The 64,421-nt window shown below is 57.0% G+C and overlaps 4 protein-coding genes across 4 annotated transcripts; 3 read left to right on the top strand and 1 right to left on the bottom strand.

Moving 5' to 3' along the window:
* Positions 1 to 4,959: 4,959 nt before the first annotated feature.
* Positions 4,960 to 7,572, bottom strand: LOC117653240 (the record flags this gene model as incomplete). The annotated part of the gene is made up of 4 exons (XM_034398769.1): positions 4,960 to 5,130; positions 5,525 to 5,703; positions 5,778 to 6,009; positions 7,333 to 7,572. Coding segments are annotated over 4 exons (822 nt in total), but the record flags the coding sequence as incomplete, so codon positions are not given.
* Positions 7,573 to 20,945: 13,373 nt separating this feature from the next.
* LOC117653355 (gustatory receptor for sugar taste 64e-like) lies at positions 20,946 to 25,568 on the top strand. Its single transcript, XM_034398984.1, has 5 exons — positions 20,946 to 21,127; positions 22,534 to 22,721; positions 23,711 to 23,870; positions 23,954 to 24,043; positions 25,458 to 25,568. The coding sequence occupies exons 2-5, from the start codon at positions 22,714 to 22,716 to the stop codon at positions 25,545 to 25,547; spliced, it is 348 nt and encodes a 115-aa protein (XP_034254875.1). The 5' UTR covers positions 20,946 to 21,127; positions 22,534 to 22,713; the 3' UTR covers positions 25,548 to 25,568.
* An 8,611-nt stretch (positions 25,569 to 34,179) lies between these two features.
* Positions 34,180 to 34,650, top strand: LOC117653247 (histidine-rich glycoprotein-like). The gene has a single exon (XM_034398806.1). It carries the CDS (start codon positions 34,180 to 34,182, stop codon positions 34,648 to 34,650), a length of 471 nt encoding a protein of 156 aa, XP_034254697.1.
* On the top strand, positions 34,497 to 60,497 carry LOC117653343 (phospholipase B1, membrane-associated). Its single transcript, XM_034398970.1, has 7 exons — positions 34,497 to 34,809; positions 56,128 to 56,314; positions 57,561 to 57,774; positions 58,088 to 58,314; positions 58,556 to 58,876; positions 58,959 to 59,112; positions 59,500 to 60,497. Exons 1-7 carry the CDS (start codon positions 34,784 to 34,786, stop codon positions 59,694 to 59,696), a joined length of 1,326 nt encoding a protein of 441 aa, XP_034254861.1. The 5' UTR covers positions 34,497 to 34,783; the 3' UTR covers positions 59,697 to 60,497.
* The last annotated feature ends 3,924 nt before the right edge of the window (positions 60,498 to 64,421 follow it).

Here is a 64,421-nt window from a genome sequence, read left to right on the forward strand (position 1 = left end):
CGACGCTGGGGCATGTTGGCCATTTTCGCCTACTTAATTGGCACCACTGCCGTCGGGCTGCGGAGTGCGGATGTTCTGTCCACGGCCGGCCCGGTCTTCATTACTCTCCCAACTCAACATTTCTCTCTAGTTTGAAAGGAGCAGTTCTCCGGGGCGAAACTTCGAGTGCAGTGCTCCGGCCCTCTGCCTGATGGCGAAACCCAATAATACGAAGTAAATGCCTTCCCTCCGCCTGCCGAGCGATTCAGGAGAGTCAGTCGTTTCGTCGCTCTGTCTCTGTCGCACTCACGAGGTTCTCCGTAAGGGTGCGAGAGAGACAGAGCCGATTCCGGATCGCTCGGCTGCTGGGCTCGACGCTCCACGTTGCCTCTGCATTTCCCGACCAACCCACAATTAGAATGTTAAATGGAGAGGCGGGCGGACTGGCGGTGCGTACGAGGGGGGTACGGGACGGTCCAGGATGGTCCAGGATAGTCCAGGATATAGTCCACGATATTCCAGGATAGCCCAGCCCATGATGGTCCAGGATGGTCGAGGATGGTCCAGGATGGTCCAGGATGGTCCAGAATAGTCCAGGATAGTTCAGGATGGTCCAGGATGGTCCAGGATAGTCCAGGATAGTCCAGGATAGTCCAGGACAGTCCAGAATGATCCAGGATAGTCCAGGATGGTCCGGGATAGTCCAGGATAGTCCCGGAAGGATGGTCCAGGATGGTATGGTTCGGGATGGGTTAAGATGGTCCGGGATGGTCCGGGATGGTCCAGGATAGTCCAGTGCCGGCGCAGGCGTCCTCTTCAAAGACTAGCGGCTTTTCTCATCGTAAAGACGAGGCTCGGCGGCGGGGTGGGAGAATATGATATCCTTTTGGAAGCTGCTCAGCAGAGAGATGATGTCTGTTGTTGGCCAAGTTAGTTCTCTTCTTGTAAAACTTTGATGTAACGTACGGCCGCCGTGAGGGATGGAGGGTGTTTGCCTTGCCGCCGTGAAGACAGGGCGGGGCGGGGCGGGGCGGGGCGGGGCGGGGCGTGCGGCGCTCATCGCCAAGCCAAACAACGCCGCCGAGTCCGCGCGGTACCGGCCCGGCGGCCCGGCCACGTGTTGTCCTTGCGGTGGTGCGGCGCCTCGCGCGCCGCCGAGGAGCCGCGAGCAGCACAAGACCGCCCCGCCGCCACGCCGCCACCGAGCCCCTCTCTAAACAACGGCCTGTGCTTGGGAGCCCCTCTCTAAACAACGGCCTGTGCTTGGGACGCCGTATCCCCGCCGCGCCGAGGCAAGAAAGTTGCAGCGTCTTTCACTGGGGAGGGGGAGGGGGAGGGGGAAGCTGCGAAGCCCTGAAGGCCCCGAAGGCCGTGGTGGTAGTGGCCGTAAGCCCCGCGGAAACTGTTCCGCCTCCTGACGGCGCGGCGTTCCACGCGGAAGGGCGCCGCGTCGACGGGCACGTGTGGCGGCCGCAGGTCGTGCAAGTGCAACCCCGTTGTTTGGAAATTCGCGATTTGTCATTTTCTCATAGAAGTGACGGGGAGATCACATGCACTGCTCACGGTAAAAACGGTACCTGGTTTTCCCAGGAAGCCTATGGTAGAGACATAGGTGATTTCCAGGGTGTTCCTGAGAAAACCAGGAACCGTTTTTACCGTGCTTGGACTCTACACCACTCCGTCGCACAGTGGTCTAGAAAAGCGGCGGAGGCGGTCAAAATTCTGGATGGGTTTTGAGCTCCGGCGTCGCTAAATGGGACTCGAACCGAACGTGTGGCCCCACCGATGGATAGCTCTCCCAACGAGGAATCCATTGGTGGGGTCACACGTTTAGTTCGACTCCTATGTAGCGACGCCGGAGCTCAAAACATGTTCGGGATTTGACCGCCTCCGCCGCACTTCTGGCCCACTGCGTCGAGGCGGGTCAGACTACTCCAGCCTCCCCGAAGACCCCCAACCCCCGACCCGACTGGCCCGACGCCCGACACCCCGACACGGAGCTGCTCTCACGGCCACCTCCTCAGCCTCAGACCCTGAGTGGGTACTACCAGCGTACCGGCCCGCGAACAACGCCAGTCGACACCCACCAGCCCCTGGCTTTCATCCGCCTTTCAGACGCCTCACAGTGGGCCAGAAGTCCGGCGCAGCGGCCAAAACTCCTGACGCGTTTTGAGCTCCAGAGTCGCTAAATAGGACTCGACACGTTCGTGTGACCCCACCAATGGATTGCTCTCCGAACGAGGAATCCATTCGTGGGGTCACACGTTCGCTTCGAGTCCTGTTTTGCGACTCTGCAGCTCAAAACGCGTCTAGAGTTTTGGCCGCTGCGCCGGTCTTCTGGCCCACTGTGCGCCTTTCGGCTTGATTTCAGCGCCACCAGTTTCCTTCCGGGCGCAGACCTCGCCGCGCGTTTTCAGCTGTCAGGCCGAGGGCCGGCTGGGGCGTGCGCGGGAAAGCACTGGTAAAAAACAGTGTGGAAAAGTACGGAAGATGTCTGGTCTATTATTTATCTGAACTGCTAGTACCTTGCCAAACAGTGATTTTTGCAGTGATTTTGGCGCTATTGCCGTGTTGCCTGCCGTGCTGCCAGCCCTGCCGGTGCCCGCCGGGCTGGCCGGGCTGGCAGCACTCACTTGTTGGCGCCTCGCAGCGAACAGCGAACGGGGACATTGCCGCGTCCAATTCAGGTGGATGTGCCGCCTCTTTGTTGTGTGTGTGGGTGTGTGTGTGTGTAGGTGTGTAGGTGTGTGTGTAGGTGTGTGTGTGTAGGTGTGTGTGTAGGTGTGTGTGTAGGTGTGTGTGTATGTGTGTGTGTAGGTGTGTGTGTAGGTGTGAGTGTAGGTGTGAGTGTAGAGGTGTGAGTGTAGAGGTGTGTGTGTGTGTATGTATGTGTGTGTGTGTGTGTGTGTGTGTGTGTGTGCGCGCGCGCGCGCGCATGTGTGTGTTTGGAGTGTTTGGATAGTTCTCGCCATTCAGGAGAAATTAGATTGCTTGAATTTCGTTCCGCCCCGCGCAGCGCCGTGCGTCGCGACTCGTCCCAGGACCGGCTGGGGCTCCCGGGTGCAGACGTACTGCCACTTCCCTGGGAGTGACATTTTAATTACAGCCGGGAGGTGGGCCAGCGGGGCGGGGCGGGGCGGGGCGGGGCGGGGCGGGGTGGGGCGGGGCGGGGCGTGGTGCGAGGCGTGGCGATGCGGGAGTAAGTAGCAGGCGCGTTCCGGGGCTCCAGACCGGCCTGCGCGTCGTCCGTCGCCCTCCGTATGCCGATGCTGATATTAACGTGGAAGGCGCTTCTTTGCGCCGCGTAGTGCAGACTGATTCCGAGAGTCGTTTTCGTCGCTCTGTCTCTCTCGCATCCATGGGGCGTTCCGTATAGGTGCTTGAGAGACAGAGCGACGAAAACGACTCTCGGAATCCGCCAGAGGGAAATGACGTGGCGAAGTCACGAAATGGCCCCCGAATTCCGGTTTCGTGTCAGTGACCCCTTGTTGAATTTTGGGGGCGAAGAAATAAAGAAGTATACGTGCGGACTGACTGAACGTTTATTTTCTTCCTTCTCGCGGTTCAGCCTCATCATTATTGCCACTCCAGTTGATCGTCGTTTTAAGTGGTTGCCGACTCGATGCGGCCTTTTCATCTTCTTCTGCTCCGAGGATCGCCAGTCGCTGCTGTCAATCGTTCCCGTCGGCATCGCCCCCAGCGAGGCGCAGCGAAGCCAGTGGAGCGTCCGTCGTGCTACACTGGTAAAACTAGAGCGTAGTACACGGTAAGAACGGAACCTGGTTTTCCCTGGAGGCCAATGGTGAAGGCACAGGCGATTTCCAGGGAGTTCCTGGGAAAACCAGGTTCCGTTTTCACCGTGTATTACCCTCCGTTTTCAAGCGTAATCAGTTTACGCTTGAAATCAAGCGTAACATGCTCATCCGCCAAGATTCCCCCTATATAAATGCATGGGGGAATTTCCAGAGTATGGTTCATTTCAAGCGTAACGTCTTCAAGCATAACTTTATGCTGGACTCAAGCATAGAGTTACGCTTTAGTTTTACCAGTGTAGAGTCCGTGGCGCCGCCTGCCGCCTACATTCCGAAGGCTCGTTTCGTCGCTCTGTCTCTCTCGCACTTATGGGTCGGCCCATGGGGGCACACGGGTGCGAGAGAGACAGCGCGGTGAAACAATGCTTGAGGCGCACGCTGAAAGCGAGAAGGGCCAGGGGGAAAACACGACACGCGAAATGCTTTTGCACTCCAGTTTATTCAGCGGGGTCTCTGCCTCATTTTTCATCTTTCACTATCGCCATTTTCCTTTTTTTCTTATAACAAAAAATAAATATACAACACAGCCACGGCGACACGCGATGACGACACGGCGCTTGAGGTTGCCCGGGTGCAAGGGGCGTATTGCTGTTAATGGGACTAGAAGGGCGGGGGCGGGGAATAAATAGGGTCAATAAATTAATTAGCAGTGCTCAAAGGGCCGGGGGGCGCCAGGGGCCGATGGCGAAGGGCGGCGCGGCCGGCCGGTCGTCCGTCGCAGCCACGCCAGCCGCCAGCCCAGCCGCCCCCCGAGGGGCCCGAGGCCACTCCGAAGGGCAGCGGTGCCCCGCGGTACCCAGGGGTGCCCTGCGCGGCCCAATAGCATGGCGGCCGGCCCCGCGGGGGGCACTGTAGGGGGCACTGCGGGGCTCGGAGTCTTTGGTTCCTTCCGCGTCGGTGCGGCGGCAGCGCGGCCGGCCGGACGACGCCGTGCTCGCTGGCGGTCGAGTTGAGCGGGGCGACTGCCGCGGGGAGCGTCGCGTCGGCCGGGCCGCCCGGCAGGGCCTCGCAACGACCTGCGCAACAAGGAAACTCCAGTTACTTTCGGCTGCTCTGCCTGATTCGTCGCTCTGTCTCTCTCGCACCTCTAGGGAACGCCCCTTGAGTGCGAGAGAGACAGAGCGACGAGAACGACTCTCGGAATCAGGCTGCTGGTCACAGACTCACTTCAGGGCTGGTGCGCGCTGTACGCCAGGTCGGCGGCCGACCGCGCTGACCGCGCGGCCGCGTAGTGGTCGTAGTGGGCGTGCTCGTAGCCGGCGTGGTGGTCCACGTGGTGGTCGACGTGGTGGTCGTGGTGGCCGTGCTGCGGGTAGTGGTACACGTCGTAGTTCACCACCTGCACAAGTAGAGTCGGTTGGCGTCGAGGTCATGGAGCCACGCTTTCCAGACGCCGTGCGGTTTCGCCGCACAGTGGAGCGGAGCGCACGGCGCGCAGCGGGATATCCAACGAGAAATGCGGACTGGCCGGTCGCCAGATGCGCCAGACATTGCGGCCTATGTGTGGGCGGTGTGGGCGGTGTGGGCGGTGTGGGCGGGGCTGTGTGGCTGTGAGGCTCGGCGAGCACACTGCCTCATGAACTACACGGACCGCTCCGCAGCCCTTGCAGCTTGCCGCCCTTCGCCCTTCGGGGCGCCGCAGGGCCTGTTAACCTGCCATCAAGGCGCGCTGCACCCGTTCCAGCTTCCAGCGCAACCACCAACAACGGCGGTATCGACAGCGGCGAAAGTACCTTGGGCTTGGTGAAGCGGAAGATGACCATGGCGCCGGACAGCACCAGGGACAGCAGCCCCAGGGTGAGGGCCTTCCACGTCTTGAGCGCGATGAGGGACAGGGCGAGCGGGATCAGCACCGTGGTCTTGAACTTGAGGCCCAGGATGAAGGGGAGCACCACCTTCTTCAGGAAGCCGCCTGCGAATGGGAGAGACTCGTTGAGCGAAGCGCTCGGGCGACTCGTCGTCGGCGAGGTCACGGTGTGCACTCACGTCTCTTTCGGTGGCGGGCGCCGTCCTCGCGGTCGGGGTCCAGGGGCAGGCGCAGCTCGGCGGGCAGGGCAGCGCGCACGGCGGCGGGCACGACGTCGGCCAGCTCGCGCGGCACGGCCATGCGCACGTCGTGCTGCACCAGGAAGCGCTGCACGGCGTCCACGCGCTGCAGCAGCAGCTGGCGGAGGGAGTCGTGGCGGTCGCCGACGACGGCGTCGTCCTGGACGGCGTCCTGGAAGCAGGGGGAGGACCATCAGATCGGTACGCACGCGCGCCCGAAGTGCTCCGCACATGTCGCCACGCAAGAGCGTGTCCAGGGCGTGCTGGGGGCGTGCCGAGGGCGTGTCGAGGGCGTGCCGAGGGCGTGCCGAGGGCGTGCCGAGGGGTTGCCGAGGGTGAGCCGAGAACGTGCGGAGGGCGTGTGGAGGGCGTGTGGAGGGCGTGTGGAGGGCGTTCCGAGGGCGTTCCGAGGGCGTTCCGAGGGCATGACGAGGGCGTGCTGAGGGCGTGCCGAGGGCGTGCGGAGGGCGTGCCGAGGGCATGCCGAGGGCGTGCTGAGGGCGTGCCGAGGGGATGCCCGAGGGCCTGCTGAGGGCGTACCGAGGGCGTGCCGAGGGCGTGCCGAGGGCGTGCCGAGGGCGTGCCGGGGCGTGCCGAGGGCGTGCCGAGGGCGTGCCGGGGCGTGCCGAGGGCCTGCCGAGGGCGTACCGAGGGCGTGCGGAGGGCGTGCCGAGGGCCTGCCGAGGGCGTGCCGGGGCGTGCCGGGGCGTGCCGAGGGCGTGCCGAGGGCGTGCCGAGGGCGTGCCGCGCAGGGTCGCACGCCGCACCTCATTTGGTTCGTCGCGCTTTGTGCGCCCTTAATCGATTCCCCAACCCATTCCCCGCCAAAGCGTGCCAAAGCCAACAGCGCCACCGCAACAAACGCGCGAGGAGCCCCACGGTGGGGCGCAGGGGCGAGGTGGAGGGGGGCATGTGTTTGAGCCGCCACTGATCTAAGCAATCACGACCCCTGCGGGCTGATTCCGAGAGTCGTTTTCGTCGCTCTATCTCTCTCGCACTCTTGGGGCGTCCCGCATAGAGACAAGCGACGAAAACGACTCTCGGAGTCAGTCTGCAGCGGCACTTGCAGCGCTGCCAGCCGCGGGGTCAATATTTGGAGGACCGAATCGCACGTCCGCGGCGTCACATTTTCTGTTTGCCGAAGGAAAAGGTACAAGATGATCCGAACCGGGGTCAACACGCGCCATGGCGCACAGTGGGCCAGAAGACCGGTGGAGGAGGTCAAAGTCCCGGACTGGTATTGAGCTCCAGAACCGCTATCGGACTCGAACTGAACGTGTGACCCCAAAAATGGATTTGCTCTCCGAACGAGGAATCCATTGGTGGGGTCACACGTTCGGTTCGAGTCCTGTTTAGTGCCTATGTAGTTCAAAACACGTTCAGAGTTTTGGCCACCGCAGCCGGTCTTCTGGCCCACCGTGCGGCCGGAGGTCCGAGGAAAAAGCTGCTAATCAGTCATTAATCTGAATGGATTCTCATCACGCCGTGCACCAACCTGGAGGTCCTCGGCGTCCAGGGCGTTGCTGTCGCCGCTGGGCACGATGGCCAGGTCGCGGGTGATGCGGATGGCCTTGTCGTCGCGCTGCTTGGCGGCGGCCAGGAAGGCGAGCACGCGCGGCCGGACGCAGGTCAGCGAGCCGCGCTGCAGGCAGTCGTCGTACACCTCCTGGGCCACGTCCAGCGCCGTCTCCGCCGAGGACTCCTGCGCCGTCGCCGCCGCCACCAGCACGGCCATCACCAGGGCCACCACCGCGCGGCGCACCATCTTGACTTGCTCGGGGGCGCGGGCGGACGGAGCGGGCGACGGAGTGAGTGCCGCATCGGGCAGGCACCGCGGCATTTATATGGAGGCCGCGGACACCGCGGGGGACGGGCGGTGCAGTCCGCTGGAGGGGCCTTAGCCGCCACACCGCAAGGCTCGGCCGGAGGGGAAGGGAGGGGAAGGACCGGGTAGGGCCTCCCGAGGACCGCCAGCACCCTGCGAGCACCTGTCCACGGGGGGGGACTCGGAGGGCAGCACGTCAAAATCACGTCAGGCGGTGCGTAAAGTCTCAGTGTCTTCTCGGCCCCTGTCGTGGGCGCCTGTCCGCGACTTCTGAAGAGTAGCTCGCTAGGAATCAAACAACCGCCATAAGACAAAAAGAAACATCAAACACGTCGGAGATTGTACTTGAGATGTCTCAATGTTCATAATTTTACATCCAATTTCAATAACAACACACAATTTTAAAAATTTGCTCACCGATGGTTTTTTGCTGTTTCTTGCTTGTTGATGCCTTCTGGCCGTTGTGGTGTCCGGGATGAGGCTAGATGCTAGGGGCTGTGGCCAAGGCTGGAGGCTGTGGCCGAGGCTAGAGCAGGGGTCTCAGACGGGCGGCCCGCGGGCCGCTCCGGCCCGGAGCTCGGGTGCCACACGGCCCGCAGCGGGCCGCAATGGGAAAGATAGGCGGGCCAGACTCGGGCCGCACAGGTCCAGGTTCAGTCAGCGGCGGCTGGGCGGCGGCGCGCTGCCTCGTCGCCCAGCTGTCAAACATGTCAACCGGCCGGCTCGCCGTGGCTGGCCGGCATCTCTCTCGCACTCACAAGGCCATATGGGAGGAACAAGGACAGACAGTCAGCCCGTGCGGCCGAGGCAGCGCAGCGCTGGGTCGCCGCCGTCGCCGCTGCCGTGCGGCTGGGTCGAGTCCGGCGTGTCACACCTTCGCCGCCTCACTCATTTCATCTCCTATCTCTCTTCTTTGCCTTTCTCTCTCTCTATGCGGCCCGCAAGCCATGCTCACTCTGAGACCCCTGGGCTAGAGGCAGGGGGTGAGATGGGTAAGAGAAGGACAAAGGCCGTATATAAGGAAGCCGGCCCGGGTGGGGATGAAGGCGGGGAGGGCTCGGGAACAACAACTCCGTAAGTCTGGATCAGGGCGGCGCGTGCACCGCCACCACCACCATCGCGGTAGGCCACCAAGGGTCACCATCGGACCAGCATCCTTTGGGGGGCGATATATCGACTACCACGCCGGGCCTGAGGCCAGAGGGGGTGGCGCGGCACTGGGATGTGTTCGACGAGCAGCCGCAGACGACCGCACTTGCGACCCACTCGTCGATCCTCTGGACTGCTTCAGCTGAGGCAGTCCAGCTCAGAAGGCTATGGCCTTCGATGCGCGTGCGTGCGTGCACGTGTGTGTGTATCTGTGTGTGTGTGTATCTGTGTGTGTGTGTGTGTGTGTGTGTGTGTGTATCTGTGTGTGTGTGTGTGTGTGTGTGTGTGTCAGAGAGAGAGAGAGAGAGAGAGAGAGAGAGAGAGAGAGAGAGAGAGAGAGAGAGAGAGAGAGAGAGAGATATTGCGATTGCATGTGTGTGTGCGGATGGGACGAGGACCGATGGCCACTAATGCGGACACCCTCGGGACGTACCACAATGCTGGTAACGCTTGACCATACCTCTCACGCAGACACAGACACACATAGACACTGACACCCACACACCCACACCCCCACACACACGCACACACACACACACACTCACACACACCTACACACCTACACACCTTCACACCTTCACACCTTCACACCTACACACCTACACACCTACACACCTACACACACACACACACACACACACACACACAGAAGCGTGCGGCGGACGGACAATGGCTGCCCCTTTGGCACGGACGCACCGATCCCTTTTCACTTTCACGAGAGGAAAAGGCGACGAATGAGGAAAAAGTGGCTTTCGTTCTGCTGTCCCTGCTTTCCCCGGCTTTCCCTGCCGCGGATGCAAAGTGGATCCACGCTTGCATTATTTGCAGCCGAAGCCGCTGAAGCCGCCGAAGCCACCGACCGAGAGCGCCAAAAAACAAGGGAGAGTCGGAAAGGAAACCGTGAGGGAAACTTTAGTCTCATTCGCGGACAAACGCACTTTTCGCGAAGGACCGCATCTGCTTTCCGTCGTTATCACTCGTGTAAATCTTGTCAGAATGTCAGAAAACTGTCTGAAAACCTGATCGAAATTCGCGCACCTCTGAAAGCTGAAAACATCTCCTGACAGTCTGTAGAACCCAAACCATCAATATCAGAGTAAGCTTTCAGAATTTCAGCTTACAGAGGTGCACGAATTTTGATCAGGATTTCAGACATGTTTCTGACATTCTGACAAAATTTACACGAGTGTAAGGCACACACTGTGGCAGGTGACAGGTCGACACGAATCCAACACATCCCTTTTCTCGTCTGCTTTGCAATAAAGCAGCAGCACGGGATGGTGCTCGAGTCCGCCCTGCACCAATCGTCGTCCTCTCGGGTCGCTCCGTCTCTCTCGCACTGTGTCCCGTACGGTTACGGGTGCGAGAGAGACAGCGCGACTAAACAGGGCTGGCGCGGTCAGTGGCGTGCGCAAGGGGGAAGGGGGGTGTGTGTCAGGAGGGTCATGAACCCCCCTTTGGCCACTAGACAGCCGCCTGGAAGGTAGGCAAATTGCGTCACTTTCCCCCTGTAAGCAGACAAAAAGCGTGGCCTGCCCCCCCCCCCCTTTCTAAATTTCTGTGCACTACACTGGGCGCGGTAAAGGTGGCGGCAGCGCGAGGCATAGCGCCCCATGTGTGTAATCACTCCGCGAGAGCACTGCTCTGGACCTCTCTCCCCCACCCCTTCGCCTTCAGTTTGCATTAATTAATAGGTGGCGGGCAGCGCGCTGGAGCGAATCCACCGCCTCGTCGCTCTGTCTCTCTCGCACCCGTGCGGAACGCCCCATGAGTGCGAGAGAGACAGAGCGACCAAGCGATCCCTCGGAATCGGGCGCGGCTGTGCTGCGCGCCGCCCGCGGTTAGTGCATCGAGGTGAGGTGCACTAGCGCCGGGATTTCGGGGGAGGGGAGGGGAGGAGGGGAGGGGAGGGGAGGGGGTTTGATGGCAATCACTCTGCCTAATGCCGCTGATTGGCGGGCCAGGCGGTGCCGCGGCCACAGCGCCAGCACGGGCCGTGCGGCGGCGAGGCTATGAATAATAAAATCTAAAAATAGTGAAAGAGTCACGAATTTCGGGCAATTTGCGGGCCGGGCCGCTCGAGCAGCGCGTCGATTGGCCAATCAGCCAATCGGCAGGCGAGGGCAAAGGAGCAAAGCACCCGCCGCGCCTCCCGCTGCTTCGGGGATGAGTCGGTGGCGGGGAGACAATGCCGGCGGCTCGCCGCGGTGCCAGGCGCCACATTCCGGACGGGGCGCTCTCCCTCTCGCACCACACTGGTAAAACTAAAGCGTGACTCTAGGCTTGAGTCAAGCCCAGAGTTGCGGTTGAAGACGTAACGCTTGAAATGAAGCATACTCTGGAAATTACCCCATGCATTTAGATAGGGGGAATCTGGCAAATTATCCTGTTACACCTGATTTCAAGCGTACTGATTACGCTTGAAAATAGAGGGTAATACTACGCTTTAGTTTTACCAGTGCACTCACTGAAAATCCAAACGCTATGAGTATAGCGTCAACCTGGTGCGATGCAAAAGCATTGCACATGAAGTGCAATGCCTCCCCATTCCCATGCATTAGCATAGGGCATTTTCGGGACACATTGCACGTAAGGTGCAATATGGCTATCGCATAGCACGTATGGTGCGATATCTCAGCTGCATTGCACCATACGTGCTATACTCATAGCGTTTGGAATCTCAGTGCTAGGGGAGAGAGGGGGGATGAGCTTCAGTCCGCCATTATGGTGAGTGCGAGAGAAATAGCGACGAAGCACAGTGGGCCAGAAGGCCGGTGCAGGTGGCCAAAAACTCTCAACGTGTTTTGAGCTCCAGAGTCGCTGAGCAGGACTCGAACCGAACGTGTGACCCCACCAATGGATTGCTCGTTCGGAGAGCAATCCATTGGTGGGGTCACACGTTCGGTTCGAGTCCTGTTCAGCGACTCTGGAGCTCAAAACGCGTCTTGAAATTTTGGCGGCCCGCGCCTGTCTTCTGGCCCTCTGTGCGAAGGCACCGCCCGGAATCAGCCTGCTGGAAGAGGGCGTGCTGCGGGCGGCTGCGGGGCGAGTCTCAGGTGGCGGTAATCGGTCGTGCTCTGCCTGCAGACTGACTCCGAGAGGCGTCTTCGTCGCTCTGTCTCTCTCGCACTCATGGGGCATTCCTATGGGTGGGAGAGAGACAGAGCGACGACAACGACTCTCGGAGTCAGTCTGCCGGCTATGCCAGGCTATGCCCCCAGACAGGATTGACGACGGCGTCCTCTCCTGGCCCGCTGGCTGCCAGCTGCGGTCTCCTCACCCTCCCTTCACCCTCCAGTCGGTGCGCCCCTGCCCTGCCGCCGCCTCGGCTCAGAACACTCGGCCGGCCTCAATGATAGGGCGCGGTTGCGGCTGCGTTCCGATGGTAAACTAATCCAGGCTCCGCACAACATTTTCCGGCTGGTGAACTAAAAAAACAGCGTCTGGAAATTTGGCGACCCACAATGGACTAGACGACCGGCGCCGGCGGCCAGAACTCCACTCGCATTTTGAGGTCCAGCAAGGCGCAGGGCGCAGGACTCGAACCGACCGTGTGACCCCTGAATGGATTGCTCGTTCGGAGAGCACCTCTCGAGGGGGGAATAACTCCCCTTTCTGGTGAACACATGATTGCAAGGAGGCGGGATTTCGCGGGATTTCGCGTGATTTCATGGATTTCGCAGGATTGCGTCGGATTGCAAGGATTGTGTAGATTGCGCCGGATCTCTTTAGATTGCAGGCGATTTCAATGATTGCGGTCGGATTTCATAAGATTGCGATGGATTTCACAAGATTGCAATAAGATAGCGATGGATTTCACAAGATTGCAATAAGATTGCGATGGATTTCACAAGATTGCAATAAGATTGCGATGGATTTCACAAGATTGCAATAAGATTGCGATGGATTTCACAAAATTGCACTATGATTGCGCTGAATGCAAGATAACTGTGATAGAACACCCGAGAAATACCGTTTATTTACGTGGGTTGTCATTGTGTCTATTTTTTTTTACAGACAGTGGGTCTTTCAAAGTACAGGTGGCAGTGCTTTGGTTTTTGGTGATTTTGTTGCTTACTATGAAAAACTTTTATAGCCACAGACTGGACTCCCAACTCCCATTAGTTCCAAAGTTATGAGGGTTTTAGTGTCAATTTAGTCGTTTATTAAAAATTCTCCTTGCGAAGAACCAAAAAGTTTACGGAAGTGTGATTTTTTATTTTAGAGCCCAATAAACGTGCAAACAGACTAGCAAAGCCAGATTTGACTGTATATGCAAAGAGCAGCCGGAATCTTATTTTGAAAATTGTATTTTTCTTATTTTTCTAAAATTAATTAAAGTTTGGTAAAAATAAATTTTTTGAGAAAAATTTCTGTTTAATGGTGGAAATTTGGAAATCCGGCTTTGCCACGAGATAGGCAAATCAATAAAGAACTTGTAAAACAAAAATGAAGTCTCCACAACTTTTGGTTCTTCGCAAGGAGAATTTGGGAGAAACGACCAAATTTGTTACGTAAACTTCAATAACTCCGAAACTAATGGGAGTTGGGTGCCTCAACTTTGGGTTTAAGTTCATCTTATAGTAAGCAACTAGAAACCAAAATACAAACATGATGCCACAATTATTTTGAAAAATGATATTTCACATTTTTTCACTTTACAGTATCCTTAAAATTATTGCGAGACCGCTCTGTTTCTTACGTATTTATTGTTTGATTTTTTTGTGACCTAATATCCTGTCCGATCTTCCCGCGCCTGCAAGCGGAAACCGTTTTAGTGGGGCAGGGGTGGCTATTCAGTGAGGTCAGCACGGGCCAACTAATAACGAAGGAAAGGAGCGAGTGAGGAGGAATTATTGGACGATAGACCCTTTCAGTCGTCACCCAGTGAAGAACATAAGTAATCAAAAATTAGGAACTAGTTGCGCGCCACCTAGTGGCCACTGCTATGGACTTCGTCCAGACTTACGCTTGTGACCATTGAGGGTTCAGCTTGACAGTGCACAGTAACGGCCGCTAGGAGGCGCGCTACTGGTTCCTGTCTTTTTGATTACTTTTGTCCTTCTCCAGGCGATGACTGAAAGGGTCTATTGCAAGATTACAATGTTTTCGCTAAGATTGCGCAGGATTGCGGAAGATTTTGGAAGGATTGCGCGAGATTGCAGAGGATTTCGCGGGATTGCGGCAGATTGCGGAGGATTTCAAAGATTTCTGATGATTGCATGGATTTCGGAAGATTGCAAGGATTGCGGCCTGATTGCGACCCGGTGAACACATGATTGCGGGAGTCGCGGCCCCCTCGGCACCTCTTCACACCTCGGGCCGCCATGCATGTTCAACAACAAGGACGCGTTTAGTAGGCCGGGAGGGCACGCCCCGCCCCGCCCCGCCCCGCCCGCGTCACGATTCGGCCGATACATCGAAGTGGCGCGGCACGGCGGCAGGGCGCGGTCGTAGAGTTGGACGCTGCCCAGCGCGGGCATGGGCCGCATGGGCTGGCGTGGGGCGATGGCCGGCCGGCCGGCCGGGAAAGTGTCGATGCTCGTGAGCGGACTGCGGCGCGACACTTGACGACTTGACGAACGCCCTTCGCTTTCCCTGCACTGCCATTCCCTGAGGCTCCGTGCAGACTGATTCCGAGAGTCGTTTGTTTCCGTCGCTCTGTCTCTCTTACCTATATGTGACGACCCATGAATGCGAGAGAGACAGAGCGGCGATAACGACTCTTGGGATCAGTCTGCTGAGGTTCCCTTCTTCCGCGCTTTCTAGCTGCTCTTCCGGGCCCGTTTACAGTGCAGGGCTCCAGCTTTCGACTGCAGAGCAGCCCCAGTGGTCTTCTAGGGATGCTATGTATGGCTGGAATGAGGCTTTGCAGAGCAGGGACTGGCGGCGGCACGCAGAGACAGACAGATAGACAGACAGATAGACAGACAGACAGACAGACAGACAGACAGACAGACAGACAGACACCCCCCCCCCCCCCCCACACACACACACGACGGCGAAGTAGTGAAAATGGGGCGGTCTGCAAGCTGCAAGGCCCCCCTCAGGACGCCGCAACAGGCTCGCACACACCACTCGACGTCACTTGCAGGGCGTAGCTTGGCGGGGCGGGGCGGGGCGGGGCGGGGTGGGGTAGGGCGTGGCGGAGGCCACGGGGCCACCGACCGGCGCGCCGCGCGTCTTCAGCGCAAAACCGTTTCTGCCGTCCCTGCCGTCCTGCCGGGCCGCGCAGCGCCACCGGAAGGGGCGGAAGCAGAAAGGAGGAGGGGGGCTGGGGAAAGGGGGGGGGGGCTGCTGGTCCTGTGTAGTCCTGTGTCGCCTCGTATTTCGCGCGTTCAACAGTCCCCGGAGGAAGCGCGCCGCGCTCTCGGGGCATTAGAAAACGCGCCGCCACACTGATAAACCAAACGTGGTCTAGACCGCACCAAACGTGGCCAAACGTGGTCTAGACCACACCAACTGTTTGGTTTTTCAGTGCACAACACATCGTGGCCCTGGGCCTCGCCCTGGGCAGCCACACCGTGACAACGCCCTGGGCCCCGCCCCGCCCCGGGAAGCTTTGACCGCAGCCAGGTCTGGTAGCGCTAGCCTAACAAAGTTGGCCAAAATGTGATTGAACATCTGAGAGTGGTGGGTTTTGCTGACTTTGGGCGGCCAAATCCAGCTGCGGTCGAAGGGGCCCCTGAACATCCTGGTACTCTCAAGGCCTCGCGTGAGGCCCTTCTCCTTCTCCTCTCTCCTCCATGTCTCGTTTCGGGATAAACGCTTTGACCGCAGCTAGTTTGGGAGCACCAGTCCAGTCACGGTAAAAATGGTCCCAGGAACTCCCTGGAAATCGCCAATGCCTTCACAATTGGCTTCCTGGGAAAACCAGATTCCGCTTTTACCGTGGACTGTCAAGTTTGTCAACAAAAATTAAACGGTTTGTACACAATTTTTTTTTAAAAGGAGGATTCTTTTTTGCCCTTGTCCACCAACCACTAGCGGCTCCCGCCGAGCGCTCACTCCTACCCACACTCGCGGCGCGGCTACACATAAACGACAAACATCTGCATGGAGAGGCTGTACGTTTTCGAGGAAGACGTGTGCTGCAGACTCATTCCGAGATTCGCTCTGTCTCTCTCGCACGCATAGCGCTGCCCCTATAGGTGCGAGAGAGACAGAGCGACGACAGCGACTCTCGGAATCAGTCCGCTGAAGGAGGCCCTCGAGCCGCGCGTTGCGTGTGGTTGCGTGCGAGCAGTGCTCACAACGAGAACCGATTCCCATATCACAATAACTCTTTGCACACAAGGGTGGCGAACATGCTTCGTCTGCCGGTGGCGGCGTGGCCTTCTGTCTGAGGATGCTGCTACTTTTATACACACTAAATGTTTTTGTATACAAATTTTGTACGAGATATCCCCGTTTTATTGTGCTCACGAACTTTTCGTAATTTGTACGAAATTTTGCACAAAAAGGGGGAATTTGTGCAGTTTTCGTACGAAAATTGTACGAAAAGTTCGTGTGCACAAAAAACTGTGATGTCTCGTACAAAATTGTACATAACATTTAGTGTGTACATGCACGCGTTCGGGGCTCGGCACCGCCCGGCACCCAGTTCGGGACAGCCCCCCCCCCGCCCCGACGAGGAGCGGGGCGCTTCTGAAAAGCGTTTCAATGGGAATGGCGCGCACGTCCCACCGATACGCGCCAAGCTGCTCTGCTTTGAAATAAACACAGACACACGTATAAACACACACACACACACAGAGAGAGAGAGAGAGAGAGAGAGAGAGAGAGAGAGAGAGAGAGAGAGAGAGAGAGGGAGAGAGAGAGAGAGAGAAAAACACATGCACACACACATCAGGCTGCTGCTGCTTCATCATTCCCCCGGTCCAGCTCATTCCGACTGCCTTTTTGTTGGCGCTTCCCCTCGTTGGCTGGCATGTCCATTGCGAGCACACGGTGGCGAGAGAACTCTGCGCTGAGCGTACTGAGCTGAGTGCGTCGGATTTCCTCTTATTATTGTTTTTCCACCTCCACTGGCAGGTCACCATTTTTTCCATTTTCTCTCGCACTTGCGAACTCATTGAGTGCCGGTCGATCGGGGTGCTTGTTGTAACTTAGCGTTGTTACTTAGCGTGCAGTAATACTTGAAGTGAATATGCCCTTTCACCCGGTCCTTTCCGAAGGCTGCACCGCCGCCCCCGCACAGTGGGCCAGAAGACCAGTGGAGGCGGACAAAACTCTGGACGCGTTTTGAGCTCCAGAGTCGCTGAATGGGACTCGAACCGAACGTGGGATTGCTCTCCGAACGAGAAGTCCATTGGTGGGGTCACACCTTCGGTTCGAGACCTGTTTAGCGTCTCTGGAGCTCAAAACGCGTTTAGAGTTTTGGCCGCCTGCGCCGGTCTCCTGGCCCACTGTGCCCCGCCGCCGCCCCCCGCCTGGCACCCACGCGCCGCCCTGCCGCCCTGCCGCACGCCGTGGCCGCGCCGCGCGACGTGACAGCTCAGCGACCCAGCCACACGTGGGCAACGCAGCGTGAGGCACTGCCTGCCACTGCCTGCCACGTGGGGCGCGGGGAGCGCGGGCGTGACGCGCATAGCGCCAATCAGGATCAGGGCCCTGAAGGCCTCCATCCGGCCCGGCCGCGCCGACGACCAGCCAAGCGAAAGTAACGGCCGGCCTCGCCGTCGACACACTACTCCGTTTCCGAAGAAGGAACGCACGCCGAGGTGTGCTGCTATGCCATGCCGCGTCCGCGGGTCTTTTCGGCGTCGCATTGATTTCCGCTTTTCCGCTTTGTCGCTCTGTCTCTCTCGCACCTCCACGGCACACTCCATAGCGCGAGAGAGACAGAGCGAGGAGTGCGGTGGCGGCATCGTTCGACAGGCCGACGAAAGGTCGGAGGACACGCCTGTTCGAGAGACTTTGACATCCGGGACCTACGGGGACCCGTCCGGCGGTGCTGGGTGTCCGCCACTTGCAGGCCGGCTCGCGGAGGCGATGTACGCGGGGGTCACCGAGTCCGAGTCCCCCGCCTCCTCGGCGGGGAGCTTCCGCCCGGCGGCGGCGTGGCGACCGCGAGGGGACGGTACGGCAGCAGACTGATTCCGAGAGTCGTTTTCGTCGCTCTGTCTCTGCCGCACTCATGGGGCATCCCGTGTGGGTGCGAGAGAGACAGAGCGACGAAAACGACTCTCGGAATCAGTCTCTACGAAAGGTTCAGTTTGTCTTTTCCGTGGAGTATTGACTGACTGCCGCGACTGGCCAAGGAAGAAGCCAGATCGCTAAGCGAGCTGCTTCAGCCCGTCGTGCTCCTCCTCCGCACCTCCGGCATGCTGCCCGTCGACCAGGAAGGAAGGTACCCAGCAAACGCAAGAAAATGCGGCCTTTCGCGATGTTTGTGAGTTTGTTTACGCGTGGTTGTCGTAGGTTTCGCTGGGCGTCGTTCCGCACCGCGCACTGCCTCCTGGTGGCGGCCTTCCACGTTGCCGCCGCCGGCTACTACACCACCAACATTTTCGACCCCGACGAACCCCCCGCCGGCGGTAATCTGCAGACCGTCTGATTTCGAGAGCTTTCATCACCCTGTCTGTCGTCTCGCCCCGCGAGTGCGAGAGAAACAGAGGGATGGAAACGATTCTCGAAATTGGTCTAAAGGGTCCTGCAGAGGGAAATTCAGCCGCTTGCGGAGCGTTGCCGCTCTTTTTGACGGGCCCCCAAGTGATCACTACCCCTTCTCCTGGTGTCGGTCACTGGGCACAACCTCCTCTCTTGATGCAGCCTCCGCCTACATCGCGGTCATGTGCTACATGACGGCCGGCGTGCTGGTGCTGTCGTCGCAGCGCCCGGCCAAGCATTGGCGGGCGCTCTGCCGGCGCTACGACGTCGCCGTCGCGCAAATGCAGCCCCTGGCGCGGACGCCAGACCTGCGGCGTCGGCTGCGCATCATAAGCTACCTTTCTTTCAGCAACGTAGCCGGTAATTCGAACCGCCCTTCCCCTGGTTCCTTGGTTGCCTGGTTCCCTGATTGCCGCTGATTGCCTGGTTTGCCTGCTTGCCTGATTGCATGGTTGCCTGATTGCATGGTTGACTGGTTCCCTAATTGCCTGATTGCCTACCTGATTGCCTGGTTGCCTGGTTTCTGATGACACATCAGACACGCCATAAACACCGTTTCTTTCAACAACGTAGCCCGTAATTCGCTGTAATTTCAACCACTCTGCGCCCCTGTTTCCTAGGTTGCCTGGTTCCCTAGTTGCCTGATTGCCTGGATGCCGGATTGCGTGGTGGCCTGGTTGCCTGATTGCATGGTTGCCTGGTTCCCTAATTGACTGTTTGCCTGGTTCCCTGATTGCCTGTTTGCCTGGTTTCTGATGACCACAGCTTCTTCGGTTGGCAGTGAACGCGGCTTCCATAGTCCTGCCGCTCTTCGGCCGCCTCCTGGCCGACGACAAGTCCCTGCAGCTGCGGGACTCGTTCGACACCCTGGCGCTGGTGAGCATCGCGGGCGTGTACACCGCCGGCGACCTGCTCATCGTCGCCCTGAGCGAGGTCCTCACGCAGAACCTGCGCGCGTTCAACGCCCGCCTGCGGAAGGCCGTGCAGCAGGTGAGCTTGGAAGTTCACCTTAAAAATTGTACGTATAATTTTGTAGGAGACGTTACAATTTCTTGTAGAAACGAATTTTTCGTAGGATATTTGAATGAAAAACTATCCCCATCTCTGTGCAAAAAGTCACGAACAAATTTGAACGGAAAGCGCATCGGCAACTGAGACGTCTTAGTGGCCATTGAAGTACCACAGTGAGCTACGTTCACACTGCAAAGCCGGTGGTCAGTTTGCTTGCCACAAATTGGCAAGCCATTTTGAATGCCGAAAATTCGCAAGCTTGGCCCGAAAATACTTACGAAGAATTCCGACCAAAGCTTGCCCTACACTCCAAATCCAGGGTGTCTAGAAACTATACGCTTTAGGCGTATGCCACAGAAATGGAACTGCCTTCACTCCAAATCCAGTGGCAAGTTTCCTCGCCACTGGAGTGGCGTCTTTTCCAAAGCGCCAAGATTTGGCGTTCCCATCCCTGGTTTCCGGATTCCACGCCAAATTTTGGCGTTCCACAGAGAGCGCCAAAATTTGGCGTTCCATTCCCCAGAGCACCACAGACCAGAACGCCAAAATTTGGCGCTGCAAAAGAAATGGAATAATTTGGCTTGGAAAGCAATACCCGTTCACAGAAAAATAAATGTGCATACAATAGTTTTCAGTGCTTAGGATCCCTAGTTCAAATCACAGCAATTATACTATGAAAAGTAGAACTGGACCAGTAAAATACAAGACCTGCATCTGTATTTTCAGGTTACGTGTCAATGCCGCTGACCAACTATTGAATCACTTTGGTTTGGCCAGCGATTCCTGAGACACTGGGAAAATGGTACTCACATCAACACAAAACGCTGGATATCACTGAGTCACTCTCTCTCTTGATAAGGGGTTGACACAGCAAGGGGTCTCAGTCCATTCTCAAACCAGGAAGACTTGAGCTAGCCTCAGAGCCCTAGCCTGGCCCTGCCGCATCACGCCGCTCCCTCTTCAAAATCTTCCACAGAACAACACTTGAATAGTTTTGAAATGGCCCGAGAGCACTCAGGCCTTTCGAAAGTACTGCGACACGATAAAACATGACAGACATAGACTATCGTTGACCGTGGCGAACGAAATGCACACAAAAGTAACAATATGAATGTTTCGTTTGTCTAAGAGGAGTAGCCATGTTTACTGTTTTTATTGTTCAGCTTTTGTTGATTGCTTATGCGCACCAACCTGTTGAGTGCGAATAACATTGGAGTGCAAATAACATTTTGAGTGCGAATAACATGTTATTCGCACTGTCGAGTGCAAATAACATATCGAGTGCGAATAACATGTTATTGGCACTCAACAGGTTGGTGCGCATAAGCAATCAACAAAAGCTAAACAATAAATACAGTAAACATGGCTACTCCTCTTAGACAAACGAAACATTCAAATTGTTACTTTTGTGTGCATTTCGTTCGCCACGGTCAATGATAGTCTATGTCTGTCATGTTTTATCGTGTCGCAGTACTTTCGAAAGGCCTGAGTGCTCTCGGGCCATTTCAAAACTATTCAAGTGTTGTTCTGTGGAAGATTTAGAAGAGGGAGCGGCGTGATGCGGCAGGGCCAGGCTAGGGCTCTGAGGCTAGCTCAAGTCTTCCTGGTTTGAGAATGGACTGAGACCCCTTGCTGTGTCAACCCCTTATCAAGAGAGAGAGTGACTCAGTGATATCCAGCGTTTTGTGTTGATGTGAGTACCATTTTCCCAGTGTCTCAGGAATCGCTGGCCAAACCAAAGTGATTCAATAGTTGGTCAGCGGCATTGACACGTAACCTGAAAATACAGATGCAGGTCTTGTATTTTACTGGTCCAGTTCTACTTTTCATAGTATAATTGCTGTGATTTGAACTAGGGATCCTAAGCACTGAAAACTATTGTATGCACATTTATTTTTCTGTGAACGGGTATTGCTTTCCAAGCCAAATTATTCCATTTCTTTTGCAGCGCCAAATTTTGGCGTTCTGGTCTGTGGTGCTCTGGGGAATGGAACGCCAAATTTTGGCGCTCTCTGTGGAACGCCAAAATTTGGCGTGGAATCCGGAAACCAGGGATGGGAACGCCAAATCTTGGCGCTTTGGAAAAGACGCCACTCCAGTGGCGAGGAAACTTGCCACTGGATTTGGAGTGTTAAGGCGCCTTGATTCTACACGCCAAAGGCGTATACCCCATTGAGCACCTTTTGCAGATAGAAGTTAGCATGTGAGCACCATTGGTCGAGGAAAGGTGCGTGCATTGCACACACCCTGGATCATAGGCACTGAGCTCAACAGGACTCTAGGTGCGTTGAATGCAAACACCGCCCTTGGCCGAGGCCATGCCTACCGAGGCCTTAAAGGGTGTTTACATTCTACGCACCTTGAGTCCTGTTGAGCTCAGTGCCTATGATCCAGGGTGTGTACAATGCACGCACCTTTCCTTCGACCAATGGTGCTCACATGCTAACTTCTATCTGCAAAAGGTGCTCAATGGGGTATACGCCTTTGGCGTGTAGAATCAAGGCGCCTTAAGGCAGTTCCATTTCTGTGGCATACGCCTAAGGCGTATAGTTTCTAGACACCCTCACTGAGAATGAAAGAGTCACCACCATCGCCCTTTTATTGGGTAACGCACGCACCGTTGCCCAAATTTGGGTGACGAGCCCGCGGTGACCAAATTTTGGGCAGTCATAAAATCGTCGCCCAAATTTGGGTAACGCCGTCGGCGACGCCGTGAGGTCCCCGATGACGCTCTTCCGGGGCCACCACGATGACCCAATGTGGCGTTGAGGCCTCCGGTCATCGTGCTGGCCCCGGAAGGACGCCATCGGGAACCTCACAGCGTCGCCGACGGCGTTACCCAAATTTGGGCGACCAAACGCCTGTTACCAAATTTCGGGTGATGAATTTTTCGTCACCAAAATTTGGGCAACGAAGTTGCATCACCCATTTAAAGGGTGATGGTGGTGACCAATTCATTCTCAGTGCTGGATTTGGAGTGTATTTTGGCATTCAAAACTGCTTGCTAATTTTGTGGCAAGCAACCTTACCACCGGATTTGCAGTGCAGATCTTGGAAACGACAGCAGGTTTACAACAGTAACAAAGCACCCTGATCCAGCACGGCGACTCGAGACGCGGCCCTCGCTCGCGCAAAGCCACGCAGGAGTTTTGGGAAGACGCCCGGCTGACGTACGGGGTCCTCATCGACCTGGTTGCCTTTGTCGACGACAAGACCGGGGCGTTCGTTTTCATCAGCTTTTCCCAGAACGCCATTTACCTCTGCAACCTGTTACATTTGATGTTGGGGTGAGTGCACTCTAAAGGTCGTGGTGAAGATCCTTCATGTTATGGTGAAAATTCTCTATGTTTTGGAGGAGCTCCTGACTTCTTTACAACACACCTTCGAGAATTCAACGCGTCCTAATAGAATAATCCTAACTGCCAGGGTAGATCCAAGACAATCCTAACTGTCAGAGCAGATTCAAGACAATCGTGTCAATTCAGAACTATCCTTACTGAACATCAGCAGCGATCAGCGGTGTTTCCGCAAAGTCCGTGACGCCAACATACTTCACAAAATTACTCGCCGAAGGGCTTGTTACAAAGCGACGTATCCCAGCAGAACAGGCGTATCTGTGGAGCGACCGCAAGAAAAGGCGGATCTGTGGGAGGCCCAAGAAGAAGGGCGGATCTGTTTTTGATACCGCAAAAAAGGGCGGATCCAACTTTTTGGTCGATTTTGAGATTTTTGTTTAAAAATACGTTTCAGAAAGTAAGGATTATTTTGATAAAGTACTCAAAAAACCGACCAAAAAGTTGGATCCGCCCTTTCTTGTGGTATCAAAAACAGATCCGCCCTTCTTCTTGGGCCTCCAACAGATCCCCCTTTTCTTGCGGTCGCTCCACAGATACGCCTGTTCTGCTGGGATACGTCGAAAGTTTCATCCTTATATAAATACGAGGACATTTTATTTCAGATACATCGAGATTCTCCGATTTGCAGTGAAGATACTTCATTAGCACTTTTAGGTATAGCTCTGCAGTTAGGATAGTTCTAAATCTGTACTAACAGTAGGATTGTCTTGGATCTGCTCTGACAGTTAGGATTATTCTATTAGGACGCGTCCAATTGACGGCACTTTATGGATATTTTGACGAACTTTGCTTGTGCGTTATGTAAAAAGTCTCCAGTCTTCCACCCCAAGACACTTGGTGTGGCGGCATCATGTCCACAACCAAAACTTTCCACCAACGCTCTCCCGGGTTCGCTGAAGGGTTTCGCTGCTGTCACTCAGGTTTCGTCAGGTACGAGGAGCTGATGGACAACTCATAACTTTGGTCTCGGTGGCGGCAAGGATGATCATCGTGTCCTTTTGGACCACAAACGTCCACCAAGAATGGGTCGAATTAAAAATTGTGCTGTTCAGCGTTCCGGCGGAATGCTATTCTGACTCGGTAAAAACTCTCCCTTAGAACGGTTAACGTCCGACTGATGCCGCCCTGCAGTGTTTTGCTGAATCCCCTCCTCTGTCCTGCAGGTGTTTCGGTTTTGCACGCAGGTGTGCACCGACGAAGTCGCCCTGACCGGCTTCGGTATTTTCAAGCTCACTCGCCCGTTCATCATTTCGGTATGCAAAACCCCATGGACTAACCCTAACTATTACCATATTTGTGCATATATGTAAGTTATGTACAAGTTCGTACATAAATTTGGGTACAATCACTGGTAAAACTAAAGCGTAACTCTATTCTTGAGTCAAGCATGAAGTTGCACTTGAAGACGTTACGCTTGAAATGAAGCGTACTCTGGAAATTCTGCCATGCATTTAGATAGAGGGAATCTTGGCGGATGAGCCTGTTACTCTTGATTACAAGCGTATTCTGTTTACGCTTGAAAACAGAGGTTAATACTACGCTTTAGTTTTACCAGTGGTTTCGTAATTACTTAATCACAGTATGGAAATGCTGAATGCTGTCCCTAATTTACGTCTTACATTGTACCAGGTGGGTCACGGACCCCGTGAAAAATGGTTACTATGCAACCCGCTCGGAGCCATGCATCCGGGCTTGCCTATGCGGCAGTCGGCGGGCGAACGGGAGGACTAGGGGTGCCACCCGTCTTGCCCAGCCCCAGTTGTCGTTCCGCGGACACCTCGCAGCCTCCGTGAGGGCAGTCCGCCGCGGGTCTCGCGAGTCCTCTCGCGGACTTCGCGAGTCCTCTCACGGGTTTCGCGAGGGCAGGCCGCGAGGACACGGGACGCCCGCGAGGACTCGCGAAGCCCGCGGCAGGACTCGCGGAATCCGCGGACTGCCCTCGCGGCGGCCGCGCGGCCGCGAGGTGTCCGCGGAACGACAACTGGGGCTGGGCAAGACGGGTGGCACCCCTAGTCCTCCCGTTCGCCCGCCGACTGCCGCATAGGCAAGCCCGGATGCAGGGCTCCGAGCGGGTTGCATAGTAACCATTTCTCACGGGGTCCGTGACCCACCTGGTACATAGTTTAAATACGCTCAAGTATGTCAATTCACCAGGAAAACTAAAGCGTTAGTATTACCCTCTGTTTTCAAGCATAATCAGGTTACGCTTGAAATCAAGCGTGACAGGCTCATCCGTCAAGATTCCCCCTATCTAAATGCATGGGGGAATTAGAGTATGCTTCATTTCAAGCGTAACATCTTCAAGCGTACCTTCATGCTTGACTCAAGCATAGAGTTACGCTTTAGTTTTACCAGTGTAATTATCGAGGGGGTAAACACTTCACGAAATCGTGTACAGACTACTCGGTATTACGCTGTATTACGGGTGTATTACACGTGTATTACGGCCCTAAAATGCCAAGATTTGGCACATTTGACCCAAAAATGGTATTACGATCACGTGTATTACGCGTAATACACGGTTTTTGTGTACAGGGTATTACGCGAGTGGTTACCCCCTCGGTAATTATCGACAGTAAAAGTACGAAAACATTTAGTATGTGCAGGCAGCAAGTCAAACATCGTCAAGCGCTGCTGTCTTGCTTAAAAATTTTGTTTTTCGCGCAGGTTGTCAGCTTTGTTGTGACACTCGAAACGCTGTTCATGCAGGGAGACAGACATGAGGAACTCACCAGGGCTAGTCATGTCCAGACCTAAAAAGGGAATTTGTTCCATGGCAACTTTAAATTTTGAGTGAGGGTGAGACAGTCGCGTTTTATTGTTTTCCACGATGGAATCTCTCCGTAGCTGTGATGAAAATACAATAAAATAAGACGTTCTGTCATTGCACGATCATTGTGCGGCGTGGGTTTGGGTGGAGGCCGGAGCGCCTGCGGGCGGCAGGGCGGGCCGCACAGTGGGCCAGAAGACCGGCGCAGTGGCCAAAACTCTAGACGCGTTTTGAGCTCCAGAGTCGCTAAACAGGACTCGAAGCGAACGTGTGACCCCACCAATGGATTCCTCGTTCGGAGAGCAATCCATTGATGGGGTCACACAAACGTTTCGAGTGCTACCTAGTGACTCTGGAGCTCAAAACGCGTCTGGAGTTTTGGCCGCTGCGCCGGTCTTCTGGCCCACTGTGGGCCGCCCCGTTGCGCGGGCCTGCGCTGCGCGTTGCCTACCCTCCGATTCACAGGCGTTCCTTCCTCTGCGCAGCAAACAGTGGGCCAGAGGAACGGAGGAGGCGCGGCCGAAATTCTAGACGCGTTTTCAGCTCCAGAGTCGCTAAATGGGACTCAAACCGAACGTGTGACCCCACCAATGGATTGTTCTGCGAACGAGGAAACCATTGGTGGGGTCACACGCTCGATTCGAGTCTTAGTGCTCAAAAACGAGTCGAGAATTTTGGCCGCCTCCACCGGTCCTCTGGCCCACTGTGCGCAGCTTCGCTGTTATCATTATTACCTCACGTGCATTCCACCCGTCTAAAAAAAACTGAAAAACAATCACGGTGGCAGGAAAAGGAGCAAATAAAACCTAAAACAACGCAACCGCCTCTATGTTGTCTTTTTCGATCGCTTCCCTGTGGCATTCTTATTGTGTTCCCTTTGCCCTGGGGTGGCGTTTCCGACTTCCGTCCCGGTAAGAGGGTGCTGCGAGGCGTGGGGGGGGGGGGGGGGGGGGGGGGGGGGGGGGCAACCAGGCGACGCAGATGTGCTCTGTTTTTTTCTAGAGCCAGCGCGGCGCGCCTCCAGGCAGGCCGTCATCCATTGTGGATCATGCTCCTCGCCGGTGTCCCTGCTTCCTCCAGTCCGGCGCCGACCTCCTCCGACCCGCGGCTGCTTTCGCCGGCCTCACCACACTGCGACCCTCTCCAACCACCCGCAGCCTCCCAACGACCCTCCCAACCTTGGCGAACAGGTCCCCTGCCCTCCCTGACCCCTGCCCGCCCCTGCCGCCCCGGGGGCAAGGAGAAGGGGGGGGGACCACTCGCGTCTGCGGGTGGAGTAGCGCCGCGTGGAGTGGCCCCCCGCAGACAGTTCACATAAGTGGACGAAGTGCCAGACAACCGTTGGTGTCGGGGCCCGGCGAAGTTGTCGCTCGCGTTTGCCGCCCCCTTTTGTCTGCCAGTGTGCCCGCTGCAGGGCGCGGCGCGCACTCCGCACTCCGGCCGGCGGACTGACGGCGCCAATTTCTCGTGTGGCGTGCCGAGTCCTGCAGAGGAATCGCTGTATTTCAGCAGAGCAGACAGCGGCGCCCTTTTCGGACACGGACGTCGCGCACGGTACCTGTACTCTCTGCAGTAGTGGATCCAGTGGCACGCTAAACCAGGCTAAACAGGACGATTTGAACCCCCCTTGGCTTCAAGATATCCGCCGGGAAAGTATCCGAAAGGCCACACTTTGCTCCTGTAAGAAAGAAAAAGGTGCTACACGGTAGAGACGGTACCTGGTTTTCCCAGGCCTACAGCAGAGACATAGGCGATTTCCAGGGAGTTCCTGGGAAAACCAGGAACCCCGTGTACATTGCCCCTCGCAGGCGGTCCTCTGGCCCTCCTGGCACACTGTGTGGTGCTCTGTCTTCCTCTCACAGGGCGGACAGGCGGCTGGCGCCGTGGTGCCGGGCCGGCGGCATGAGGCACGCCGGGCTGCCGGTTGGGCTGCCTGCCCTCGGGCGCGGTTCGGTGGCGAGTGGCGATATCGCTCCGCCGCGCCGCTGCCGGTTGGGCTGCCTACCCTCGGGGCGCGTCGCGACGCCCGGCCAAGGTTCCGGCCAAGGCCGCGGACAGGCAGCGTCTCTCTCTCTCTCTCTCTCTCTCCTCTCTCTCTCTCTCTCTCTCTCTCTCTCTCTGTCTCTCTCTCCGAGAGAAATGTCCCGCCATGAATATCCCGGCTGAAATATTCTCGCGGGGCGCGGCCGGCGCGGCCACTCCAACGCCGCTGCCGGCGAGAGCTTTTACAACTCGCAGCTCTGCATGATTGAATAGACGGATTTTTTTTTCGGAAGGCCCGGGCAAACACAAAGTAAAGTTTGAACCGGGCTGAAAAGAGGAAAGCACACTCTACAAATCAAAGAGTGTACATAGTATGCTCTAACTGGAGCATGCCTGCAAGCACGCTCTAGCTAGCGCATGCCTGCCAAGCATGCACTAACTAGAGCATACATGCCATGTACACGCTTCCTGATGCAGAAAACTCCCTATCCCTTATGCAGTAAATGTATGCTTCAGTTAGCGTGTACATGGCATGTATGCACTAGTTAGTGCATGCCTGGCAGGCATGCGCTAGTTAGAGCGTGCTCGCAGGCATGCTCCAGTTAGAGCGTACCATGTACACTCTTTGATTTGTAGAGCACACAAAAAGAGAGTCCCAGCACGGCTTTATAAACAAGTTGATGAAAGTTGGCGTCATGATGCTGGCCGGGCTGATGGCGATCCGGCTAGGCCTGCCTCACAGTGGGCCGGAAGACCGGTGGCAGCGGTCAAAATTCCGGACGCGTTTTGAGCTCCAGAGTAGGTGAATGGGACTCGAATGGAACGTGTGACCCCATCAATGGATTGCTCTCCGAACGAGGAATCCATTGGTGGGGTCACACGTTCGATTCTGGTCCTGGAGCTCAATACGCGTTTAGAGTTTTGGCCGCCTGCGCCGGTCTTCTGGTCCACTGTGCTGCTGCTGCCCCTCCTCTCGCCGTCCAACTCGGACGCTAGCCCTTCCGCGCGGCGGTGCGGCGAACGCCCTCTGCGGCAACCTGCTGCTGCTCGAGGGCAACAAGTCCACCAGCTGGACTCAGTTCCCGAAGCCGCTCTGCCGGCTGGCGTGTGCTGGCGTGGCCGGGCCGCCGGACCCCGATCCTCGTACGGGCGGACGCGCAGTGGGCCAAAAGACCGGAGGAGGCGGCCAGAACTTTAGACGCGATTTGAGCTCCAGAGTCGCTAATTTGGACTCGAACCGAACGTGTGACCCCACCAATGGATTCCTCATTCGGAGAGCAATCCATTGGTGGGGTCACACGTTCTGTTCGAGTCCTATTTAGCGACTCTGGAGCTCAAAACGAGTCCAGAGTTTTGGCCGCCTCCACCGGTCTTCCGGCCCACTGTGGGACGCCTCAGACCGGAAGCCGAAAACTCGGTTTCGGGGAACAAGAACACGCAATTTCGGCGCGGTCTTGAAGGTTCGAACTAGGACCGCCGCCACGGACGCCGTGGCCTTCCTGACCCACTTCACTATAAATAGCCGCACTATTATCAGTGTGGGCCACCACCTTGCAGCGGCGACCGGTTGTATGACGCGCTGACGGCGCGTCGCGCGTCGCACGCTTCGATGCGTGACTGTGCCGACTGTACCGACTTTACCGGCGAGAGGCAACGACCGCGGCCGGCGCGGCGACAGATGTAATAATAAAAGTAAAAATTTGGCGGGCTGAAGGAAGAGGAATATAATGCGGGTGTGCCCCCTTGTTATTATCGAGGTGCTGCCTCGGCTTGCCGCCCCGCCGGGGGCTTTGAACCCCACCGGGGCGTGCCAGGACGTGGCATGGCGCACAGTGCCGTGCCGTGCCATGCGTCGTGACGTGTGGCATGCCTCCCGCGTCTCAGGGACACAATGCCGACCGAACGCTCCGAACATCTACGCCTTTTTGCTTCATTTTCATCGTGTTTTTTGTTTACAGAACATGTTTAAGTTGTTTTTGTTTGTCGGACAATTGAAATGTCTTGATGTTCGTTTTCTTGCGAAGCTAATTTGTATTAAGTATTGTTGCCAGTTTGTGTGTCGCAGAGGTCAGGGGGTCATAGTCCTCCCGCTCCCCCACACCAGACAGACGTTTGCAGGGCAGGCAAATTACAGAACATTCCACCTTCAAAAAATTCCACCTTAAAAAACGTGGCTTGACCCGGCTTGACCCCATTCCCATTTCCTTCAAAACTTCCGCGCACGCCGATACTGGTGTGCACTCATCTGAGCACACTCTGAAGAGTGTTCTGAACACACTGTCGAATTTGCTGAGCAATTGCTCTGTTTTTTTTCAGCCCCATTCTTTTCCCTCACCTTTCAGATTGCAGCGTTCGCACTGTTTAAAAAGCCGTACATTTCAAGGAAAAAGGTACGGCTAGACCGTACCTCACGGTGTACAGTACAACCGTACCCAAAAACCGTGCTTCCCATAGGAGCCCATGTTATGAAAAACCGTAATCCGTACCTCAAAAGCCGTACTGGCTGAGGTACGGTGCTACCAGGCGAATCGTCTACCAGACTGTGCCTGTACCTTTTCCCGTGGATTTTTTCTACAGTGCGGGATAAAAATGATTGAAAAAGAGATTTGGGGGCACGGGGACGAAGACGACGCGGCGCGGGACGTGCTCGAACGCCAACAAGACAACCAGGCCGTACAAATGAGCGCGCGCCGGAACCGCGCCGCGAGGCACTTCTCCTCATCGCTCAGCCAGCCGCGCTCCAGTGGGCTGATTCCGAGAGTCGTTTTCGTCGCTCTGTCTCTCTCGCACTCACGGGGCGTCCCGTCTGGGTGCGAGAGAGACAGAGCGACGACAACGGCTCTCGGAATCAGCCCGCACCGCAGCGCGCGGCTCCGGGTCGCGGCTTCGCGGCGGAAACAGATGGCGTCGCGGCGCGGCGCGGCTCTGGGCGACGCCGCTCGCTCCTCCGCCGCGGCAACGGATCGGCCCCGCGGCTCGCTGGATGCCTCATTGGGTGCATTCTGGAAAAACACGTCGGCGCGACGACGGTGGGAACGTTTTTTGAGGAGGGCCGCCGCAGTCCCACAGTGGGCCAGACGACCGTGTGGAGGCGGCCAAAATGCTAGACGCGTTTTTGAGCTCCAGCGTCGCTAAGACTCGAACCGAACGTGTGACCTCATCAATGGATTCCTCGTTCGAAGAGCAATCCATTGGTGGGGTCACACGTTCGGTTCGAGTCCCATTTGCCGTCTCCGGAGCTCAAAACGCGTCTAGAGTTTTGGCCGCCTCCACGGTCGTCTGGCCCACTGTGAGTCCTCCGCCTAGCGTCCCGTCGCCCTGCGCGATGGGATGGGCGGGCCGGGCCGCGCGTCGTATGTAAAGCAGCAGACTGATTCCGAGAGTCGCTTTCGTCGCTCTGTCTCTCTCGCACCTACGCGGGACGCCCGAAGAGTGCGAGGGAGGCAGAGCGACGAAAACGACTCTCGGAATCAGTGTGCCGCGCCTGACTGCGAATCAACGACTCCTAAAGAAAGGCACGCACCTCATCGGTTTTAGTCACCGGCGCGACTCCCGTTAGCGACCAGCAGACGGGCAGCGAGGGGGGGGGGGGGGAGTCGCGGTGGGAAAAAAATCACAGCGCATCGTCTGCATGCATATTTCCATGATGTGTTTCGGTTGGGCCTGGCCTGCTCATCAAGATGCATGCATTCTCGAGATAAATCAAAACTGAATCACTGGTATAGTTGGTTAGCTTGCCCACCGTCCAGGTGGATAGTTCAAGATAGCCCGGCGAAGAAGTTTGGTCGTTTCGGCCCAGCATCCGGCATCCGGCTGAGATACAGCGCGGTGTATCAACAGTCGTTAGCACACTTCTTTAGCTAGGCCGAACCCGGACCGCCGACAGTGGCTATCGTCGCTCTGTCTCTCTCGCACACCAACGAGGCGCTCCGTGAGTGCGAGAGAGACAGAGCGACGAGCACAGGCGCTGTTTAGAAGCACGCGACACGGCTGCGCTGTCATTCATGTGAGCAGACAGGTTCGCCCGTGCGTGCGGTGCACGGTGCACCACGCATGCACACTGCAGGCTGATTCCGAACCGAACGTGCCGTCGTCGCGCTGTCTCTCTCGCACTCCGTGACGTGTCGCGTGGCGGTGCGAGAGAGACAGCGACACAACACCGTCCCACAGTGGGCCAGAAGACCGTGAAGTCGGCCAAAACTTTAGACGCGTTTTGATCTCCAGCGTCGCTAAACAGGCCTCGAACCGAACGTGTGACCCCACCAATGGATTCCTCGTTCGGAGAGCAATCCATTGGTGGGGTCACACGTTCGGTTCGAGTCCCATTTACCGTCTCTGGAGCTCGAAACGCGTCCAGAGTTTTGTCCGCCTCCACGGTCGTCTGGCCCACTGTGCGTCCCACGGGATGGTACTTCCCCGCGGTGACGCCGCGGCGCGTCACACAACCAGAAATCCCGCGTGCCAAGTCCAGCAGGAGTCCTGGAGACGCGCGGAGTCATCAACATACGGCGGGAATTGTAAAACTGCTCCGGGCACGCCGGTCTTTATCCTTTGTTTAAAAGCTGGCCACGGCGGGTGCAGACTCATTGCGAACACTGCTTCGTCACTGTCCTATCTCTCTCTCTCTCTCTCTCTCTCTCTCTCTCTCTCTCTCTCTCTCTCTCTCTCTCTCGCACTCCATCAGCCCAACGGACTAGGCCGTCAGTGTGAGAGAGACGGAACGACAAAGCAGTGCCGGCTCCGCGTTCCCACGCCAAGAGCGGCGCGTGCGGCGTGCGCGGCGGCGTGTCGCCATGCTTATTTTGGGAACATCTCCGTCGGCGAATCATCGCGCAGCAGCGGCCAGTGGAGGAGACCCTCTTCACTGGCCGGCAAGGCGTGCGGTGGGGTGGGCGGGGCGCGCGGCCCCGGCCCTGGGCTACCCTGGGCCCGGCTGCAGACTGATTCCGAGAGTCGTTTTCGTCGCTCTGTCTCTATCGCACTCATGGGGCAACCCGTAAGGTGCAAGAGAGACAGAGCGACGAAAATGACTCTCGGAATCAGTCTTATGGTGGAGCTACGCAACGTGTGCGTTCACGAAACGTCGTGAGTGGGTACGGGAAGGTAACACAAGCGCTGGCCTGTCTCTGTTGCCACTGCAGGAGCCAGTCTTCCCTGCAGACTGATTCCGAGAGTCGGTCTCATTGCTCTGTCTCACTAGCACCTTTAGAGGACGTCCAAGGAGCGCGAGGGGAGACAGAGCGACGAAAGCGATTCTTGGAATCAGTCTGCTCGATTGTGATAGGTGAAGCTGGCTCGGACGGCTCGGCTGCAAGCCGAACTAGAGTCCTTAAACTACTATCCCTGGGCCGAACCGGCGCCGCTATCATTGGCTATGCGACGCATCGGGGGCAAACTGGGTAAAACCCAGGCGTCGGAACGGACGCTGAAATCATCGGGTTGAAACGGGTTGGGTCGAACCACCGGCGGCGGTCGAGTTCCAGTAGTACACCAGCGCTAGGGAAACGGGTTGAATGGTTGAAAGTTTGAAGCTGAACCCAGCCCAGCCGTTTACGCCTGGACTCCTCGCTGTGCCCGCGTATCGTAACGGCTCCGTGAGTCAGCAAGGTTTGCCGGCGAGGCCGCCGTACGCGTGCCGTACGCGTGCCGCGCTGAAAGAAGACGCGATTCACCGCTACTCTACCCACACAAAAAATACGACAGCAGAAAACTTCGCCCTTACTAAGCAGGCGGGTATTCAGCTTGAAAAACCCGCAGATGCCCCCAGTGCAGGCGCGTGAGAGCACCTGTCGTAGCAAATCCAGTAGTGTAGCCAGAGCGGACGTTAGCGTTAGGCGCAACAATTTTACCACCCCGGGCGGTGTGTTTTGTAGCCGCGCGTAAAGCTGTTTGTCGTTCGCGCTGCCAGCGAAGCCGAAGACCCCCAGGGCCACGGTCCAAACAGGAGGTGTCTCTCTCGCACTCACGGGGTGTGCCTGTGGGTGCGAGAGAGACAGAGCGACGAAGACGACTCCCGGAATCAGTCTGCTGTCCCCACAGTGCGGTGGGGATTCTCCAGGGACCCACTGGACTGGACCCGCCCAACCCAATCATCATCCGATCCAGCGGCGGGAGGCAAGGGGGTTCAAGGTGGGCGCGGCCGGCCAGCCGATTAGTGTCGACCGATCCGAGAGTCGTTTTCGTCGCTCTGTCTCTCTCGCACTCATGGAGCGTCCCATTTAGGTGCGAATGAGACAGAGCGACGAAAACGACTCTCGGAATCAGCCTGCTGGTGGGCCCGCCGTCATAAAGGTGCAACCCGAATGAGTTTCCGCGCCCCGCCGCCGCGCCGGGTTGATGCACCTGGACGGGGAAGGCGGCGGGGAGAGAGAGGGGGAGGGGAGGGGAGAGGCCGGTGGGGAAGGACCCGCTGGTGGGGGCCGCTCGACCACGCGCGGCGCGGCGTGGCGTGCTGAACCCCGTCGTGGCGCGCCGGGATCTTGGCATTGAAACTGCGTATCGGTTCGGTCGCAAAGCGTAGCGAAGCGCTGCGGGGAAGGTGAGGGGCACGGCGTGGCGTGGCGTGGCGTGGCTCGGCGTGGCTCGGCGTGGCTCGGCGGGGCGGAGCGGACCGACGCCGTCCCCGGCACTGTCCTGATGCCGGCAGTGGCGACCGCGTGGACCCACGAGTGGAGTGGTGCCCATACCCGAGTCCGGCCATACCCGGTGCGCTCCGGCCCCCTTGTGTTGTGCGTGGCGCTCGACGAGGAGGTCCACGAGGAGGTCCACGAGGAGGTCCACGAGGAGGTCCACGAGGAGGTCCACGAGGAGGTTCACGAGGAGGTCCACGAGGAGGTCCACGAGGAGGTCCACGAGGAGGTCCACGAGGAGGTCCACGAGGAGGTCCACGAGGAGGTCCACGAGGAGGTCCACGAGGAGGTCCACGAGGAGGTCCACGAGGAGGTCCACGAGGAGGTCCACGAGGAGGTCCACGAGGAGGTCCACGAGGAGGTCCACGAGGAGGTCCACGAGGAGGTCCACGAGGAGGTCCACGAGGAGGTCCACGAGGAGGTCCGCAGAGCCCCACGGAGCCCCAGCGACGACCGCCCACCGCGGCCAGTGCGGTGACACGCAGTGACTTGCAGTGCAGTGACGCAGTGACCAGTGCTGTGCTACCATTCATAGTGCACTTTTAGAGTGGCGTCGGGCTGCTGGAAGCAAGCAAGACGTGTTGTTGACCGTGTCGCAGCATCTCCCAGCCATGCCGTCTCCACGTGCATTCGCCATGTAAGTCTTTGGTGTTATCACCTCATCTCTTCATTTTTTGCCCCCCTCTTATGCCGACCCAAAAGAGATTCTGTTCTGTGCGGTAAGCTCCGCGCTAAAAATCAAAAATCAAATTTCAACTCAAAGTTATTGAGTTTATGTTTTATTTTATGGCTCGCGTTCCAGGCCAGAAATTTTTTCTTGCGTCATATTGATAAAGAACTTTAGTGTGCACATTTTGCAGTCCAAATTTCCAAAACGTTTTTTAAGAAACTTAACCGAGATTTTTTTTATTGTTTTCCTTCAAAATTTAATCCTTTTTTATGCTTAGGTTTTATTTTTGTGAGTGCCAAACGCTAAAAAAATGAAACAGTATAATTTTTAAAAAGTTTCCTCTTTAACACGCAACATATATTTGTTTAGCGTGTAGGCAGTCAACACGACGCAATTATATTCACGCAGCAAAATCGCTTCTGACCAGTAGTGAGTGCCTTATAATGGAAGCAAACCATTACCTGCCGTACCGCCGGTTCGGTTCGGTCTATCCACGCGCCAAACTTCCACTCCAGCTAGTACAGTACAGCACACAGAACGCACCGGCTCGAATCATTGGCCATGGCTATGCCTGACCCTGCTCAACCCTGCTGCGCGCGTCCCTGTCTGCTCGCTCGCGGGGGGTAACGCGGAAAAAAATAATCGAGCAATAATGGATTTCTCATTGAACGCGCGCACGCAGGCGCACGCAAAGTTCAATGACGTTTCTTTTTGCGAGGGACGCGGGTCGCGACGCGTGAATCACTGATTCGCGCAATTGGCGTAATGGCGGACTGATTATCCCCGAGGGTCCTGGCGGCTCGTCTCCTGAAGACTGATTCCGAGAGTCGTCTTCGTCGCTCCGTCCCTCTCGGACTTTTACGGGACGCCTCATGAGTGCGAGAGAGACAGAAAACGACTCTCGGAATGAGTGTGCTGGCTGGCGGCGGGTGCGGCGCGGGAACCTGTTGACCCTCACGAGCTCCACGAGCTCCACGATCTACACGTTCTCGGTGCGGCACACGCCGCGTCTTCCGCGTCTTCCGGCACGGCCGTGCACCCCGAGACCGTTGATCCGCACAGTGGGCCAGAAGACCGGCGCAGCGGCCAAAACTCCTGACGCGTTTTGAGCTGCAGAGTCGCAAAACAGGACTCGAAGCGAACGTGTGACCCCACGAATGGATTCCTCGTTCGGAGAGCAATCCATTGGTGGGGTCACACGAACGTGTCGAGTCCTATTTAGCGACTCTGGAGCTCAAAACGCGTCAGGAGTTTTTGCCGCTGCGCCGGACTTCTGGCCCACTGTGATCCGCTTCGCTTGCTCCGCCGCCACCGCCGCTGACTGATTCCGAGAGTCGTTCTCGTCGCTCTGTCTCTCTCGCACCTACACGGGACGCACCATGAGTGCGAGAGAGACGGAGCGAAGAAAACGACGCTTAGAATCAGTCTGCTGGGGCGTTACGTGGTTCAGGGACTCCACGGCGGCGCCGCGGCGCGGCCTTGACCGCGTCCTTGCCAAGGTCGCGGCCCCTCGTCACCTTCACTGCCAATTAGGCTAGCGGGAACCAGGCGGGAACCAACCTGCCTAGAACGGGAGCGTCCTTGGCGGGGCGTCGGCGGCGCGGCCGGCGGCTGGGGGCTGCGTCGCACCGCCGCCACCGCCGACGCGGAGGCAGCCCTGGTTTCCGTTTAGCACCGTCGGCGGCCAGGTGCTGAAAAAGCCGACGCCTTCTTCGGAGTCTGCAGACCGATTCCGAGAGTCGTTTTCGTCGCTGTCTCTCTCCCACCTTCACGAGTCGCCCCACGAGCGCGAGAGAGACAGAGCGACGAAACCGATTCCCTCGGACTCAGCCTGTTGGCACGCGCCTGTTGTTTCTTTTTCGTTTGCACCTTCCCTGCTGCTCGAATCTGGACAGAAATTTAGCCGATGTAGACGCGAGATAGCTGGCGGTCTCCCGGACTCTGGAATAACAAGAAGGCGGTGCGTGGAGCGGCGCGGAACGTGAGGCGAATTTGCAGTGCCGTAGAGGGAAGCACCTCCGCGGAGGGAAGCGCCGCCCAGCTCAATTTGTCTGCTCTGGAAACTTGAAGCGGCGTCCAGGGCGGCCTTCTCGGCAGACTGATTCCAAGAGTCGTTTTCGTTGCTCTGTCTCTCTCGCACTCATGGGGCGTCCCGTATAGGTGCGAGAGAGACAGAGCGCTCGGAATCGGTCTGCAGCCTCCTCGCCGACGATGATGAACGCGGCCGCCGAATTATTGAAGACCGCCGCTGCGCCGGCCGTGACTGTGACCGCCGGGTGCGTGCCGCCACCAGGCTGCCGCGCCAGTCCACGCGAAGGACCGGTTCGCGCGTGGCGTGGCTTGGCGCGGCGTGGCGTGGCGTGGCGTGGCGCGGCGTGGCGTGGCGTGGTTTGCAGTGAGTGCGTGGCGACGCCTGGCCGGCTGGCTAGCCTTGACAAGTGCACTGACCAGGCTCACGCCGCCGTCTTCCTGAGTTCCTTCTTTCCCCGCCTGCATCCGTCGCGTCACCGGGTCGGCCGGGTCGCGCGGCACCGCCCCCTTACAGTGTGCCGACCGCCGGCTTGGATGCCGTCGCACAGTAGGCCAGAAGTCCGGTGGAGGAGGTCTGGGATTTGAGGTCCAGAGTCGCTGAATGGGACCCCAACCGAACGTGTGACCCCTCCAATGGATCGCTCTGCGAACGAGGAATCCATTGGTGGGGTCACACGCTCGGTTCGAGTGTTGTGTAGCGCCTCTGGAGCTCAAAACGCGTCTAGAGTTTTGGTCGACGGCGTCGGTCTCTGGGCCACTGTGCAGCGGCCAGGAACGGGCGGTCCGCCAGTGTGCCGGTCCGCGACGTTGTGTCGCCTTGCATATTTCATCGCATAGCCCGGCGGCGGAATTTGGAGCCGCCGCTTTTCCGCGCACGGCTTCGATGAATTATGCTCAGTACCTCCCTCTCTGTCGCACAGTGGGCCAGAAGACCGGTGGGGGCGGCCAAAATTCAGGACGCGTTTTGAGCTCCAGAGTCGCTAAATGGAGCTCAACCAAACGTGTGACCCCCAACCAGCAACCAGGATGTGTCTTCCAAAAAGTAAATCCATCGGTGGGGTCACACGTTCGGTTCGAGACCCATGTAGCGAGTCTGGTCTGGAGCTCGAAACCCGTCTCAGAAGACAGCTCCGGGACTTGGGGACTTTTTCGCGGAGCAAATGTTTTGAGGCATGTGGGAAAAGGCGTTTCAAGAGGTGCTGCTCAATCAAACCTCCCGACCGATGCCACCGCTGGAGTGGTTTACATAACCGATCGAATCAGCTCAACTTGACTTCTTCTCGCCTTGCTCCGTGAATCATGTTTCAGCCTGAACCCAAGTGAAAAACGACGTGTGCTCTCTCCCCCTCTCCTTCTCGGGCGCCCGAATATCACAGCAAGTACCAGCTGCCGCGGGACAGGCTAAAGCGGTCGAGAGAGGAGCACCGAAAAAAAATCGACAAAGTCGCCCCTCCTCGGCCATTACTTCGTGAACAGATTCGCCAGCTCCCTTCCTCTTTTTTTATTCTTTTCACATCGGTGACATGAGCGACGCGATCACCGGGAAAAGAAGCAAACTTTTCCCGTCGAACAAACTTGAAGAAACACGAAAACAAGTTTTGAGGCAATGCATCCCCGTCCCTGCACGGACGGGACGGGCGGGCCGAGGGATAAAGGGGATGCGGGGAATCAACGCACTGCCGCCGAATCCCGGAGGGTCGCCTCGTCGCTCTGTCTCTCTCGCACCCCCACGGGACGCCGCTTGCGTGCGAGAGAGACAGAGCGGCGCGACGATGCTCCGGAACCAGGCGGCTGGTGAACTTGTTATCAAGATACGGGAGGCTTGACGCCCGGCAGCCGTGCCGTCCGGGGAGTACGCGGCCCGCCTTAGCCCGCCCGGCCCCGCAACCCGCCGTGGCTCCGCAGCGCCCATCACACAGATACGGTAAAGTCGCAAACTAATCTCGTTGGACGAGAAATTTTAATCCCACCTAAGTTGTTGAGCCGGGGAGGAAGAAGGAGGGGGGGGGGCGTAGAGCCCGTGAGGGCAAAAAGGGAGCCGGCTCGCTGGATGGCTGGCTGGATCGACAACACCCACGTCCTTTGTCATTGGAAAGGCGGCCCGGGGCGAGAGGGGGCGGGGAGGGCCTCTCGTTCCTGGAGAGCGGACCCCGCCATCGTTTTTCCCTCTTCTTACCCGGGGCTCTGCAGCGGACCGATTTTGTCGCTCTGTCTCTCTCGCATCTGCACGGGACGCCCCATGAGTGCGAAAGAGACGGAGCGACGAAAACGACTCTCGGAATCAGTCTGCAGGCCTCGCGGCCCCCAGCGGCTCCGGCGCCCCGGAGAAGAGGGCGGTACAGGAGATCAGGCAAGAGAGTGGTCTTCGGATAACGGATGAGCGCCATCACTCAGACGCGCGATCAAAATCAACCCCAATGCTCGCCCGCCCCGCCGCCCCCTCCCCCTGCCCTGCTTCCCCCTTCCCCCTTCCGCCACACTCCTTCAGTTTCCAGAATATTCGCTTCTTGTCGCGTTGTCTGCTGAGCCGTGGGTGGGGAGCAGCTGCACAGTGGGCCAGGGGTCCCCTGGCTGCGGCGGTCAAAATCCCGGACGTTTTTTGAGCTCCAGAATTGCTAAAAATGACTCAAAGCGAACGTGACCCCACCCATGGATTCCTCGTTTGGAGAACAATCCATAGGTGGGGTAGTAACTCTTTCGGTTCAGGTCCTATTTAGTGACTCTGCGCGGAGCTCAAAACGCGTCGGGATTTCGACCGCCGCCACTGGTCTTCTGCACCACTGTGCGCTGCAGAGCCTGCGATCGGGTGGGTAAGGCGGCCGAGCGCTACCCGGCCGGCCTGGCACTCTTTGACTTGCTCACCCGGCCACAGCCGGCCCATACCCAGACCCAGACCCACCCGCTGTTGAGGTGACCGGGTAACGCGCTACCCACCACGGGTGCACAGACCCAGCGTGCCGACGACGGCTCGACCCGAGCCCAGCGCGGCCCGCTGCCGTCGCCGGCGAGGCAGGCGGCAGTCAGCGAGCCGCCAGTCGACACACTGTCTCTCTCGCACTCGTTGGCTGCTTATGGGAGTGAGAGAGCGAGATGCCACTCGCCTGACGCCCGTCAGTCGCTTGGCGCGGCTGTGGTTGGTTTTGCCTCGCCGTCGGCGCTGTGGCTCGTCGATCGGGCGCTGGTCGCCGCCGCTGGCCGCTACGTGTGAGTGAGTGTGTATGTGTGTCAGTCTAGGTCCGGCCGGCCAGCGCCGACTGAACCTGTGCTGGCATGCTGGCACCGGGTAAGAGCGCTCACCCGGCCGGGGACGGCGGGTGAGAACGCGGCAGCTTACCCACCCGATCGCAGGCTCTGGTGCGCTGCTTGTTTTGCTGTTCGTCGCTCGTTGTGTCTGGTAGTCTGATGCGACATGCGCACATGTTGGTCTGTCTCTGCTCCCTTACGGCACACTCCATAAGTCGAGGGGGTAACCACTCGCGTAATACCCTGTACACAAAAACCGTGTATTACGCGTAATACACGTGGTCGTAATACCTTTTTCGGGTCAAATGTGCCAAATTTTTGCATTTTAAGGCCGTAATACACGTGTAATACCTCCGTAATACAGCGTAATACCGAGTAGTCTGTACACGATTTCTTGAAGTGTTTACCCCCTCGCCATAAGTGCGAGTGAGATGGAACGAGGAGTGCGAGCAGCGCGGAATCGGACCACTGTGATGCTGCTGAGTGTTGGGCCTAGGGGCAGGAACAGAGTCTGCACCACCTGCACCGGCAGACTGTTTCCAGAGCAGTTTCCGTTTCTCTGTCTCTCTCGCACCTATACGGTACGCTCCATAAGTGCGAAAGAGACAGAGTGACGAAACCGACTCACGGAATCATTCCACACGGCGGCAGCAGGGGTTTGCATCACGTTTATAAAAGGAATAGTGTTGAGCCAACCATTTGTCTCGCCTGTGTTATTGTTTCATTTTGGACGCGGACCAAAACTTCGGCTTGCCTTGTCGATTGCCAGTCATAACGACTTGTACGAGCGCTGCTCGGGATCTTCTCTTCACACTGGCACACTGGTGACTGCGAGGGGCTTCAAACCGGTCCCACTCCTCGGCGACTGTTGGCCTTGAGGAAACTAAACAAGGCGCTCATGCTAACTTCCTCGCGGCCAAATCTCCGAGTGGCACCCTCATTCACTTTCTCTGTGCGACTCGCAAGTAGTGCGAGTCCGCCTCCGAAAGCTCCGTTGTCTTGATGCGCGGAAAGTGCGCCCCAACTCTGTATGCGGAGTCACATTATGCGAGGCAAAGCCAACGCTTTTCCCTTTTGTCAAGCAGTAGTTAGAGTTTGGCTCACGGCGGCCCCGGCCCCAGCCTCGGCCGGCCTGGACCGCGAGGCAGCGACGCAGCGACGCAGCGACGTAGCCCGCACGCCTGCAGCACTACGTGCACGGTGCTGCTGGGACTCCGTCTCTGCGTCGTGGTTCGTGTCTCCCAAACACTGCAGAGGTACTTCCCCGTCCCTCGGGCACGGAGCCGGGCTGGGCACCGGCCACCTCACAGTGGGCCAGAAGACCGGCCCGGGTGGCCAAACCCGTAGACGCGTTTTGAGCTCCAGAGTCGTTAAATGGGACTCGAACCGAAGGTGTGACCCCACCAATGGGTTCCTCGTTCGGCAAGCAACCCATTGGTGGGGTCACTTGTTCGGATCGAGTCCTATTTAGCGACTGGAGCTCAATCCAACGTCCGGGATTTTGAACGCCTCGTCCTGTCTTCTGGCCCACTGTGCACCCTGCTGGTCCTCCTCTCGCAAATTACCGCTTCTCGCAAGTAGCAGCAGTGGCGGGTCCACAGCCAACCCGAGGGAGGGGTATGAAGAAGTACACTTTATGCCTAACTGTGTGGCAAAGAGAACCTTTTTTGCTTACCTTCCAGGCGGCTATCAAGGGGCCAAGTGGGGGTCAATTGTCCACTGGACCCGGCCCCCCACCCCACCTGGCCCGTCGCCTGGCTCTGCCCCGGCCCGGCACAGTGGGCCAGAAGACCGGTGGAGGCGGCCAAAACTCTAGACGCGTTTTGTGCTCCAGAGTCGCTAAATGGGACTCGAACCGAACGTGTGACCCCACCAATGGATTCCTCGTTCGGAGAGCAATCCATTGGTGGGGTCACACGTTCGATTCAAGTCCCATTTAGCGACTCTGCAGCTCAAAACGCGTCTAGAGGTTTGGCCGCCTCCACCGGTCTTCTGGCCCACTGTGCCCGGTCCGGGCCGGCCGGTGGCCGGTCGGGGCGCCGCCGAAAATTCCCAGTGTGGTCAGCGTACTTTTCCGCGGCACGCGCCGGGCGGCTCCGCAAACCTTCCACGCCAAAATCCTGCCCGCTTGATTGCCGGCCGCGGCGTGGACCCGTGGACCGCATGGCAGGACACGTGCGTGGCGGCCGCCCGCCGCGGCCCACCCGGCTGTAGACTGATTCCGAGAGTCGTTTTCGTCGCTCTGCCTCTCCCGCACTCATGGGGCGTCCCGTAGAGGTGCGAGAGAGCCAGAGCGACGAAAACGACCAAAACGACTCTCGGAATCGGTCTACAGCCGGGCTGTGCCGCTGTGGCCTGTGGTGGAGTAGCACAGCGCGCAGCTCCTTAAACTGATTACGCGAGTCGCCTTTTCATCACTCTGTCCCTCTCGCTCTCATGGGAGTGGAGACAGAGCGATGAAAACGACTCTCGGAATCAGAGTGCTGGTATAGCTTCTCGACGCCGTCGCCGTTTTCCTGGTAGTGTGCCGCGATTCGAGTCCCGCCGTCCAGGGCGGCTTCCGCGCGTACCGCGCCGCCGTAACTTCGACAAGCATTAATAAATTGCAGAGTGCAGGCCGGTGCAGCGCGGTCGCATAGGCTGCGCGGGGGGGGCGGGGCGGGGCGGGGCTGGGCGGGGGGGGCGGGGCGGGCGGGGCGGGCGGGCGGGCGGGGTCACGGCCGCCGCCAGCTCGCGACGACCGCGGCGTCGTCACGCCGTCCGTCCGCGGAAAAGTGGCGGGCTTCGCTTATTCGACGCCTCTCTCCGTGCCTCTCGCACTCGCGGCACTTCCGACGGCGCGCGGAGAGACGGGGCGACGAAAGCGCTGCGTGTCGCTGCGGTCAATGGCGCCAATGCCAGACGGACAATTACGTCGGGAAAACTGAGCGGTGATTTGCCTCTGCAGCAGCAGACTGATGACGAGGTCGTTTTGCGTCTGTCTCTCTCGCACACATAGGGCGTCGTGTGATGCGAGAGAGACAGAGCGACGAACGACTCTCGGTGCGAGCGGGGTAACGGTCCGCGGGCCGGCAAGGCACGCTTTCCTGGAAGAGGCGATGACGGCCTTGTCACACATACGCCCATTACGGTTTAGTTGCCGCGGGAGGCGAAGGTGGAGGGCGAGTTGAAGGTGGAGGTGCCGTTCCAGCCCGCCGTTCGCGGCTTCGCGGCACTGACACTGACACAGCGCCTCGCCGGTCGCGCCGGTCGCGCTGAGTGCCTTTCATCAACGCCGTGCCTTTGTCGCGGCGAGGGAAAGGAACGCGCCAGCGCGACCGAAATGCGGCAATTTCGCGACGTACCTCGTCAACGGCGGCCGTTTCAGCGTCACGCGTGAGGGAAAAAAGTGACGTATTTGCGTTTGAAAATCAAGTCGTCTTATGCATGGCGGCCCCTAAGTCTTACCGTGTGCAGAAATTGGCGCTCTAGTCGCCGGGCCTGCGGTCGCCTGGGAAGGCACCCTTTTCCCGGAAGGGTAACGGCCTGGTCCCTACGCCCTTACCCGGTTATAGTTGCCGCGGGAGGCGAAGGGAGGCGAGTTGAAGGTGGAGGTGCCGTTCCAGCCCGCCGTTCGCGGCTTCGCGCACTGACACTGACACCGACACAGCGCCTCGCGGTCGCGCCGGTCGCGCTGAGTGCCTTCATCAACGCCGTGCCTTTGTCGCGGGGGAAAGGGAAAAGGGAAAGCGCCAGCGCGACCGAAATGCGGCAATTTCGCGACGTACCTCGTCAACGGCGGCCGTTTCAAGCGACACGCGTGAGGGAAAAAAAGTGACGTAATTGCGTTTGAAAATCAAGTCGTTAGAGATGCAAATTTTCCGGAAACTTTCAAAGGGTTGGAAAAAAACCGGAAAAGTTGGAAAAAAACCCAGAAAATTTGGAAAAAAAAAAAAAAATTAGTTTTTAAGCACTATGAACATTAAACCTACCACTTTTGTGCTTTTTTACAACTTTACCTATACTGACAACCCGAGATTAACAACAGCAAGCTCAAAAAACGCACGAGAAGGAGTCATAACAGGGTATAAGTAGTTTGAGTGCACTGAGAATCGTGTTCACAGTAGGGTTAAAGGTATGCTTTTAGCCTACTTTCAGGCGAAATGCCCGACTTTTTGCCTACTTTTCAGGCTGAATCTTTCCAATTTTTCCGAGGCCAGGGAAAAAAACGAAAAAAAACACTGTTTTTTTCCAATGTTTCCGGAAACTTTCCGGGCATTTTCATCCCTACAAGTCGTTTTATGCATGGCGGCCCCTAAGTCTTACCGTTGAGCAGAAATTGGCGCTCTAGTCGCCGGGCCTGCGGTCGCACTGTTGACAGCGCGCCGAAATTCGTCCTGTGGGTAATCCGCCGGGCCCTGCCGTGCCCCGCGGCTAACTCGAAACCGCCATCTCAGCCTCGACGGCGACGCCGCAGCGCCCCGGCCGCGCCGCGACCCCTCCACAAACAATCAACACCCCTATCTGGGACAAAGGCGCTTAATGAAAGGGGGAACTTATTCCCTTAGCTTAGAAAGAAGGGGCCTTCATTACGCCTCGCGTCGCGGCGCGTCGCGGCGTCTTGCCTGCGGCCCCGCTTGGGCCCCGTGACCCAGTCCGGCCGTGACGTCACGCCACTGCCGCCACGCTGACGTGACGCACGCATCGACAGCCCGGCCGCCCGGCCGCCTAGATGCACCACTTTTTTTCGCCTGGCCTGGCGGCTTCCTTCTCGTTCACGGACGGACAAGAGTGCGTCGCACAGTGGGCCAGTAGAACGCGGAAGGCGGCCTATCATTCATCGACGGGTATTGAACGCCAGAGTTGCTAAATGGTGCTGGAATCGAACCTGTGACCCCACCAATGGATTCCTCTCCAAACGAGGAATCCATTGGTGGGGTCACACGTTCGGTTCGAGTCATGTTTAGCGACTCTGGAGCTCAAAACGCGTCTGGAAGCTTGGCCGCCTCCACCAGTCTTCTGGCCCACTGTGCGTGGACGGTCCCTGGCCTGGCCGCCCTGGTCGCCTGGGGCGCCCGCCTTTACAGATGCATGACTTCTTGCGCCTGGCGGCTTCCTTTGCGTTCACGGACAAGAGTGACGCATGCGTCGGGGGCGCTTGCTTGTCATGCAGTAGGCTGATTCCGAGCACACTGTAAACCCAAAGTATGTACGCGCTCGGTACACACATAGAGCACTCGATTAAGCGTAAGCGTGTACTCAGTACACACAGGGCACTTAAGTGTCCTCACGGGGAGGTTGCGTCAGGCGCAGTTTGTTTCTGATCAGACTGCCTGAAAAACACATTGGCGCGTGTTTGTCCAGCGCTAGGTGCGCGTTGCCTGGCGCACGCAGTTAAATCCGTCATTTTTTTCCAGTTTCCTCGCGGAACGCAAACCGCGTGTTGAACACGTTTACTGCCTTCTTCTCGTCGTAAACTAGCGCTCATTCCGGTAGAGCTCGGCCTCCTCTTTACCGCTGGCGGGGCTGGCGGGGCTGGCGGGGCTGGCAGGGCTGGCGGCAACGCCCACTGCCAAGGTCCGCGACGATCGCCACTCGAACAGACGGACGCGCCGCCGCCGCCGACAGTAAATACATTGCACTGGAGTGAATGCTGTCAGGATCTTCGAACAGCAATGCGTGATTTCTGTCTCTACACACAATTTTCATCCACTTAGAGCCAGTGGCGGATCCAGAGGCGGCCTATGGGGGGGAGGCAAATTCGCACTTTTTGCCTACTCTACAAATCGAAGAGTGTACATGGTATGCTCTAACTGGAGCATGCCTGCAAGCACGCTCTAGCTAGCGCATGCCTGCCAGGCATGCACTAACTAGTGCATGCCTGGCATGTACACGCTAACTGAAGCATGCATCTAGTGCATAAGAGATAGGGAGTTGTCTGCATCAGGAAGCGTGTACATGGCATGTATGCGCTAGTAAGTGCATGCTTGGCAGGCATGCGCTAGTTAGAGCGTGCTTGCAGGCATGCTCCAGTTAGAGCATACCATGTACACTCTTCGAATTGTAGAGTACTTACAGAGGCAAAGTCGCACTTTTTGCCTACGTCTCCAGGCGGCTATCTAGGGGCTAGGGGGGGGGGGTGGGGGCAAAAACTCCATCCCCCCTGCATCCGCGCCTGCTTAGAGCTGATAGAGAGAGAGAGGCGGCACGGGCAGCACAACAGTGGTTTTCGCCAAGACTTGTCAGAGAAAACGAGTGCTGAACCACACAGTTTTCGGCCCCAAAATGTGGAGTCGTTTTTTAAAACCTTCTAGGAGTAAACCCCTGGGCCCAAAAAAGGAACGAAATCGTTTTCTTGTCGTGTACTGTACGCCGCGACCGGACTTTTAAAAACAAATTGCCTCTCAGCCACAGCCACCGCAGTGTAAAAATACCCGACTGCGTTGTCTTGGCAGGACTGCATAGCACGGCGGGCATTTTTTATTCCTCCAGGATTCAGCTCCCCCTCCCCTCCCCTTCCTCTCCCTTCCCCCCCAGCGCAACGCTCCACCGCGTCGCGCGGCCCGCGCGGCATCTCAAGCAGCCCAAAAACAGCCAAAAGGGGTGCCGGTGCGACACGGCTCCGTTTTCCGCATGACGCGTCCGGTGACATCATCGCCCCACTCGGGGCGCGAAATGAAAATAAAAGACGCACAGTGGGGCCCGAAGACCGTGGAGGCGGGCCAAAACTCTAGACCGTTTTTAGCTCCAGCGTCGCTAAACAGGACTCGAACCGAACGAAAGACCTCATCAATGGATTCCTCGTTCGGAGAGCAATCCATTGGTGGGATCGCACGTTCGGTTCGAGTCCCATTTACCGTCTCTGGAGCTCAAAACGCGTCTTGAGTTTTGGCCGCCTCCACGGTCGTCTGGCCCACTGTGAGACGGCAAGACGCGTCATTCTGCTTCCTCGCCCCGCCAAGTGCAGGCTGCAGCAGACTGATTCCGAGTGTCGCTCCGTCTCTCTCGCACCCATACGGGACGCCCCATGAGTGCGAGAGAGACAGAGCGACGACAACGACTCTCGGAATCAGTCTGCAGGCTGCCGATTGCTGGCGCGATGCACGGCTTCCGCGCGGCGACAACGATTCGCGGCTGCAATTCAATTAATTAATGCCACGCGATAAAAGAAACCGGGAGCGGTCGCAAAGCTTTCCGTGATCCTCTCGCGTAAAGTCCATCCAACGAAAACAGGTTTTGGAACAACAAGCATTCCGTGTGTGGTTTATTGTTTGCTGCCGAATCGTGGTTCGTGTACGCCCCTGCAACGAGCTGGCAAGCCTTGCGGCCGCAGAGGGAGCCGGCTGCTACTTGAAGAGGGCATGCGGGAAGAACGGAAGCCGGAGGTACCTATGGATGGGGCGCCGCCGCACAGTGGGCCAGAAGACCGGCGGAGCCAAAACTACACTGGTAAAACTAAAGCAGTTGTACGCTTCGTTCAAGCGTACAACTACGCTTCAAGACTGTACGCCCTTCTTCAAGCGTAGAAACTACGCTTCAAGGCAATTCCCCCAAAGGCCTACATTTAGATAGGAAGAAAGGAGCGCATGAACTCTTGTACGCTTGAAGAAGGGCGGCGTGCTGGATGTACGCTTCACGAAGGACGTAAAAGTACGCCTTAGTTTTACCAGTGTAAACGAGTTTTGAGCTCCAGAGTCGCTAAAACAGGAGTCGAACCAAAGGTGTGACTTCATGCGCTCTGAATGAGGAATCCATTGGTGGGGTCACTCGTTCAGTTCGAGTCCCACTAAGCGACTCTGGAGCTGGAATCGCGTCCGGAATTCAGACCGTCTCCACTGGTGTTCTTCTGGCCCACTGTACGTACCCCGGTGCCGGGGTTCCCCGAAAGCACCCACACTCTGTAGGACCTACCCTACAGTGTAGGTGTGCTGAATCGGGAATGATCCTTTTCACGCGCAGCCGCAGAAGTCCTGAAGTTGCGCGGCGGTGCGCAGTGTGCCAGAAGACTGGCACAGGCGGACAAGACAAAACTCTACGCGTGTTTTGAGCTCCAGAGTCGCGAATTGGGACTCGAACCGAACGTGTGACCCAACTACACTCTCAGAACAAATGTCGTTGAATCAACAACAAAATGTTGATTAATTTTTATTAAGAAATGTATTGTTAAAATAACAGGCCGGGTCTATTGTTGATTCAACAACAAGATGCTGTTGATGAAATTATTGCATACACTGGTAACACAAAGGCATAAAAACTCCGCTCGTAAGGGCATTAACAGTCTTTCACGCCCTTGCATTAGGCCATGAGAGCTCCATCGAGCAGTGCGTCTTTTCATCCGCAGTATCTGTCATGTCGATGATCTTTTTTGTTTCTTGACAAACCTTCAAACGACAGCCGAAGGTTGTGACAACATGGTTGTTCAAGTGACGACAATATATTGTTAATATCAAGGAACAAGAATATGTCGTTTATTTAACGACACTGTTTGTTGATTTTCCTCGTCATAACAACATGTGTTGTTGAAATGACAGCAATATTTTGTTAACAGCACGTTTTGTTGGGACCCATGTCGTAGATTCTACGAGACTTTTCTAACAGTGTAATGGATTGCTCTCCGCACGAGGAATCCATTGGTGGGGTCACACGTTCGGTTCGAGTCCTGTTTAGCGACTCTAGAGCTCAAAACGCGTGTAGAGTTTTGGCCGCCTCCGCCGGTCTGGCCCACTGTGCGGTGTTGAGGCAGAAGGCCACATGGTTCAGGCGGGCCACTTATTCACCATTCCTAGCGATCCAGGGATCCGCCGTCGCCCTGCTAGGCTGGGCCAGGCCGGCTAGGCTGGCAAGGCGCGCTCGCTATGCCTCCCACACAATATTGGATGTCGGTGGTTTCGGCCATGGGGTGGCTAACAGCTGTTCGCCCGCCCTCTGCCCGCCCCTTAGTAGTTGGCATCCGATATCCGAACGGGTCCGAACGGTAGCATCGCCGACTAGAAGGCCCCATTATTATCTTGTCAACGTCGCCCTGTCTCTAGTTTGCAAGTTAGTTGGTCCGTAGTATCCAGCGCAGTCGGTGGACCGCCTTGCTCGCTCAAAGGGCCCTGTGCCCCGCACCGGGCTTACCGGGTTATTTAAGCTAGCTTTGGGAAGGTCCACTGTAGGTAGGAGAAAAGTACACTGGTAAATCCGGTAGTACACCCTGAATGTTTTTGTACAAATTTTGTACGAGACATCACAGTCTTTTGTGCACACGAACTTTTCGTACAAATTTGTACGCGATTTCGCACAAAAATGAGGAAATTTGTGCGGTTTTTTGTACAAAATATGTGCGAAATGTTCGTGTGCACAAAAAACTGTGATGTCCCGTACAAAATTGTACACAAAAAATAGTGTGTGTTTAAATCTAAGCCGTGACAATACTCCTTTCGTAAAGCGCAGTCTGAGGAGTACCAGAGTTCACGCGCTCCTCTTGCATGGGGGCACAATTCTTGAAGCGAAGTTAGTACACTTCAAGAGGAACGTAAGGTCTTACAGTGTAGTTCCAATGCTGGACTGAAGCGTAGAACTACGCTTCAGTTTCACTAGACTGAGCTGCCGGCCGGAGCTGCCTGCGGCTGTGAACATGGTCCGTCGTCGGGAAGGCCAGGCAACGCACAGCTACTCAATTCGTGGTCCAACTTGCAGCTCCGTCCTGCAGCATTGCTGCAGTGCAGTGCGTCCCGTGGCAGCGGATGCGACTCCACTGGAAGGGACGGAGTTTGCCAATGGCGGCGCATCACAGTCCGGTATTAGTTTCCAAACGTCACCGACTGAAAGAGCCGCCGCCGGCCGCCACTGTGGACTGATTCCGAGAGCCGTTTTCGTCGCTCTGTCTTTCTCGCACTCATGGGGTGGCCCGCGTACCCTAGACTCCGACGAAGTCCCGGCCCATAGGCCCCGATACGACCCCGACCCGGCCCCGACCCGGCCGAGACCCGGCCCAGACCCGGCCGAGACCCGGCCCAGACCCGGCAAAGACCCGGCCCAGACCCGGCCGAGGGGCCGGGCCGGCCGACACCCGGTCACCCTATAGGGACCCGGCAAAGCCTTGGCCAAGCCCCGGCAGAGTCCACCCGCCCGAGTCCGGCCAAGTCCGGCCACGGTGCAAGAGTGCGCCATCCGAAGAGTGGTCTACCTACACCGTGAGTCCGGACTGTGGCGGGTTCCACCGGCCCCTCGGCCGGGTCTGGGCCGGGTCTATGCCGGGTCTGGGCCGGGTCTCGGCCGGGTCGGGGCCGGGTCGGGGCCGGGTCGGGGCCGGGTCGGGGCCGGGTCGGGGCCGGGTCGGGGTCGTATCGGGGCCTATGGGCCGGGACTTCGTCGGAGTCTAGGGTATAGGTGCGAGAGAGACAGAGCGACGAAAGCGATTCCCGGAGTCAGTCCACAGTGGACGGGGCCACTGCGAGCCGGTGGCGGTGTTTCCTGTTGCCCAGGCCTATGGCCGGTCGTCCGGTGACACTGGAGCAGGAGAGCCAGCGGCCACCGGCCAGCCGAGCAAGGGCCACCCCCTGCCCCCGCTACCTCCCCACGCGAAGCCGAGCCAGAAGCTCTCCGCGCACTGATATTCCAAACGCTATGAGTATAGCACGTATGGTGCAATGCGCTGTGATATCGCACCATACGTCGTGCAATGCCTCAGCCATATTGCACCTTTGGTGCAATGTTTCCCGAGAAGGCCCTATGCTTATGCATGGGAATTGGGAGGCATTGCACTTCATGTGCAATGCTTTTTCATTGCACCAATTGACGCTATACTCATAGCGTTTGGATTCTCAGTGCGGCTTTCTCGCTTTGGTTTTTGTTTCGGGTTCATTTGACCAAACTCCAGCCAGGTTCCTGAAGGCCCACCTCCAGCCCTTCGGCCTGGCCCGCTGCCTGTAGACTGATTCCACACTGCGGGGGGGTCTATCTCTCTCGCACCGGTACGAAGCGCCCCCCGAGAGCGAGAGAGAAACCTACTCGGAATCAGTCCACTGCCCGCGCCGACTACTGTACCTGGTAATACAGTGTACCTGCTGCAGGGTTGCCGGCTGTTGCGTGGCCCACCCTTCGGGGTGGAAGCGGGGATCGCTCCGTGCGCCAGCCCAGCCAGCCTCGTCGCGGCGGTACAGTCGCGCACTGCTGAAACGGACAGCGGACAGCAAAAATGTATTTATAAATCCGCAGACGACCCTCTGGTGTCTCTGCGTGCGAGGGACCGCCCTCTGTTTGTGTTCCTACGTTCCTACCTCTGTTGTCCACCCCGTGCACCCCCCCCCTCTCCACCGCACCCCTTTAGCGCTCCCCTGGGCCTTTTGTTCGTTCAGCAACGGCCATTTTGCACGTCCGGCCCGGCGCTGCGTGGGTGCAGGGCGGCGGGGAGCCAGCGAGGCTGTGTATCGGGGGGAGGGGGTAGCGCGACAGGTTTAGCTTTAGACAGGCTGAATAGCAGTAAGTGGACGCACACACACACACACACACACACACACACACACACCCTAGCACAGACATCCTCACCCTCCCCTTTCCCCACATTCCAACACCGTCTTTCTCACACACACAGAAACAGCGGCACGCGCTCATACACACACTCTTGCACACAAACACGCGCGCGCACACACACACACACGCACACACACACACATACACACACACACACACACACACAGAGGCACACACACACACACACACACACACACACACACACAAACAGAGCCTTTTGGCCGCGGTGGCGGCGTGCCGTCCGGCGGGCAGCAGGTCTGGCCTCAGCCAATATTGGCTCTTTTTGGCTTGCCGACGCTGCGCGGCGCTCGAAACAGCCAACTTTACAAAGGGGATGCCGTGATCAAAGACCCTTGCCACACTTCCGGCCTCGATCTGGACGGGATCAAAGGACAAATCCCGGCAACATAGGGCAGCGCCAACAAAACAACAACAAAGAAAACAAAATGACTGGGAATTTGGAGGCAAACGGGCGGCCATCGGCCAGAATCAATAACATTTCGGTGAACCCAGAAAAAAAAGAGCATTGCGTCGCACAGTGGGCCAGAGGACCGGTGGAGGCGGCCAAAATTCTAGGTGCGTTTTGAGCTCCAGAGTCGCTACATGGGACTCGGACCGAACGTGTGACCCCACCAATCGATTGCTCTTCGAACGAGGAATCCATTGGTGGGGTCACACGTTCAGTGAGTCCCATTTAGCGACTCTGAAACTCAAAACACGTCGAGAAATTTTGGCCGCCTGCACCGGTTTTCTGGCCCACTGCGGGCCGTGTGAAGTACGTAGGTGCACCTGGTGACGAGCGTCTGGTACACTTTTACCTTCTCTCTTCCTCAACTTTTTTTCGTTCTCGCGGCGCGATTCCGCCAAATTAGCGCCTCTTTGTCTCGACTCGGCCGCACCGTCTCGAAGAGTCGCGTGATGACCGTGTCCTTGCGACAGTGCAGTGGTCCGAGAGTCCTTTTCGTCGCTCCGTCTCTCTCGCACTCATGGGGCGTCCCGTGCAGGTGCGAAAAGACAGGGACGAAAACGACTCTCGGAATCAGTCTGCGGGCAGCGACAGTCGGACAGTCACACGCACGGTCAATTCGGACGTGGCGACGACGGACTTCCTTGGTGGAGGGGGAAGTGCGGGTGGTCCGCTAATTAATAGTGGCGCGAACGTTCGAAACGCGGCGCGATCAGAGCAAGAAGCGCCGCGCCGCCAGAGCCAGAGAGCGCTACGATCGATCAAGCTCGTCAAGAGGAAACTGCAGACTGATTCAAAGAGTCAGTTTCGTCGCTCAGTCTGTCTCTCTCGCACCTATACGGAGACAGAGCGACGAAAACGACTCTCGGAATCAGTCTGCAGCAAAACACGCGCCGCGACGGATGTCTGCCGCTCGGCCCGTATTCACGTGTGGCACTGGTTTTTGCCACCACGCCGCGACGTGGAGATAGCAGAATTACCCCTCCTGTTGATTTTACGGTTACTGCCTGCACACCTGCTGCTTGAGTGGCGATTTATGCCCGATTCCATACGTCTCTGTTTGTTTTTGTGAGCAGGGGAGTGAGTGCACCAAGTCGACAGTCGCGCCGCTTCGCGTTGGGGAATTCCTGGCGCCAAATTTGAATTAGCATAAACGCCGTACAATGTCGATCTCGATTAAAGTTAATTGCCCCATAGTGACTTTGTGATATATTTCCTATCCCTTCCATTGTGCTGGAAGAGGCATGTGTGTGTGTGTGTGTGTGTGTGTGGTGTGTGTGCCATGAAAGATTCATGCGGTCCATGAGAGCCGCGGTGCGGCGGTGCAAGGCGCCCGTAATGGGTTCGGCAGCAGACTGATTCCGAGCGTCGCTATCGTCGCTCCGTCTCTCTCGCACCTTTACGGGCCGCTTATGCGTGCGAGAGAGACGGGGCGACGAAAACGACTCTCGGCATCAGTGTACGCAGGGCGGGGCGGGGCGAGCACGGCCAGGGCCGAGGCCAGGGCCTCGAGGTTCATCAAGGCAACAAATCCTTTGGCCGCGTCAGCAGGAAGCCGCGACCGCCGCGCCTCAGGGCTGCAATCGATAGCCGTGTGTGAGACGAGGGCTGTCTCCTTCGCTCTCCGAGGCTGAAGCCCAAGGAGCGTCGCGGAGAGCAGCGAGAGGGACAGAGACGGAGCAGCCAAGCCGCCGCACCGTGCGTGCGCTCTTCATCGGGTAGTCGAGTCGGTAGCAGCTGTGGGACCGCGGGCTGGAAGGGGTTCCACCTTTGTGGCTTACTGGGGCGCCCCGCCAGCCGGGGTTCTTGATTTACTCCCAAAATTTGGAGCCAATTTCAAGCCAATTTCTGTCCGTCTGTCTCTCTACTGCATCATGCATCAATCAAAACCTCAAGAAACAATCACGCCGGCATGCATTTTTGTGACAAAAATTACTCATTGCCTGGCCTCTATTGTACATAAAATCCCCCCGACAAATCATTTTAAAAACTAAAAAATCTCTAGTCTTTCTCTCTCTCTCCCTTTCTCTCCCCCCCCCCCCTCTCTCCTCTCTCCCCTCTCTCTCTCCTCTCCGCAGAGACGTGGGCGGGCGAGGTGTGTAGCGTTGTTGATGCTCCCGAGGGGGTCCACCGGACAGTCAGTCGGCGGCACTCAACGCTCCGCGTCGCTCGCGTCGCTCTGGGGGCCGCGATTTTCCGGGACGGTGAACTGAATGATTGTTTGTTCATGATTCAGCATGAAAAGTCCCTTTTCCGAGCCTCCCAATCGATATACGGGCCCAAACGGGATGCGGGGCGGGCGGGTTTTTTTAGATCCCTCGTGTTCCGGCCGGGCGTGCGGGGCGTGTGTGTGTGTGTGTGTGCGTGTGTTGTGTCTTTGCGTTGTATGTGTGTGAGAGAGAGTGAGAGTGCGTGTGTCTGGGAGAGCATGTGTGTGGTGGCCAGCGGCGGCGGCGTCTCCCCGAAGATGAATACCAAACCCATCATGCCTGGTTTCTGTGTCGCTTTAGTGACTGACCCACACAAACACCATCAACACACCCCAAACAGACACACAAAACCCCCAAAAACCAACACACCCCCGCGATATAGGCGGTGGGGAATCAATATCACCCACGCCCTTGACAGCAATGCCTGTGTGGACCCCCGAGCAGCTTGCGTGCCTCTACGTGCGCGCATGCGTGGTTTTGGGTTTTTAAGTGTGTGTGTGTGTGTGGTGTTTGGTCGCTGTGTGTGGACACAATGGATCTAAAGCACGTGCCCGGTGGCCCGGCCGGCCTGGGCTAGCGAGTGCATCCATTCGACACAGCGGCCGCGCACAGCGCGCAGCGCACCGCCCCGGGGGGCGAGTCCAGCAGACTGATTCCGAGAGTCGTTTTCGTCGCTCCGTCTCTGCCGCACCTACACGGGACGCCCCATGAGTGCGAGAGGGACAGAGCGACGAAAACGGCTCTCGGAATCAGTCTGCCGCGGAGGGCCTCGGCCCCGACCTCGGCGTCCGGCTAGCAGCCAGGGCTGTGGCTGCGCCTTGCCAGGGCCGGACAATGCCGGGCAGTGCGGCGCGCGGCAGCGAGTCTCTTTACTCGCGCTTTCCGCGGTCCCGCTTTTTAAACAAGGACGCGCCGCCGCCGGCAGCACCGGTCCACAACATCGCGGCCGTCACGTCGCGTCGCCGCGTCCTTGTTCGGGAGCAGCCGCACATCGCACCTCTGCGTTTGGGCCTTATCCGTGGTGGCCCGTGACGCTCCTCGAACCGCAGAAATCGACACGGAGAGGTGTCTTTTGCACAGAAAAGTCACCGCGGCGTCCTGTTCTCAGAAGTAGAAGTTCAGGGGTTAGAGATGGTTGGATAAATTTCATTCCCTGTCGTTTTCTGTATAGAGAATCGTGACGGATTCGGCCATGTTGGTTAGGTTAGCATGCTTGCCGCCTGCTGGCCGGGCCGGGCTGGGCCGAGGCTGCCGGGACGGGACGTGTTGGCGAGTCCAGGGCGCCACCAGCGACGCGCGGCGACCGCCCCCCTGGGCCAGGCTGGGCCGGGCTGGGCCAGGCAAACTTTGATCGCCGAAGCGGACATGCCAACATCGCTCCGACCTCCACCTCCCCTTCGTCCCTCGGCATCGCCCACGCCTTGCCCACGCCCCACGCGCTGCGCTCCACGCCGCCAGAGCGCCAGTGTGGCCATATTAGCGCGCGAAATATGACGGGGATGCAGCAGTGTCGCGAGGATTGCGAGCCCCAGCCTGCCTTTCCAGAGGAACAAACACCAGGGATTCGTGGGCGCATCTTGTATGGCGCCAGAAGACTCAAGACGCGTTTTGAACTCCAGAGTCGCTAAACAGGACTCGAACCGAACGTCTGACCCCACCAATGGATTCCTCGTTCGGAGAGCAATCCGTTGGTAGGGTCACATGTTCGGTTCGAGTCCGCTAAATTTAGCTAGTCTGGAGCTCAAAACGCGTCTGGAGTTTTGGCCGCCTCCACCGGTCTTCTGGCCCACTGTGCGAGAATCCCAACCCTCTGAACCGCGTCGTCTTGGTGTTTTCCAGGCTGCTGCTGCTGGTGGCCGCGGCGCGCTGCCAGTCGCCGTCCTTCGAGTACTCGTTCCCGCGCACCCGCACCCCTCTGGAGACGAGGCTGAACCCGACCTGGAGGGCCTCCAACGAGTTCGTGCAGCGCCTGCTCGGCGGCCAGGGCAGCGACCCCCACGCCGCCAGCGTGCTGCGTGTCCGAAAGGTGACCCGCCGTCTGTCTCACTGAACCTCATTTCTTTTCCTTCACCCTTTTCCCGCCTTTTTCTCGGATCCCACGTTTCGCTTCTCGTTTTCTCCTGTACTTGTCGTCTCTGTTTCTCCTGTACTTTTGTCGTCTTGTACTTGTCGTCTCTTTTTGACCGTTACTTGCCGTCTTTCACTTGCCGTCTTGTACTTGCCGTCTCTGTCCTTTACTTGTCGTCTTGTACTTGTCGTCTCTGTCCTTTACTTGTTGTTTTGTACTAGTCGTCGTGTACTTGTGTTGTACTTGTCGTCTCTCTCCTGTACTTGCCGTCTTGTACTTGCCGTCTCTGTCCTTTACTTGTCGTCTTGTACTTGTCGTCTCTGTCCTTTACTTGTCGTCTTGTACTTGTCGTCTCTGTCCTCCTTGTCGTCTTGTACTTGTCGTCTCTCTCCTGTACTTGTCGTCTTGTACTTGCCGTCTCTGTCCTTTACTTGTCTTGTACTTGTCGTCTCTGTCCTTTACTTGTCGTCTTGTACTAGTCGTCTTTGTTTGTCCTTTACTTGTCGTCTCTCACTGAGAAAACCTTAAAAACTATTTTAAGACTTACAAAGGAAAGCAGCTTGATATAACAAGGTTTTTGAGCTACAGCTAACAAAGAAACATACTTAACGCATAAAACGCCCTTTAGGGCTAAAACTCTTTCGCCCTTGCAAGGGCATAATCGTATTAGCCTTTGGGAAGGGCGTATGGTCAAAATTCACATTTTTTTTTGCCCTTGGGCGTAAAGTTTCGCAAAGGGCATAAGCCTTGTTTCACCGTGGTGACAACTTCGGAACAAGAAAAGTCAACCAAGATGTGTGTTCCGCCGAGGTGGTTCGCTGATTGGTGGGCAGCGCCTTGGTCGCGCCGCATAGGCAACTCTTCCCGCAGCAGCGCCGCTTGGGTTGCCTGCAGCCCAGGCGCACGCCGCGCTCGAGTGCGTTTTCACAGGAGCACGCAAAACCTCCCTTTGGCGCTCCAGAGTCGAAAGGGTGGCGAACCAGTAAGCCTGGACATTGCCTACGCAGGCAGAGGTCGGCAACTCTCACGACACTGGACGCAAAAAATGTTCGCCTTCCGCCGCTCCAGCGTGGGGTCACTGCACTGTGCTGGCCCAGCCGCCAGGCGCAACAAGTTCGCGACGCGCGTTTCGCGCCATTTTCCGGAAGGCTTCCCGCGCAAATTACGCGCCGCTAACAAGCGCGCCCTGCTTGTGCCTGAGCAGAACCTGCAGGCGGTGGGCGAGCCGCGCTTCCCCTGCAACGTGTCCGCGGCCCTGGTGCGCTCCGACACACCGCCCACCTCGGTGCACCGGCTGCGGCCCGGCGACGTGGACCTGGTGGCCGCCATGGGGGACTCGCTGACGGCCGGCAACGGCGCCATGGCCCTCAACGTGCTGCAGGTGGCCAACGAGAACCGGGGCATGTCCTGGTCCGGCGGTGAGACCCTGCACACTCTTACAGTGGGCCAGAAGACCGGTGGAGGCGGACAAAACTCTAGACGGTTTTTGAGTTCCAGGGTTGCTAAATGGGACTCGAACCGAACGTCACCCCATCAACGTATTCCTCAATGAACGAAGAACCCATTGGTGGCGTCACACGTTCGATTCGAGGCCCCCTTAGCGACTCTGGAGCTCAAAACGAGTCGAGTTTTGACCGCCTCCGTCGGTCTTTTGGTCCACAGTGCCCCGTGTCGCATTATCGTGTTTGCTTGTCAAAAAGTGCATCCTGTTGACGTCGCTGGCTCTTGCAGGAGGCCAGGGCACGTGGCGCGAGTACCTGACGCTGCCCAACATTCTGAAGGAGTTCAACCCGAACCTGTACGGGTACGCCCTCAAGGACTCCAGGGCCTTCCACCGCGCCTCCAAGTTCAACGTCGCCGAGATCAACTCCATGACCCAGGACCTGCCGTGGCAGGCCGGCAACCTGGTCAAGAGGATGCGCTCCGACCCCAGAGTCAATCTGCAGCAGGACTGGAAGGTAAAAGCTAAACACAAAATTAACATTCTAAAATGTTCAAGGAGGAACAGCTTTCCACATTCACTGCACAAAATTTAACACACTCCACCCACATTTGGGTGGCAAAAACGATTGGCAACATGTGTGGCGAAGACGCCATAATAAGTCTTGCACTCGTACAACCACTGTACACACAGTTCTACAGTTTGTCACCCTTTGGAAATGTTCTTGGATTTGTAAAGTTTGCCTGTTCGACGCTCAGGTGATCACGATGCTCGTCGGCTCCAACGACTTCTGCTCGGACATGTGCTACCGGCGCAGCCCCGAGTCCCTGCCCGACCAGCACCGGCAGGACCTCAAGGAAGCCCTGCGCATCCTCAAGAAGCACCTGCCGCGCACCCTGGTGAACCTGGTGACGCAGCCCGACCTGAGCCGCATCCTGCCCGCCATGAAGAACACCACGCCGTTCTGCGAGCTGCTGCGCCGCGTGGCCTGCTCCTGCCTGTACGGCGAGCCCACCAGGCCGATGCGCGGACGCATGCAGGCCATCATCGAGCGCTACATCCAGGTGGAGCTGGAGATTGTACGTCATTTTGCAAAATCGACTTGGTGAACCCTTTGTGTGTCACGTTCTGTCACTAAACTCACTACTTTGTCTTGCGCAGGGCGAGGACCCCGAGTTCCAGACGGACGACTTCGCCGTCGTGGTGCAGCCCTTCACCCACAAGCTGCATTTTCCCCTCAAGACGGAAAACGCCACAGACTTCACATACATGGCGCCCGACTGCTTCCACTTCAGCCAGCGCGGCTACGCCAGAGGTAAGAGGGCACCTGAGTTGCACTCGCCTGTACAGTGGGCCAGAAGACCGGCAAAGGCGGCAAAAACTCTAGACGCGTTTTGAGCTTCAGAATGGCTAAATGGGACTCGAGTCACACGCGTGACCGCACCCATGGATTTCTCGTTGGGAGAGCAATCCATTTGTGCGGTCACACGTTTAGATAAGTCCCATCGGGCGACTCTGGAGCTCAAAACGCGTCTGCAGTTTTGGCCACTGCCGCTGGTCTCTGGCCAACTGCGCACCTGCGGATTGCACATTTGATGGACAATCCTTCAACTTGAAACAGACGATAAAGGAATCCCATCAATGCAAAACCCTTGGAGAAGATTGAAAACCAGCTTCATCGATTATTCTTTCCCATTCGCAGCGGCCAACGCGCTGTGGAACAACATGATGGAGCCCGTGGGCGAGAAGTCGATGGACTGGTTCAACTCGTTCCAGAGGTTCCTGTGCCCGTCCGAGCAGCACCCCTACATCTACACCAAAGGCAACAGCGCCGCCGGCAAGGACCACCAGCGGTCCACCGGCAACGCCATCACCTCCAGCGAGGCCGCCAAGGCCTGAGAACACCGTGGGGCGCGTGGCAGTAGCGACAGTGGGGGCCTTTCTACCTCGAAAAACATTGGGAGGTCTTTAACACTGCGATAGAGTGGGGGACTTTTACTACTTTGAAAAAGTGTGGGGCCTTTATCAGTGTGATGTCTTTACTACTTTGAAACGGTGTGGGTCCTTTACTACTTTGAAACAGTGTGGGACCTTTACTACTTTGAAACAGTGTGGGACCTTTACTACTTTGAAACGGTGTGGGTCCTTTACTACTTTGACACGGTGTGGGTCCTTTACTACTTTGAAACGGTGTGGGTCCTTTACTACTTTGAAACAGTATGGGAACTTTACTACTTTGAAATAGGGAGGGAACCTTCACTACTTTGAAACAGAGTGGGGTCTTTTACTTTGAAACAGAGGGGACGCCTTACTACTTCGAATGATTGGGAACCTTTACTACGTGCTTCGAAAATGAGGGGCCTTTACTATTTCGAAATAACAATGGAAGGGCCTTCACCTCCCAAAAGTGGGTGGCCTACTTCCAGCCAATGAGAACGTGCCAATGTGTCAACCCCGACAGTATTACCAGGACTCTCGTAGAGTAGACCTATTTTCAGGCTATTCCGTGCCACTCGCGTTGGCACAATGTGATATAGAGCCGCGGCCATGTTAGCGTAATGTGTGAAAGACTGAACTCGGTGAGCGGCGCTCACTATGTAGTAGTGTAAGCTTGCATGCTGTACAGAGAAAAGCTTTGTATTGAATCGAAAAAAAAAACGACAGAAAATGAAAGAAAAGACTGAAGGTGTGTGTGAGAGAAGGAAAGCATGTGTCTTATTTCCGCCCCATCCATCAATCCCCATTCAACCTTGTTCGCGATCCCGCTATCATCATCAACCCAGGACGAGGATGGTCCTGCCGCTACGCCACGCCACGCCGTGCCGCGTTGGCTCGCGATTTGTCCTGGGAGCGCACGCCTCAGTTGGCGGTACTAATTGAATCCGAGGTGCTCTCGTTAGGGCGGAGGCTGCGGCCACCAGGCACGGCGCGGTGCGCCTGCCTCCGAAGGGGAAAGACATCGTATTTCGGGGAAGCGCAAACGAACTCGGTGGCGTTCCGATTCCGGGAAGCAGCGAATACCGGGAATCGGGTAGACGGCGGAGGAAGTTTGCTGCGGACGGGGATGGGGGCGACCGCGGTATTTTCGAACTAACTACCCTTGTGGCTCCACGACCTTGAGAGTGTCGGGAAAGGCGCAGAGCAAAATGATAGTTTGAATCCTAATCATCTCATCTAGGTTTCGTTTATTCGTTTTCAAGAGCAAGGGGACATGCTTACAAAGAGTTTATCTCAGGCGCACTGAGGCGATGAAAATATCACAAAAACACTAGTACGAAGAGGTGAAAGGGTGCCATCACCACTTTCAGTAACACAAATAAACATTTACATCCTACAGTAGGGGTACATTTCGAGAGCGTTGGGTTGGTTTGCAGTCCCTAGCGGGAACATTCTTGCATACTCTTATTTCAAAACTGACACTCTCACGTACGCACTAATACAATGCAAACATTAGCTTTGGACAGAAGGGTACACATTAAACTTCGAAATCTACTTAAGATTATTGTTTCTGTGGCATCGGTATGCCTTTGATCCAACCATCCTAGACTAGTTCTCGAACGCTTTGGAACTGACGCTGTTCGGTTCGCGTTTCAAAGTCGCTCCCGCTTTGAACAGTTCGACGCGGCACTCCAGCAGATGGCGCGGCCGGGCCGAAGGGCGGCGGGCCGCTGCTCCGTCATCCAGGCGAGTGCTCGCTGCGTCGCGGATCTGGAACAAACGGAGACAAACGGCACCATGAAAACGACGAGCGATGCCACTTTTTGTTTCGCCTCTCCGCGTTAGCGCTCAGGCGACTGGCGGAGGAATCTGAAATCTGGAATGCCACGGCAGAGCCAGGTCAATTCACACTGTATGCCCTCTCCGCTTCCCTCCCCCCTCCCTCCGCGCCTCCCATGGCGTCCCAACGAAACTCCAATATCCGCGATGGCGTGTTGCGGAGGCGACCTTTGGCGTGCATTCCCGGCCCGTTCCTGCTTTCCATACCCCGGCCGGCCGGCTGCCCCTTGCTTTCGCTTCACCGGGGGATACGTCCAGATTCTGACACGCCCGCGTGGGCGAACAGGATCCCCGAGAGTCTCAAGTCTCCCGACGACGACGGCAGCGCGAAAAAGGAATACTCTAAAAGTACTAAAAATATAGGTGCAATTAATTTTTTCGCTTGTTTCGGCACGATCCGGCCGCTGTGAAGCAAGAGAGAGAAAAAAGAAACGAAAAACTGGCACGTCGCATAATAATAAGGCAAAAATACGGGCAGGTTGAATGCGACGACGACACGGCCATTTTCGTTTGTCTTCCGCCCGGCTGGGGCGCCTTGCGCCTTTCGGCCCGGAGGCGGCGGGGCGGGCCGGCGGGCCCGGGGAACCGGAGCCCAGATTATTCCGAAACAAATGAAATTGAATGAGCGCAGCCTCGCAGCGGCGCGGCCTCTTGCCGGGGCGGTGACGTGGACGGCCGGACTTGGCGCCGGGCATTTGCAGCGATTATGAAACGCGCCGCCCTCTTCCGAAAACTCGTCCTACTAGACTACGCAACGTTCCGTAGGACAAAGGACGTGTCACTGCACTGTTAAAAAAGCCGTACATTTCAAGGAATAACAGGAAAAGTAGCGATATACATCGGCAACTTTGGCCCGTCCCGTACATTAACAAATGTGTGAATTTCTCCTTTGTTTAACCCTGACGGGTTTGAACCTGAGTCTGGGGTCAAAATAGATGTTATTTTCGTCATCAGCGCCCTAAAAAAAATAAGAAACAATGCAAAAACTCGAATAAAAAGAAAGTTTAAAATACCCCACTGGGATTTAAACCCCGGGGTCCGAACTTCTCCGATTCGTTCGAAAGTGGCACCATTGGTTTTTTCTCGTCGCACCGGTTCCAAAAATCCCCTACATGCCATGCTAGCTGCATCCGTTGCCGAGATCCTCCTCGACCCCATGTAAACCATGATGCACCTGCAGCAGCGCCCCCGGGCTCGGATCGGATTGCTGCCACCGGGCGGTTCTTAGGGTCACCCAAAGGGGGCTGCATACCAAATTTGGTCAAGATCGGACCACGGGAAGTCCTCGGACGAACGAACGAACGGACGAACGAACGGACGAACGAACGGACGCACAGCATGCATCATACTATATGCCCGTCCCTCCGTCAATTTTTTTACAAAAAAAAACGGGACGGGCCAAAAAGGTACGGCTAGACCGTACCCCACGGTGTACAGAACAACTGTACCCAAAACCCATGCTTCCCATTAGAACCCTTGTTATGAAAAACCGTACTCCGTACTCCAAAAGCCGTACTGGCTGAGGTACGGTGGTACCAGGCAAATTGTCTACCAGACTGTGCCTGTACCTTTTCCCGTGGATTTTTTTCTACAGTGTGTTAGGGTGGCCTGTGGCACCTGCAGACTGATTCCGAGAGTCGTTTTCGTCGCTCTGTCGGGTGGACACCGCTGGTTCTGAAGTTGAAGCCTGCGAGAGCGCCTGCGGACGGCGGGGTAGGCAACCCGGTGGACACGCGTGCACAACGGGACGGCCCGCCGCCACGGCGCTCCGCCAGCCCATTACCATTAAGGGCTAGACCACACATGATCGTGTGCCATTTCGGGCCCGACACATGCCCGGCTGCACTGCAAAACGAGACATGGCCCGGCAGCCTGCAGACCGAGAGTCGTTTACGTCGCTCTGTCTCTCTCGCACTCATCGGGCGTCGCGAACAGGTGTGAGAGAGACAGAGCGACGAAAACGACTCTCGGAACCAGTCTACTTGCCGAGCGATTCCGCCGCCCGGACCTCGCTCCGTCTCTCTCGCACTCATGCAGTGTGCCGTGGGTGCGAGAGAGACGGAGTGAGGGGGCGGAACCACTTGACAGACCATGCGGATGGGTGCGCAGACTAGCTGACCGCACTCTAAATGTTGTACAGTGAAGATTCTCCATATTATGGTGAAAATGTTCCATATTATGGTGGTGCAGCTGACTTCGTAACATACCACTGAGAATTCACTGTACCTTATAATATTTTGACGAATTTGTTGGTATTATGGAGAAAATCTCCACCATAATATGTTGGTGCAGCCTTTCACGGTAAGACATTTACAGTGCGCTCTTTAATTTTCATTCTCCGGCAGCTCCAGCCAGCCGCACTCCAAAAGAAAAGGAAAGAAAGCGGCTATAAAAGTTTCGTGTGTTACGCGCGCGGCGCAGGGAAGAACGGAAACGCTTCGCATCTCATTTGGCATCGCCTTTCTTTCGGCTTGGCGGGTGGGTCGACTGTGAGCCGATTCTGAGAATCGTTTTCGTCACTCAGTCTCTCTCATGGGGCGTTCCGTTTAGGTGTGAGAGGGGCAGAGCGACGAATACGAGTATCGGAATCAGACCGGTGGCCACTACTGCGAGAAAAAACTACAGAGAATCCTGTTAATTTTTTTACAGCGTCGCTCTGTACCCAAACTAAAAGTGATCTCTGTCTTTTAAAAAACGGAGCTCACTGTTGTTTTTTTGTGTTCATTTTCTGTTGTCCGAGCGGCCAATGCCACATCGGGACGGCACGGCCAAAGCCTCATAGGTCACCGTTGGGGCCCCAAGGACGTCGACGGGCACCTCACCGGGTCCCGATGACGATGCGAGCAT

This window comes from Thrips palmi, unplaced genomic scaffold, assembly GCF_012932325.1.
Source record: "Thrips palmi isolate BJ-2018 unplaced genomic scaffold, TpBJ-2018v1 HiC_scaffold_8, whole genome shotgun sequence".
In the NCBI taxonomy this organism is placed as follows: Eukaryota; Metazoa; Arthropoda; class Insecta; order Thysanoptera; family Thripidae; genus Thrips; species Thrips palmi.

Bases quoted from the DNA above. Each gene is read 5' to 3' on its own strand.
- LOC117653355 (XM_034398984.1), top strand. The intron at 23,871-23,953 runs GTAAAAACTCTC...TCTGTCCTGCAG, and splicing joins CGGAATGCTATTCTGACTCG to GTGTTTCGGTTTTGCACGCA. The intron at 24,044-25,457 runs GTATGCAAAACC...TTTTTCGCGCAG, and splicing joins CTCGCCCGTTCATCATTTCG to GTTGTCAGCTTTGTTGTGAC.
- LOC117653247 (XM_034398806.1), top strand. From the start codon at position 34,180: ATGCCGGCAGTGGCGACCGCGTGGACCCACGAGTGGAGTGGTGCCCAT.
- LOC117653343 (XM_034398970.1), top strand. From the start codon at position 34,784: ATGCCGTCTCCACGTGCATTCGCCAT. The intron at 57,775-58,087 runs GTGAGACCCTGC...TGGCTCTTGCAG, and splicing joins GGGCATGTCCTGGTCCGGCG to GAGGCCAGGGCACGTGGCGC. The intron at 58,315-58,555 runs GTAAAAGCTAAA...TTCGACGCTCAG, and splicing joins ATCTGCAGCAGGACTGGAAG to GTGATCACGATGCTCGTCGG.